Source organism: Lycium ferocissimum, chromosome 1, assembly GCF_029784015.1.
Source record: "Lycium ferocissimum isolate CSIRO_LF1 chromosome 1, AGI_CSIRO_Lferr_CH_V1, whole genome shotgun sequence".
In the NCBI taxonomy this organism is placed as follows: Eukaryota; Viridiplantae; Streptophyta; class Magnoliopsida; order Solanales; family Solanaceae; genus Lycium; species Lycium ferocissimum.
Window position 1 is genome coordinate 8,655,252 of NC_081342.1, and position 72,089 is coordinate 8,727,340.

A 72,089-nucleotide genomic window follows, 5' to 3' on the forward strand; every position below is an offset into this window, starting at 1 on the left:
GTAATCTTCTCTCCATTTCCCCTTCTCCTATCCTCCATGTAATAAAAAATAATTTTAAAAAAAAAAATCTCAGTGTCAGATCCACAGAAAAATCTTGAAAAGCGTTTCTCAATGAGCTTGAAAATCCCTTTTGGAGGACACGTGACATCAAGGGTATAGGTGGGTATGGCCTGCAGTACATGCTTGATAAGAGTAATTTTGCCCATGATTTAATAAGGTTGGGCTATTATTTTTGGATCCCATTTAAGAACGAAACCTTTTAGCACGGCCTAAGTAAGTCTGCCGACCTATGAGGCTTAATCGAGACTGGGCTTGTTGACTCGTGGGCCAAATAAAAAGGGAAAAATTAAGTTGGGTGTCCAATTGGGCATCTAGTTTGCCAAAATTAGCCCAAGTATCCACTTCTTACCCCAATTAACTATTCGGCAATCTAATTTACATAAAAGTCTCGCTCAATCCTTTCCCCAATCCCCACCACATCGGTTGGTGTTGGACTTTGTCGACGCCACTTGGGATTTCAACCAAAGGCTGGTAAAGACCAAATGGTTGGGCTAACAATAAATGATCAAATTGGTATTCTGCTGTTGCTCCCTCTGGTGGTTTGGTCTCAACACTTGCTTTTCATTCAAAGATGGAAAAAGCTCAAATATCGTTTTCTCAATAGGCTATCTTATTTACACTCGTTAATAGTTGAACTTTATTTATGTCATCGTAATACTAAAATTCGTCATCCACGCCATCACTTAGTTAACAACTCAAATGGATGGTTTTCAAAAAAACTTATTTAACACATGGCCTTCAATTAGAGGTTCACGTCGCCAAATTAAACCAGCCCAAATAAAATTTAAAATCCGTCCCAAAAAAATTGACCGACTGATGATCCCCATCCTTTTAGTATAATTAACTAGATTAGCAGCCCAAATAAGCCCAAAACTTAAAATAACCCTATTTTTTAAAAACTAACTCGCTTTAAACATTTAACACACGTACTTTACTAATTTTAGCCGTAAACCAAAATACACCATATTTGAGCCTGGAGAGCATATACATTCTTCTCTTTCCCTTAATTCTCTTATTCTCCTTATCCAAAATCAACGTGGTGTCAATTATTTTCCTCTCACTCTTCTTAGATTATTAGACCAGGTGTAGCGAAATCAAATTGATTGGTGTTGTCCTCACTGGTTTACTAGGTAGTTGCTTCGATTTAGTCGTTTCTTAGAAGTTTTAGTTGATTTTCTAGAAAATTCTTGCTTGATATTTCGGTGATTCTTCGTCTTACGGGCGGTGTCTATGGCAGTTCTTGAGATTTCCTCTATGCAGATTTTTTTCTGATTTTGAATAAAGCTGGGAACACTAATTTCAGATTGGTTTCATTGATTTGCTCAAAATCTATCATCTATTTCTTTTTGAAATTCTTTCCATTTAACGGTTAATTTAAATTGGTTCCAGGAGAAGTATATGGATGTGAGTATCGATTCTCATATATTGAAATGGAGAAAATTATGGTGATTCATTAAGGAAAAGGATGGTGGACGACGGTGACCACGGGGTTGGATGGTGTATTCTCAAAGTGTATAATGGATGTATAATTAACGTTTAATCGGTGCATAATCGGTGTATAATATTTATATACGAATTATACGTCGGATGGTGTATTCTCAAAGTGTATAATTGATGTATAATTGAATTATATTCGATATATAATATTATACATCCCTTATAGAAGAGTATACATTGAGTTGTACCTCTGGAAATTTAATGTATAATCAGTGTTATACACGAATAAACCTGAATAACACTGAATTCTTCATCTATTCGATTTTGTTTATTGCAACAATGACCCCACTTACACCTCAGGCCTTGGCAAAAGAATTTACCTGGTGCACTTTGCACTTTCGGCTCTATTTGATTGATAAAAAGTCATCTATCTAATTTTACTTTTGAAGTACGAATAATAATAGTATAATAAGAGTGTTGTAGGTACTACTATGGAATGTGTGAATTGGGGTGTATTGCTAGAATCGATGAAAAATGGGCACCACATGAAGCTTTAAAGATGATATCTTAAAAGTATGGTATCTTAGATGACGTGGAGTGATAATACTAACTAATCTTATTGGCATAAAATTTATGGCTATTTAGAGTTTAAAGTTAGATTGGCCGTCATTTGTAAATTTATGGCTATTTATAGTTTAAAGTTATATTGGGGGGTTATTTGTGTTTTTTTCCCATCCTTTTAATCTAAATCCCTATTCTTATTTCCCTCATCACATTATACGATCGAAACAGAAACTCATTAGTAAGAAATGCTTATCTTAGATTAAGAATTAGCTGCTGCTCTAAAAGGATATGAATACCATCCATTAGCTACTTGTCAGACCATCCATTAGCTAGAAAAACCTATACAATCTTGATACCATCCTTAGTAGTGTATATGAAATTAATTGTCAAACCATCCAATAGCTACTGCTCTAAAATGATTCATCTAGTATGTGAAGTTTATAATTCTCACTTTGTACAGGATCATGCTTCTTTACACTGTTAGGTTCAACCTAACATAGATAATGAGTTTTTGTTTTGATCGTATAATTTGATGAGGGAAATAAGAAGAGGGATTTGGGTTACAAGGGTTTTGGGTGGGTCGGGTTTCAATTTTATTTGGGACGGATTTTAATTTTATTTGGGCTAATTTAATTTGGCGACATGGACCTCTAATTGGAGGCCATGTGTCAAATCTGAATTTTGGAAAACCAGCCATTTGAGTTGTTAATTAAGAAGTGGCATGAATGAGCCATTTCGGTCACGGCGATGGCATAAATGAACCCAACTATTAACACGTGACATAAACGAACTCTTTCAAAAAGTTTGATGGCATATTTGCGCTTTTCCATATAAAGATTTATAAATAAGAGTTATGACGTATGACGCCTGGCCAAAGAAATTACATCAAGTATTTGCCGTCAAGTTCACTACTAGTACATTTCTTCTTGTTTTCGGGGGAGGGAAAATAGATAGGCGAATCTAGAAGTTTTAGTCATTGGTTTCGTGTGTTAATACATGATTATACAAAACATATATATTAGATATACGAACATATGTAATGTTTATATATAGCTATATAGAAAAGATACATTATCTATACATTGACGATATTCAGGTACAATTTGAGTTGGTTTCATGCGTCTATACATGATTATACAAAGCATATTCATTATATATATACAACGTATATGTAATGTTTATATATATTTATCACGTAAACAGTACACATTATTTATACACCGATGATCTGATGGGGGACCACTGAACTGAATTAGATGTGGAACGGAGTATATATGAGTTATTCCCCAATAAAAGAAGGAATAATTACGGCCCAATACCGATAAGTGATGTAATTTGCCAAAACTAGCTCAATTATCACCTTCTTACCAAATGTGCCCGTTCGGCACTTTACTTTGCCCAGAACATACCAACCATGCCTTTCTTCGCCCACTTTGACATTATAAGCCCAACAGACTAGTAGTCTTCCTTATTAACAAATTAATGCTCTGTTTCACCCACCTTCAAATTTCAAGCCTCTGACAAGGTTCCTATCCTACAAGGCTGATGTTTTCTTTTTCTTCTTAATTATCATTTCAGTAAATTTACAAAAACCGGGGACAAACAGTCATTATATGGAGTGAGTGAATTCTACCAGATTAAACTTATTTTAGAATATCTGGAATGTTGTTAAGCATCTCTTTTAGAAGATGATATGAACATGTGCTGCATTTGACATTTGAATAGATCATACTATCTTGTAAGATATACAATGAAGCTTCAGATTTTAGTCAAATTTTTATTCCCCAAGGAAATACTTTGTTTATACATAGTTATACAATGTTTATACATTGTTATACAAAGAATATACATTATATATAGTGCATAAGAATGTATATGTAATATATATGAAATGTATAATAGTGTATAAGGGTGTATATGTAAAGTTGCAAAAAAAAAGTTGATCAATTTATACATTACATATGCATTATTTATACAGTGACGATACAATGGCTACATGACTGCAAACTAGATATGTGGGTTGTATATATGGGTTAGTTCCCCATTAAAAAAAATCCTTAATTACAGAATATAAATACTAAAAAGAAATAGTAATTACAGTAGTAATTAATAAGTTACAGTTTTTGGTTAAAGACTTATTATTGAAAGTTTGAAACAAAGCATATTTTTTTTTTCCTTCAAGTAAAGTCGACTTGAGGCATGTATAAATAGGAAGAAACCCTGAACCCCAAGTATGGTACTGCGTTATCCGATGGGTAGCCGCTCTAAGATCCTCAATTTGCCTGACGATATTGTCAACTCCATCCTCTTAGAGCTACCAGTCAAATCTCTTTTACGGTTCAAAAGTAGTTGCAAATCATGGTATTGTTCCATTGATGACCCCGAGTTTATGAAGTCGCATCTACATAAATCATCTACCGATATTCATCGTCAAAAGTTTCTCCTTTTTAACGTTGTTGAAGGAAAAATACCCCATGATTATTCGATGAAAGTCCTATCAACGGAAGCATCAATTAGTGCTGATTCCAAAGTTGTAACGTTGGACCAGCCCAATATTCCAGGATTCAGTACTAGTCAATATTATTTTCTACAAGTGCATTCGTGTGATGGCTTGGTCTTTATTTACCATCCTGGCAATATGATGTTATGGAATCCTGCTATTCGGAAATACAAACTGATCCCCGTTCCTGCTACGTTGCAAAGGTTTTGGTGGAATATTGCCCGAATTGGTTTCGTCTATGATTTTGTGGCCGAGGATTATAAGGTATTATGTGTATACGAGGTGAGCTATACAGCACATCTGCGTCACGTTGTTGAAATATATTCTGTTAAAAATCAATCTTGGAGAACCATTAGCAATTTCCCCATTCCCCCTGATTTTGGCTTGATCTACCACTATCCAATTTCGTTAAATAGTGTTGTTCACACAATGGCCACTTCAGATGATGGAGGCACAATTTGGGAACGTGAACGCTTGGTTATATCTTTTTACCCGGCAAATGAAACATCTATTGTGACGCCAGTACCAAGTAACATTAGGAATATTTTGTCGAAATTTTGTGCTTTTGCTAATCGTGTCTGCATTTTTGGGATTGACCTTTGTCTAGAAATGTGGATGTGGTCACAGGAGAAAGATTGGAAAACAGGCTTGTTGACTTGGAACCACATCACGAATATTACTTTAGGCTCAGTGACTCCGTACTACTTTGGGTACGCAGGTCACCTCGTATGCGTTAAGGAGAACGGAAACATAGTATGGAGAAATGATGATGGTGCATTTATAGAGTACGATGTGCGGAAAAATAAATTCACTGAAGAATTTAAACCAAAAGAAATTCCACTATATATAGGGTCATCACATTTGTATGTGGAAAGTTTAGTTTCCATTAAGATCCTGTGGGATTAATAAGTACCTGTGATGAGCTTCTTCAACTTTAAAATGTAACAATTTCTGGTACTAAGTGAAGTATATTGCTTTTCATTTATAATACAGCTTTATGATAATGAAACTTTCCAGTTATATACGAAAAGAGAATAACTTGGCATATATGGAACAAGTAGAGATGTCTTTCTAAGTTCATGATATTTTATCTGTACGGCACAAACAGCCACTTCCAGAAAATCACTAATTTTCAATGGATCAGTTGAACTTGGTTCATCGTTCTGTCTGAAATCCCTTACCACGAATCAAATTGTTGGAATTAGCGATTTTCTGGTAGTGGATCAGTGTGTCTGGTTCTTGGTGAAGTTTTAAGTTTTAAATTATGTAAACCATCAGATTAACGATTCTAATGTATATTTCTTCTCAGGTCAACATAATCAAGAAGACTAGAAATAATGGATTTGGCACAAAGAAAAAGAAGTGGGTAAGTTTAGGAAAATATACAATTTTTACTTTTTCACTTCATTACACACTTTATAGTAACATTTTTGGTGTGGACTTTTTCTACACCGTGGCATTTCATATTTTGAAATAATTTAACTTACACTTCTTGGTTTAGATTAATGACAAGCGTTTATAATTGCACAAATGTTTAAAATCATAAGTTTCAAAAATCTTCATTTGTTTCTTAAAATCCGTTCTCGTTCAAACATATTGAAACTGAGAGAGTATTAATTCTGTAGGAAATTTGGTAGATAGACTAGTTTAAATGCAGGGTATTTTAATGTGATATTTTACGATACTAAAGTTCTATATTTAATCCAAATCTAAATTAAATATTGGTCTATAAGTAAATTGCGACATTTAAGTTGCATAATAGAACGATTATATAATGTCGTCGTATGTTGGTAAGTGATTCCATGTGCATAAGCATCACATAAAAGAAGGCAAGTAACACGATTAGAACTCAAACCAAAAAAGAAAAGAGAGTGAGAGAATAACAAAGTCATGAATTTGCACTATCCTAACATGTACGTGAGTAGAGGCGGGTCTAGCATGTAATATATGAGTTTATCTGAACCATTATCTTTTGCCCAAACTCTGCATGTCTATTACAACTTTACTAAATGTATCAATAAATATTTGATCATGAACTCAATTAATATTGTGATATCAACTTGTGAGGTCGTTGTAGAATTGACAAATCATATTGGACGAAACTCAACACCTTCGATTATGAGACCACACTTAGCATGAAAAGGCCTAGAATCCAACAATCTTGCTTCTACATCACCGTTATCATCTCTTAATTCAAAGTTTCCAATTCCTACTTCCAGCCATCCATCAGTTCTTTTTTCTGGTAACCTTCCTTTTAAATGCCTCGGCGCTCTTGCTGCTAGTATAACAGTAGTAGCTCGTTCTTCAGCCTGATCTTCACTCTCTTGATTAACAAATCTAACCATTGCGTTTGTTGATTCAAGGCCATGGTACCTCTCGGATATTTTGAACACTAAATAAGCTGCATAACTTGTTCTTGAGGATAATGCTCGAGTTCCAATCTTGCCTCGGATATCTAGTAAATCGACGCTATTGAGGAACGCCACCTCTGGGAATCTGTAGAAAAAGAAAATTTAACCCCAAAACTCTGGAGTTTTTGTATACTGCTCTCTTCATTTCAACCTATGTAGCTGTATTTGATAACATAAATGCGTAACCAATCCAACGTATGAGGGAAAGGAGTTAGGCTATGTGTCACTAGTCAATCCACCTTAATCCAACTCTTTTTGACCCAAGCAAATTTCAAACAGATTTGATCATAATTCATGTGTTGAATCAACTCATTTTGATCCACCCAAACTTGATATCCCGTCCGTTTGACACTTACATTAGCTACTTAGAAAAAAAAATGACATTTTTTATTACGGTTAAAAAACATTTCTTGTTACCTTCATCTGATAGAAAATTAGTCTAGCATCTACTAGAGTATCAATGCTAAATTTCACAGATGGTCACTTAACTATTACTTTTTTTCCACAAAAGTCATTTAACTATTCTGTTGTTTCTAACACAAAAGTGACTTAACTATGAGCATACTAACATAAAAGTCACTAAATCACTTTCCGGTAAATAACTCATCTTTTACTCTTTTTTTTTTTTTTTTTTAATATCTCAGAAATAAAAAATTAATTTAAAAGGTTCAACCGGACCCGACCCAAAATTAATTATTACTTCCTCTGTCCCACTTTATGTGACGCGGTTCAGATTTTGAGAGTCAAAACAATTTAATTTTGACCATGAATTTGGCCATGTAATCTTTAAGTTTTTTGAAATAAAATTTACATATTTAGAAACTACGTAAAACATACTATAAGTCACGATAATAGAAAATCCAAAATATTTAAAAGATATATGAAAAAATTACGGTCAAAGAAACAATTGTTTGAATCTCGAAATCTAAAAGGTGTCACATAAATTAAGACGGAGGCAGTATATTTTTTGAGTCGGTTGAACCCTTTTAATTAGTTGTTAGATTTTTTTTTTTTTTTAAAAAGAGTGAAAAATAAGTTATTCACCGTGAAGTAGTTTAGTGACACCGGAAATGGATTAGTGACTTTTGTGTTAGTATACTCAAAGTCAATTGACTTTTTAGTTAGAAACAATAGTTAAATGACTTTTATGAAAAAGTTGATAGTTAAGTGACCATCCGTGAAGCTTACCTAGAGTATCAATGAACATGTAAAGGTGTAATTATGTAGAACATGTTTGGAAGGGAAAAAAAACACATGCCGTAACCAATTTAATCTAAAAAAACAGAGTAAGTACCTTGAATCTGCATCAGATGTATGTTCCCAGAATAATTGGGTGTCTGAAAAAGAAATTGTCAATTGCCTTGCAGATAGTAGATAACATTTCTTCCCATTTGTTTTGTCAAGCCAAAAACTCTGCTAGAAACAGTAGAAGTTAAATGCGAATATGTTATCATCATTATATATCTAGTAAATTTTCACACGTTATACTCTAGTTGATTTAACAAACTGTTAGAATAAATAAAATATAACGTGACCCTTCTATTGACGATTGACTCGTAAATGTTTATATGAAACATTACCGAGTCATAAACTCATAAACATCCAAAATTACTAGCTCTAAATTATAAAATAGAAGAGAATAGAGTAGGCAACACAATGTATAAAATTTATATCAGGACTAATCTCAAAAGATTAAAGCAATATTATCAGTAAATGTGTTTGGTATGATGGAAAATACTTTTTGAAAATGTTTTCCGAAAAATAAGTATAAATTTTCTGGTCATTTAGTTATCAGTAAATATTTTACAGAAGTTTTTCTTTTTCTACTGTTTTGAATTGTTTTTTCTTGAGCCGAGGGTCTATCAGAAAAAACCGCTCTACCTTACAAGGTAGGGTAAGGTCTACATACACTGCACTCCTCAGATTTCACTTTGTAGGATTACGCTGGGTATGTTGTTGTTTTAAATAGTAGTTTACAGAAAAATCCACCAAGAAGAACGATTTTCTCAAGCCATTTTTTGCACAACTACCTCATCCTTGACTTCATATCATTGTTCCAACTTCCAACTTCCAACCAAAACTTGGCTAAATATTGTCATAAAAACTGGTAAGAAAATGAAATTTGAGTCTAATTATCAACAGCCAAATGTGGGAGACTCAACAGACCCGCATGCCCAGAGCATATCTAGTGCGTGGACAATATAAGATGGGGCCAACATTGGATGAAAAAAAAAAATATATTAGAATGGATCTGGGCACACACCATGATAAGAAAATAGACCTTAAGCCTAATTCAACTCCAAAAGTTAGCTCAAAGGTGAGAATTGTCCAAAATCATATAAAGAGACGATTAATCTCATCACTCACCGATGCGAGAGAACTAACATACAGTATTTGATTTGCTAACATTATTATCAATCTTCAATTAAAATAAAAAAGTTTCAAATATAATTCACTCTTCAGCTAAACATTGAAAAATATTTTCCAGATGAGTCATTTTCCTTCATACCACATGTTATAATGGATAACTAATTCAAATATAAAAATGAGAAAAAGAAAGACAAAGAAAGAAAATGCAACTAGAAGATTACCAGTCTGCCTTCATCAAGAAGGATAGGAGACTCAGAGAGTCTAAAGTAAAGGTCCTTTTTGCTGTCAAAAACAACCACAGAAACTGATCTTGAAACAATATCTTGATGATCAGATGGCAGAAATTTGTTCCATACAATATCAGACTCAGCTGCAGACTTGAATCCTCTTGAGATAACCGATGATCTAATGGCGTCTGCTGGCGTTGTTAACGATATGATCTCCGATATGCAGCCTTCTGGCAAGATTGTAAAAGGATTCATTCTCTAGTTTTTGAATTTTCTCTATATTGTGTTAAGGAAGAACAAGAAGAAGAATGTGAAACAGAGATGTAAATGACCAATAAGACTTGTCGAAAAGAAGAAAATTTGAGGCTGATAAGTGACGGATTCTGGTCAGGAAAAGTGAGCTGATAAGTCCCCACTATGCCAGTGGTCCACTTAGTCAACAACACTATTGAGATATTTTTTTGGTTTCTCACCCGATTTGTGGTCATTGTTTAAGTTATACTCAAGTTTATAAACTTTTTGCAAGTTTATTCACTTCCGAACAACTCCAGACATGATGAAGTTCAATCATTTTTATCGGTACTTCAGTCACACATAGCTAAAGTTTAGGTATTTACGTCTGAACTTTAGGTGAACAAATTTTTGCCCAGAAATAATAACTTATCATTCTAATTTCAATAATTTGAACACAGGATTCAACGCCAAAGCTACACTAAATGAGCTCAAATTTAAAGTATAAGTTCCAAATATCATAAAGAACAAACTTCAATCATCAATTGTCAAAATAACAGCAAATCTAACAAACTCCAAATTAAACCATTTTTGTTCAACTCAAGTAGGGGTAGCAAAATGGGTAAAAGACCGAAAAAATTATGCATGCCCCCTCAAACGAAAATAATTACCCGTTCATACCCCCATTACTTTCGTACCCCCAGAAAAAATCAAAAGTGTTTACACGAGATGCGGCATCTCAGGTAAATACTATTGATTTTTTCTGGGGGTACGAAAGAATCAGGCTGTGGGCAGAATTATTTTCGTTTGAAAGCATGCCCGATCTTTCCCTAAAATTTGTGATTATCCACCCGACCCAACCCATTTAAAATGGGTTGGATACTGAACCATAAAATGGGTCCAATTTGAGTCAAACTCATATTATCCACTTAAAATATGGGTTATCCACCATCTACACTCCCTCAAGCTAATTATATATTAGTAGTACTTAGGCCTCATTTGTTTTCATTAAAATTAAGACCTCTGAATCTGAATGCACATCTGAATGATTAAGATGTTGTCTCTCGGTCTGAACACTAAATGATTAAGACTGTTTGTTTTTCGATATATGAATGTGCATAATGTATTTATTTAAACATAATAAATATACAATTCAAATTAAAAAGTAACTAAATAGTAGAAAATAAATACAAATTTAATAAAATAAAATATTATTTGATTAAAAAAAATGAAACATTTATGTTCACTAGTAATGGTGGAGATGTTATGTAGTCGTGGTGGGCGGTAGGTGGGGGTGAAGGGGCGAACGGGTGGTGGGTGGTTGGGGTGAGGGGTGGGAGGTAGTGGGGATGGGGTTGGTGGTGGGGGTAGTGGGTGGTATGGGGTAGGGGTTGGTGGTGGGGAGTGGGGTGGGTGGTGTTGGGTTGGATTGGGGTTGGTAGTGGGGTAGGGGTGGTGGAGAGTGGGGTGTTGGAGTGGAAGGTGGGTGGGTGGTGGGGTGGTGTTGTGGTGGATGTGTGGGGTTGTGGTAGATGGGTGAGGTTGGAGTGGAGAGTGCGTGGGGGTGGGGTTGAGGTGGAGGGTTGGGATTGGAGCTGGTGATAAAAAAGTTCCATACAAAAATACTTCTTAAAGATATTAAGACTTGGTTCAGATCTTAATGATTAAGGCTGTCATTCAATAAGTGCTTAGATCTTAATGCAAACAAATCGTTTAATGGGCAAGGTACGAATCATTCAGATTCAGACCTCCAATAAGTGCAAACAAATGTGGCCTAAGTACACCATAGAAAGTTCTGGGAGTCTTTTTTTTGTTTAATTTTTAAATTTTTATTTTTAAAATATTTGAATTTTTATTTTTTTATATTTTGTCTCAGAATCTAAACTTATTTTGGTTTTTAGCTTATCTTCTTATCTAACTATTCTTGAAGTCATGGATAATATTGTTATCCATATTATCCGTGGGTTAACCCATTTTTTATCCGTGTAAGATATGGGTCGAATAATTGATCCATTTTGGTTTAATCCATTTTCAACCGACCCTTATCTGGCTCGACACGCCCATTTGCCACTCCTAAACTCAAGTAATAAAGCCCTTTCAAAATATAGTGTGAGGAGGCAGAGCTTCCATTTCCAGGTACATCACTCTGCTCAGGGAATATTTTTTAACTATATAGGTTGTGTTGTAAAGATATAATACCAAGTACAAATTTGTTTTTAGTACTTTAATAGAACTGATAAGTGATAACTACATGACAAAGAAAAACAAAGAAAAAACCACCCTAAAATTTAGATGTTTCTTTAAAGGCTAAGAATCTATGTAGTTCCAGAAGCAGCGTAAGATGCCTGTTTATTAGAAGTTTAATTTTTTTTTTTTTTTTTTTGAGCATTACTACATAAACTAATAGGCTAATCCAATCTATGTTGAAATACTATATCAGAAAATTTTGAGTCAATAAAAAAAGTTTACATAAAAGAAAACAAGTGCTCCCAACAATCACCCTTCTGTCAAATGATCAGACATGAACAATAATTTTAACAGACATAATGCAGGGGTAAAGGATGGTAATCAATTAGAGAATGAAGACAACCATTAAATAAAATTGTATATATATTCCATAAAAAATTATGAATAACAATTACTACACGTTATACAACAAAACTGGGAATGCAGAAAGATTAATAAGACAACATATTCAGCAAGCTAAAAGTTCATAAGCTTATTCAAGTAAAAACAACTGGAATACAAATAAACACTCTTTTTATCTTCTCTGGAAATTGAATGCCTTGATACCCAAAGCAAATGTGAAGGCGAAAACAACTGCAAACGCAACGATCACAGCTGCAACAACTCCGAGAAAATCATGCTTAAATCCATAGGTACTTCTCAAGTAGTCTTCCACAGTTTGATTATTAATTGTACTTTGGAGGTCTCCAAATTGAGATGCAACCAAACCATACAAGGTCCATGCAACAGGGCAAGCCCAGTAGTACCATTTCCACCATATCGGAATACGCTGTTTTTAGTCGAAAAGAAGAAGAAAATAAAAAATAAATATAAAAAAAAAGATCAATTTTTTCAATCTTTATAACTGTTGTGGGATTAATTTCACGGATGATCATTCAACTTTCAGTTTATTATAACCCAGAGTGACAAAACTACTTTTTGCAACAGAATACTAACTCAGTTATGCCTTTATTATATCATAGAAAATGCTAAATCCGGTTCAAGAATCACAAGTAGGCTGTCACTTTAGCAACTCGCCTAGCTTGCATAACATCTAAGTGACACCAATTTAAAAAAATCCATTTTCCGACTCACTTAAAAAGAATCCCATCATGTGCCACATGTTGAAAACATTTGGTATTAGGCTGGGTCTGAAAATGCGTGTGTGTGTGTGTCTTTTTAAGCGGTCTCGCATGGTTATTATGTAAGGTGGGCTGTAGATGTCTAGTATTTACATGAATATTTATACATGTGGCAGTCTACATGTGTTTTCTGGTATCATATTACACTTTTCGGCATTTCTTATTTTGTTGTTATATATAAAGATGGTTGAGTTATTTTATGCTACAAAAAATTAGTTTTAATGCAATAAACAGAAAGTTGGATGATCATCCGTGAAATTAGTCTCAGTGTGCGTTTATGTACTAGAAGAAAAGTGACAATAGATTTAAGAACTTACAGGTCGTGGAACGATGAATCCCGAGAAGAGATTCCATACTGTATAGAAGAATCCAGCAATAATTGAAGCAACATTTTGATTCGGGGTGACAGCCACGGTCATCATGCCAAAGAAGGTGAAGTAGAGGAAGGTGAAGAACATGAAGAAGAAGTACCAAAAGAATTTTGCAGCAGTCCATTCGAATCCAATCATAGAATAGACAATGAGACCATAGACAACAGCTTGTACAAATACATAAGGAATTTCAATGAAAACCTGCAAGGAAAAAATTAAGTGTTCATTATTTGAACTATTTTAACTTTAAGCTGAAAATTTATTAGTTTTTTAGGAAATTCAACTGTCTACCCACTTGTGCAAAGGCATACGGTATGGCAGAGTACATCCCGGCAGCTTTTTCTCTGTAAAATACAGTACGTTCAACGGATACGACGGGCTGAACTGATGATGAATTTTGGACACCAAGGAAGAGAACGGCAGCATACATAGATCCCATAGCATTAGTTAGATCTCGGGGCTTACTCCTGTAATTGAAACAAAAAAAAAAGATAGACATTTTAGCATTAAGAATTATAAGTTGCCAGTTTTTCTTCTTATTTCTATTTTTGTGTTATAGTACTTACACTTTGGTACCAAGATCCCAAAACATTGACCCGAATATGAGTGCTATGAAGGTTGTGAAGAGAAATCTGACTGCAGTGTAAGCCGGATTACGCCAATATGACCAGTGTTGCTTCCATAAACAAGCCATACATTGGACCCAGAATGGCTGTGAGAATTCAGTTTCAAAATGAAGGTCACTTGTACCAGCGCGTGGCACGCTTAGTTCTTCGATCAAGGCTTTGTTCCTCCTGCAGAGGTCTGAGTTCTTGTACAATTCGGTAAAATCAACCCCTAATGTCATTTCTTGAGAGGAAGATGTGACTTCTAACATCCAAGTTGCTGGATTGTAACCCTCCTCTATTTTGCTTACACCGGGTATTGACTGAATCCATGGTGAAAATAAGCTCAGTACTCAATTATACATACATAATAAAAGGGACTCACTTTTCCAAAGACAAACTTACCTCGAAGTATTTTATCAAATGACTTGACTCGCGACCTAATGGACCAACGTATATCTCTTGTCCTCCTCGTTTCATAAGAAATAACTGTAAACACGTGGTCATATTAGTATCCGATATCTAAAAGGCATAAGGGGAATTAGAAATAGATGCAAAATGTGTTCACTTTACCTCATCAAAAGCCTCAAAAATGTCAATGCTGGGCTGATGAATGGTACAAACAACGGTTCTTCCTGTATCAACAGTGTTCCTTACAGCTCTCATCACAATTGCAGCAGCTCTTGCATCCAACCCTGAAGTTGGTTCATCCATAAAAATGATAGAGGGGTTTGCTACTAGTTCAACTGCTATGGTCAACCTTTTACGTTGCTCAGTTGACAGACCGTTGACTCCTGGCAACCCGACTAAGGCTGATCTTAGTGGTGTAAGCTCCACAAGATCCATAACTTGCTCAACAAACATCTGAAATGAGATAATTTATTGAAAATTCTATTAACTGCCTCTTTATTTGGGTATAAGATGATCACTAGGACAAATTCTTATTATGGGAAGAAAGGGAATAATTTAAAGGACTTACCATTCTTTTTGGCTCATCGACATCTTGAGGTAAACGCAGCCAAGCCGAGTAAACCAGGGACTCATAAACTGTAACATAAGGTGAATGGATGTCATTTTGTTCACAGTATCCAGAAATACGTGCAAATGTTTCTTGTTTCTTGGGATATCCAGAAATTTTGATGCTCCCGTCAATGTAACCTCCGGTTTTCCTTCCGGCCAAGACATCCATCAATGTTGTTTTACCAGCCCCACTGACTCCCATCAAAGCGGTGAGAACACCTGGCCTGAAAGCTCCACTCACACTCTTCAAAAGTACCAATCTATTGTCACTGGTACCCTGCTCTCTCATTTCCTGCAAGTCGTCAAAATAATGAGTCACATTTTGATTTAAGGAAAGTTGAAGCACTGGTTCTTGATGACTAGCAATTTTTCGTTACTTACCGGAGGCATGTCAACAGAGTATACAACTTCATCAAAGGTGATGGAATGGGGTTCAAATGGAAGGACCATTCCCTTCTTCTTATTCTGATTCTCACCGACAGAATCTCCTTCCGCTGTGCTAGTCATCCGAGTTGATGATTCACTATTTTCATTGTTCTCGCTCTCTTCTGAAATCGTAGCTTGTGGCTTTCCAAATGCTGCAGATACTCACTCCATGTTAGTACGTGTCATCTTTTTATTTAGGGATATATCGATGAAGAAACTCAAGGATACTCACGGTCAAGATAAGCGAGAGCAAGACTGTAGGCGATGTTAAACAGAACTGTGAATCCAACAAGTGCCCCTACACCGAGCCAGTACCAATATGCATCGGGAAAGAAATCTTGAGATCTTATAACTGAAACTCCAAGTGGCTCGGTTCCATTTGGTGCAATCTGTTTAATGTGAGTTGATTTCAGCATTCATTGATGAAAAAAAAAAAAGTACACCATTGTAGGAGGAGTTATGCATACAAACTTACATGTTTCCACTTTTTCCCATCAAATTCATTCACAAGGATTGCATTCACTGAGTACATAAGTGGAGAGGTCCAGTAACCCCAAATCCACCAGTCCTTCACGTAAGCTACACCATTCAGAGAAAAGAGAAAGTAGGCATTAGTAGGATTGGACAAGACAAGAGCTATTGCAAACACCTAAATCACAAACTTACTTCGTGCGAGGATAAAACCGCCCAATGCAAATTGTAAAAGCAGAGCAAATGCTCCAAATGTGCTAGCAACTCCCATGGTCCTTCCAACTGCTGCAATAAATCTGAACAATCCTGATGCCATCTGGTTTACTACTAAGAGTAGCAAAAATTGTTTAAAAAATCTGCACAAACAATAGCAGATGAATAACCACAGGAGAAATAATATTTGTGACGATAAGCGAATGATTATACCATATAGTCTTTCTTCCCATACCTTCCAACATTAGGATCAAATCCGATAACATAATAGGTGAGGAACACCCACATCCCAACTTCAAGAAAGGTTATAGGGATTTTTAGGATCCATGAAGGAATTGCATAAGCCCATGAAGGATAGAAGAGAAAGTCCCTTTGCTTGTAGAAGACCGGAAGCTTGTAGAGTGTCAAAGGGAGCTCAGACAAACCATTAAACATAAGCATGACAACTGTAAAAAAGAGAGCACCAGAATATATTCCTCCATCTGTCTCATTATCCCGAGGCATCTTAGTTCGAAAAAATATGGTCATTGTCATAAGTGCAATGACCATGAGCTGGAAAAAACAAAGAGTGGATTAGTAACTTTCAAATGGATATGACAATACTACAGCATAAATCGATATACCAAATAGACCAAGTAGTTCACCTGAAAGAATTTGAAGATGAAAACAAATGAGTTTCTCTGCATTAGCAAGAACTCTCTTTCCATACAAACCTTCAAGAGCTGTCTCTTTCCAATACCGTACTTTTCAGTAGTCAAAGCAGCAGGGTGGCTTTTGCTCTTGTCAAATGCGGTTGTAAGCTCATCGCTTACTTTTCTTCCAACATGGAAAGATTGATAAGCCTCAGCAAATTCTTTTGATGTGATAAACCTGTAAGGCTCGTCCCTCCTTACCCAATATTGCTGCTGATCCTTCTTAGATGTCACCTGCAAGAAATTCCAAAAATTACACGTTAGAACCGGAACCGCATCAACGCTTCTAAAACTTTATCATCCTTGTTTCCTATAAAACATACTTCTTGCAAGAAATCGGCCACGCCTTTTCTGTCGGGGCATTTGAATCCCATGGATTCAAAGAAGTCCAGCACTTCCTCTCGTGGACCCTGATAAACAATGTAGCCATCTGATAGCAGAACGATATCATCAAACAAGTTGTAAGTCTCGGGGGCAGGCTGCAAGAGAGAAATCAGAGCTGTTCCTTTCAAGATTTTAACAGATTGCTTTAGGGAATTCACAATGGAGTAAGTTGTGGAACTGTCAAGTCCAGTTGAAATTTCATCCATGAAAAGGGCTTTAGACGGTCCGACAATCATTTCACCAGTAGTGACACGCTTCTTCTGTCCTCCGGAAATACCCCTTATCATTTGATCTCCCACCATAGTATCTGCGCAAATATCCAGTCCCAGAATCTGAAAAATAGAATTTACAAGCGAATGAACAACTGATTTATCAAACTTCTCTGACCTTTCAATAGCAAGAGCGTACGAAAAAATGATTGGAAAATAAAAATTACCTTAAGAACATAATCTGTAATCACTTTGGCTTCTTGTCCTTCTGTTGATGCAGCCTACATTTCCAGTCAATAATAGTAACATCAATTATTCACTATTTTTCTAAAGAAAATAAGAAAAATATGCTACCAGAAGTGGCTCAAACATATACACTCTACAAGTGAAGAGAAATTGTTTCCAGTCTTACCTTCATGAACATGTCAATATCAGCATCTGGTTTGATATTAGCAGCTTTCTCTCTTCTTGATAGTTCAGCCAACATTTCTTGAAAATAATTCAAGAACGGAAGTCAATAATTGATAAATCGTGATTCATTTGATTTTACTATAAATATCGAAAACCAAGTACTAAGAATTAGATAGAACTAAGAAAAATAATCTAACCATAACGAGAACCAACTCCTTGGCATCTTGCAGAGAACTCCAAAGTTTCTCTCACAGTCATTTCTCCAATATGCAAATCATGCTGGCTAATATAGGCAGCAGTTTTTTCTGGTACAAACTCATGTAGCTCATGTCCATTATATGTCACCTTTCCCGTAACCTGATTTTATTGTAACATGTTAGGTCTTAATTTCATATTTAAAAACACAATACTCTTTTTATAAGCAGTTTTATATATTTGACGAACTGGTAAAAACTTACCCTTAGGGCAGAGTCAAGTTTTCCAGCCAAAGCTAGTAACAAAGTTGTTTTCCCAGAACCTGGAGGTCCTAATAGCAGAGTCATTCGACAAGGCTTGACGATGCCACTAACATCCTTAAGAATTGTAACTGAACGTTTTTTCGATGGAAGGATGTGAAGTGAATCCAACAGGGACTGTAAAACCAACAAAAGAATAAGAAAAAAGTTAGTTTCAGAAACACCTTTAAAATCACACTGCAAAAGAAGAACTAAAAATTGTTAAGGGCGGGATAAGATGTTTGATTAGTAACTTAATATCTTCAAGCTTGGTCATTATCGTTGTTATCGTTATTGTTCTTGTTATTTACGTAATGATAAGGGTTCAAATTTACTCCTGCAGTATGCTGAAATTGTCTACTTTTTCCCTTCATTAATACTTGGGCCCAGAACTCCCCCGTCGTTACCAATCTGGCCTACATTTGCCATTTTCCACTGACAGAAATGATTAGCACCACAAATCGCCTGATTTTAATCGAAGAAGGATATAAATGACAACTTCACATTGTTCTGAGGTATATTTGAACTTTTTCCCAAGAAAAAAAAATACATTCATTTGGACCTATCTTTCTCCTTCATCAATAATTTTACCAGATTAAGAAATCACCGGGCAGAAGTAGTCAACTATTAAGGTTTTCATAATTATCATTAATTCAAGTCATACGGTTCTCGAGTCATAATTAATTTATCTTTTTTCATTTGAGGTAAACAATAAAACATCAGTACTTCTATAGGTGATAATAGTAGTAGTTGTACACATAACTTCTTCTTTTTTTCTTTTTTTTTTATGACAAGGAACTGCAGCCGCTACAACCCCGCTCCTGTGCAATAGCACGCTAACCACACAGGAGAGGTAACCCACACCAAGCTTGCTCGACCCAGAAGGCAAATCCCCTGCTGTCGTAGGCGGGGGATTTCGATCGAACCTAAGACCTCCATTATGAAAGCCCCATGCTCAACCAACTGAGCCACCCTTGCAGGTTGTACGCATACTTTTTTGTTCATACATACTCAATACAAATCATATGTTTTTTGGGCTTCTTACCTCAATGAAGTTAGTAATGAAGTTGATAAATGTAGGCAAAGCTCTGCTTCCGACATATGCATCTGCCTCAATATTCAGATGCTCAAATCTCACTTCTATTGATGGAAAATCAATCCCAACCCTGTTTTTTTCAGGAAAAGAAAAAAAAAAAAAAAGAATTAGTACCTAGCACCAAACTAGATAAGCAAGGAAACCCAACTCAATTATAGAACAATTTTTTTTTACTCAAAAGTATAAAGAACCTTTGCACTATTGGTATTATTTTAGAGTTTTATGTACCATACACAATCACTGTAAATTATTTTTCACAGTATCAAGTCATTTTCACCTGTTATAGTAGATAACAGAGCTTATTTTCAGAGTTTCAAATCTCACATTTTAAAATGGTTTACTTGTAGGTATCGTTTGAATGACCTCATAATGTTAAAAATATTTACGCAGACATGTACAAAACTTAAACTTCTTATTTAAATATATATTATAGTAGTAACTTGCCATGTTTTCAAGGTAACTAATACTCCCGCTGCTTCAACTTACGTCAACTTATTTGACTAGGCACGGAGTTTAAGAAAAAAATAAGACTTTTTAACTTATGGTCTCAAACATGCCACGTAACATTTGTGTAACAATTAAAACTTGTATGTATATTCTAGTCATAATATTTTTGTATAAAATGAGAAGTTTAAAATAAATCGTTTCCAAATATAGGATGGGGTTCATTCTTTTTATCACGGCGTAAAAAACAATAAGTTCACGTAAATTGAAATATATGACGAAGTACTACTACACCTATAGTTGTTTTTTTAGCTAATCTGTGTACAAAAATTCTTTTGTACTGTTAGTGTATAGAAGTAAAGTTCAAATTGAAAAAAAAAAAATAGAGGAATTATCACTTGCCTGTCAATTCTGTTCTTGAGTTTCAACAAGAACTTCTCATTATCTTCATCAGCAACTTTAACAAGCCTTTCAAGCAAACTCTGTCTTTGTTGAAAACCAAGATCATGTACATCAACTTCACCAGCTCCTTGTGATCCAAACAATATACCTTTCCTTAATCTATCATAAGTAGGTAATTTTTCAAGTGCAGCCCATTTTAATGCTTCTTCATCATCTTCATCTCTAGCTGATCTTGAAAATACTTCAACTCCATTATTTCTCCATATTGAATTACTATTTTCCCTTATACTTCCTCTCAAACTTCCCCTTATACTTCGACCTCGCAAATTACCTAAATCTGCTGGCTCCATCTTGGAACAAATTAAATTAAAATGCACCAATTGATATAGTTGTACTCTTATAACAACAGCTTCAAATTTGATAAAATGGATTTATTTATTTTTTTGATAAAAAAAAATAAGGAATTAGAAGGAAAAAAGAATAGAAGGCGAAGTAAGTTAAGAGTTTGATGTTAAATGCAAAGGGGTTATATAGAAGCAAGAAAATGAAGAGGCGGCTTATAACTTTGATTTTCTTTTGTTTTTTTGGTCGTGGACATGCATAGTACTTTGTTCTTTGGATTTATTGACCAAACATTTTGACGTGTACAGTACTTCTAGAGGAATTTTCAAGATTCACTGTTTATTTGCAGCCTTAGACACGTTCATAGATTTTTGGAGGAATTTTATTTTCTTGCTAGGCTATCGTACGTAACAAATGAGAAAAGATTAGCAGCAAAGCTTAACGTATAATTAACGTGGGAATAATACACATAGGAGCTTATAATTTGAATTTTGAGTCAAAGCAGCCAAAAAAGGCCGCCAGCGTCTAGAAGCACACGAGAGTCAACATTTATTTAATTTAAAACTATATAGAAGCATGGTTTGCACCCAGCTTGGTCGTCTGTTTTCCATGCAGGCCCCAACTAAACATCAACCAATATTTAAAAAAAAAAATGTGAGCCCCAACTAAACACCAATCAATATTAAAAAAAAAAAAAAAAAAAAAAAACCCACCATCTCCTAACTCACGAAAAAAATGAACCCAATATTAACAAAATCAAGCAATATAAAAAAAAAATCTCATATTAAAAAAACAAACAATATCAAAAAAAAAAGTGCATCTCATATTAAAAAATCAAATAATATTTATGTAATTTTCAAAGTATCTCATTAAATCAATAATGATGGATTCATTGCCACATGCGTATCAATCCATTAGTGAGAGCAAATGAAATTATTGTACAGCAACATACTTAAAATACGTATATATTAAAATAAGATAGAATTTAATTACTTTTTCATTTTTTTCTTATTCTAATAAATGTAAAAAGAGATTAATATCATAAAAGAAAAAATAATATTAAATGGAGATCAAATAATTAATGGGGTAAATTAGTGAAATTATAATTCTAATTGACGTTTCCTTAAAAAACTGTACAAAAGAAAACATGACAAGTAAAATGAGATTTACCAAAAATTAAAAATAGTAGTTCTTCATTTAAATAGAAAATCAAATTTCTACTTTGTTTCAAAATGAAAATTAACATAATAATTTGAATTAGAATTTATCCAAATCAAAATTTGATAAAAAATATTATTGTTTACCAAACAATTAAAAATTAATCGAATTAAAATTCATTTTTTAAATATTGCTATTTTTTATCTCAATAAAATAAGTCATTAATAAATTTTTGTCACTTTGTATTCGTAGCAAACACTAATATAATAAAGTTTTGGATAATTTCTACTAATGTTATATTAATTGTTTTGAATTATATATTAACTATATAGAAAAATAAACAAGATTTAATATTCCACTTTTTATTTAAGAAAAAAATTATTTTTATACTTTATATTACCAACCAAAAAGAGAGATAGAAATACTTTATTATATTTTTATAAAAAATAATAAGTATTTTACACCTTTAAATTAAACAATATTCATGTAATTAAAATTGAAATGGATTCATCGTATTAACCCACCGAAATTATGCTTAAATATTATTGTTTTTCTTCAAAAGGTTTAGTTTTATCTCAAAGAGATTACTAAAATAAATATGCTTTTAAACATTTTTATTCTTCTCTAATAAATGTGAAAAGTGATTAATATCAAATGGGATCAAATAATGAATAAGGTAAATTAGTCAAATTATAATAAACGTTTTTAAAAAACCATGCAAAAGACAACATGACAAGTAAAATGAACTAAAGCGAGAATATTTACCAAAAATTAAAAAATAGCATTTTTTCGTTTAAATAAAAAATCAATTTCTACTTTGTTTCGTTTTAAACATATATAATTAATTTAATAATTTGAATTAGAATTATCCAAATCAAAATTTGATAAAAAATAATAAGTATTTTACACCTTTAAATTAATCGAATTAAAATTGAAAGTATCAACGATGCTTAAATATTGCTATTGTTTTATCTCAAAGAGAGGAAAATAGTTTTCTTTTAAACAAGTCTTCTCTTTTAAAAAGTATTAATAAATTTTCGTAGCAAACACGAATATAATAAAGTTTTAGATACGGAGTACAAAACCCATGCTTTGTGTATATATAGATACACTATAATCTAAAGTGTTGGGCCCGTGCGCAGCACAGGCATAAGCCATCTAGTATATATAGAGTTCCTTCCTCAGCTTATCATGGATGGACACCTTCATAAAGTTACAGATACTCGTTAGGTTAAAAAACAAATTATATTGTTAGCGCAGGTTAATCTATTAGTTGCATATAAGTGATCATTTTGACTAGGTTAATAATCAATGTTTATTATAGAGATTTAATTACCGGTAATAATTAATAAAAAAAGTTATATATTTTTTCTTTACTAACAATTGTATTTGGGTCATCTCGATCGGGTGAATGAGACATACTTTTTTCTTGATCTATTTCGGAAAGAATGTCATCTTTATATATTTGCAAATTAATTAATATTAAATTCTCATTTTATTCTTAATGAGATGATTTATAGTTACACAAATGTCTAAAAATTATTCTAGACCACAAAATTTCAGAAATTTTATTTTCTTTTTTAAACTTCATACTCAGTCAAATAATGTCACGTAAATTGGGTTGTTAAGGGAGTACCTTTTATTACAATGTCACATAAATTGAGACGATAAGGAAGTACCTTTTACTAGCCGAATAAGTAGAAAGTCAAAAATAATAGCATTGCATAGTTCGATGTTACCTTCTTTTTTTTTATTAAGTAAAAATGATTATTAAGCAGAAGAAGTAATCTAACTTTTTAAAAATTCACCAGACTTTATTCTTTCATTATTAACACCGCTATCAAAAGGCTCCTTTCTACAAACAGCGAACATGGATTTTACGAAATTCAGTTCCACTTATCTGAACAATATTAGCCAGATTCAAAAAGTATATAAATTTAAAATATTTTATGTCATTCCAGTTACTTCGGAAAAAAGTTCACTATTGTTTTAAGAGGCCTTAAAACTTTTTTCTTATTTTGGTGAAATTCTTTCAGAACTAATTTTGTTTTCTTTAGGAAATTTTCATTCCTGGAGTTAATTAAATTAGGAAATTTTAACTTTTTCTCATTTTTTGTGTGTGTGTGTGTGTGTGTGTGAGTGTAATATAACCCACCAAACCTACGAGATCGACATCCTAATATTTGCTAGTAGCTGCATTAATATCGTACGCTAGCAAGTTTAAGGCTTTTTTTCTCACTATAAAATCTTTGTCAGGCTGTAATTGAAAGTGTACATGTAAAATATACTACGCATTAATTTCTTGAAGCCATATGGAGAACTATTTTACTTTATTTTTTGTGGCATGTGGAGACAGGAGAATGATGATGAAAATTGAAACTGTATATGTAGTATAATATCAATTTCTCTAGGCCATGTAGAGAATATTTTTCTGTTTTTTTATGGCATGTGATGAAAATTCAGAATTACCAAATGCATCTCTTGCTTGACTCTTCAAATATTTAGAAGTTCAGATTTTCCTTCTTGCTTAGAACTTGCCAAATATCAGTTGGTAACTCAATTTGCCAACCGATTTGATCAATTTACTAATGGAATTTTTTGTTAGTAATCGGGGTTTCTTTTGTAGTGATATACTAATCAAACTGCAATCACTTAGCTGTCTTAATTGGCATTATACCAATTCTACTGTGTAAGAATTGACAAACACCACAACTAGAGTAAATACATTAAACAACCCCGTAATTTGAATCAACATTATATACAAATCCTGTTTTGAAAATTAAACATTTACCTCCTCCTCCTCAAACCAACCCCACCCCCCACCCCCCACCCCTTCCATTCTAAGTAATACTACACAAATATAATGACCCAGTAACAAATACACAACATAAAATCTTAAAATCAAATACTTATCCCTCTACACTATATGGAAATCATAACCAAATATTAACTTGAATGATATTTTCATATTTACGTGGAATGAATGAGTTTTGAAAAACTTAGGGCATATTTGTAACTAAATCATATTACAAGGATATTTAATGTAATTTACCTTAATATAAACCTTTTCTGACGCAAAGTTCTGTTTATGACAATTAATATTCAACTTCTAATAACTTTCCTTTTTGACAAAACCTTCCGGTCTTTCCACGTAAATATGCAAAGAATTAAGGAATAAACAATTATGAAGAAAAGTAGTTGAAAGTAGAAACACAGAAAAAATGCAGCCTTGGAGGTAGATGTCGCTGTAGTTGTGGAATAAGTAGAGATTTTTTAATTTTCATTTACCACGCTATCTTATATCACAAACAAACAAAAAAATTAAAGGAAAATGGTTAATTTATTTCATACTATCTTAAATTGAATAATTCTGTTACTCCCATCATGCTTTAGGATAATCTTACTTTTTTGCCCTTGAACCTAATAAATAAATTTTGAAAAGTAGGTTTTTCATCGTGCTCCGTTTTTTAAGTTATAGGGCGGAAGGAGCTAGGAGGCAGCTGAAACATGTATAGTCGAGCTTACGCTTTCCCCTTCTTTTGATAATAAGTTTCTCATAGTCGTTCTTTTGATAATAAGTTTCTCATAGTCACATCGTAGTCGTTGCCGTATATATGAAAAATAATTTTAACCATATATAAACAATGTAATTTTCCTCCGAAAGGGGTTGAACCCCCTTAGCCGTATGTGGCTCCGCCTTGGCTGTACTCAAGTATCTAAGAACTCAAAAATTCACGGTTTCTCGGTCGAACCAGAGCAACGGAAGGTAAATTTTAAATATATATATATATATATTTAAAAAAAATTGAAAATTATTGTGAGAACTACAAAAGTCCCTGCGTTCGAAAAAAAAATTGACAAAAAACAAAAAAAAATTGACTTAAATAAATAAAATTAGGACATAAAAGTAATTAATTAAAAAGTTTTTAAAAAATTGGGAAATTATTGTGAGGACTACAAAAGTCCTCACATTTGCTCTTATATAATATAGTTATGTGAGGCCGTCTCTCGCCCAAACTCAAGATTAAAAGCGAGATATTTTAACTAAAGAAATATAATTTGTGTTAGTACATCAATAACAACAACAACAACCATATACCCATTGTATATATATATTTTCATTCCACTTTTTAATATTTTAAAAAAATATTTAATTCAAATCAAATTTGGAACCGATATATAAATCCTAATTTTACGTAATTATTTAGTTCTAAATAAATAATCTATACATAGTTAATGAACTTTTAAGACAAATACATAATTTAACCCCCTTGGAGCCGTTCTCTCTCTTAATTAGGGATTAGGGGTTCGAACATGGATATGGAAAAAAAATCTTTGGAGGAAGCGCTCCCCCTAGGCGCGATGCGGTAATTATCCTGTTAATTGGGCTCAAGGGGATATCTAAGAACTCAAAAATTCATAGCGGTTTCTTTAAAAACAAAAATAAAAAAAATTGACATAAATAAATAAGATTAAGACCTAAAAGTAATTAATTAAAAAGTTTTAAAAAAATTTGAAAATTAGTGTAAACAAAAGTTTTAAATATATATATATATATAGTAATTAATGAAAAAAAATTTTAAAAATTTGGGAAATTATTGTGACATTATATTTATATAATAGTAATATAGTAAAAAAAAAAAAGTAGTAACGTACATTATATTTTTTCTTTTGAAATAATTTGACACGTGGAGTTACCGATTTCACGTTGGACTTCCGTTAATGGCAATGATAAATACGAAAAAATTAACTAATGACAAGGAGTATGAACAATTTTGGATGGCGTACAGGTAAATTCAGACCTTTTTCGAAAAAGAAAATCATCAAAAGGTTTTCCATTTGATGCCAAAAAAGTCATTCACACATCGCGAAAAGCAAAAAAAGACTTTAATTGACAATTAAGAGACCTTCTCGAATGGCCTACAAATCGCAGAGCTAGTTGTCTATATTGGAATAGCTATTGCACAACAATTTTCCATTGGCTTAGAAAAGTTTGACTAACTTCTCTTAGGAAACAGCTGTCAAATCTTGAATTTCAGCAAATACAATTTGGGATATATCATAGCACAAAAATCAATCTTGTAACACTTAACTGCCCATGAGTTTAAGCCTATCAAGATTTTAAGTCGTTTCCTAAAAAGTTTAGCCATTAAAAAAAAATTGTTTAGCCATCTGAGTTGCATTTGTGCAATATACTTTGCAAATGAAAAAAAAAAAAAATCTAATCCGCATACAATATTACACGCATCAAATCAAACAATTTAATCATGGGAGCCACAAATTAAAGTTAGAATACAAATTCAATCATGGCTAATTCAATGATAAAAATATAAATCCAATATATGCATGTCTTGCATGAATTCATTTATTTGATGTAAACTCCTGATACAGATAGATATATTTTTCATCTACATGTTCAAATCGACTTAAGTTCTTAGTATTTTAATAGACATGATGTGAAAATGACTCTAAGTTGAGTTCTCAAACTATTGAACAACATTCATGCATGTGTCTACCCTTAAATGGATACAGATTTATTTTTGATATCCTACACATTTCTTTTCTAGATCTAGTAGTATGTTATATTTCATTTTCTTATCCAAATTTAATTTGGTCTTCTTTTCCATGCCCTTAACTAGTCTTACAAACTCTATTTGTCAAAAGGTTACAACTATAAGATATTACCATTTTTTCCATGTCTCGTTATATATTTCTCATTATGGAACAGAAGCTTCTCATCTTCCTAAAGCATCCACCACAAATTATATGTGGAGATTGATCAACTTATTTTTTCTCCTATTTTTTATGTATGTAATACGGATGTCAGTTTGATACATGACACTATGAAGATTTTTGAGGGCTTACAAAGCTGTGTCACAAAAGAAGCTTCACCAATTTCTATCAAAGAAGAAATTAAACCGCATAATCAAAGTGCAAAAGGTGAACATCTTCTTTACTATCTCAAAATTTCTATGCTTAGGTGAAGATATAATGTCGTTTAAGTTTTTAATAGCTGAGTGATGTTCAGATTTGAATTCAAAATTTTGAGTTATCTATCTATATCTATATCTATCTACAAATATTAAAAGCACGAACAATTTTAGCTAAATGTTGAATGACCAAAATATTCCTGTAATATTGATTGACTTTTATGTCGTTTGAAATCTAAACTATATCTTCAAAAGAAAAATTCCACATAGGATAAAATAGTAATCTTTTGTACTTTATCTAATCCTAATTAGGATTTCACATCAAAACTTAGAATTTTGGTCTAATTAGGTTTCCTCATCAACGAAAATTTTCTTATGCCGCAAACATACACAGTACAAGTTTGTAAAGGACTCTTAAGGTCCATGTCATACCACCCTACGTATCTATTGATTTCAAGAACCTTTTTGAAGTATTTAACATATTGTACATGTTCAGTTTTTCTATTATTTATTTTTGTTTGATAATTTTAAACTATATGCAACGATTTTTAATTTTGAATGATACAAATTATTGTGGCTATTCATTCTGATTCTTATCATGTAACAATGTTTTTTGGCGAATATGTATGATGTAGAGATGAAAAAATTGTTGTGTCAATAAGGCTATACAGTGATTTATTGGACACTATATGGAGCACAACACAAATCTCAACTACGTATTAACGTTTGAGTTCATAAGTCAACAAAAAATCAGATTCTCCTACCTAATTACAAAACTAAAACTTCGGGTAACTAAGATATACAGTTTTGATAATTAGTAGATGTATATATATTGTGGGGTTATTGCATGTTAAATTCCTCCTTTTGTCATGCTAACCTTTTATGTATACTTACAAAAGCCTCTTCATATGTTTTCTTTTTTAGGCATCTCCTTTAGGTATGGACACTATTATTGGGGCTTCCACTTTTGAGCTAATTATAATTAAGGTATTTGATAACAACATTGCAAAGGGTCGAACAAGTTTTGACTTTTGATCATTGGAGAAGCAGAATTAGTTCTTGAGGTCAGGTAAGTTTTGTTAGTTTGCTCATCTCAATTTCAATAATCTTTCAACTGTTTATATTTACAAATCAAGCCCTGATAGCATACAAAGAATAATCTTCAACTCTTACGTTGCAATCAGAGGCGGATCCACCTTGAAAAGTGGGGGGACACGTGCCCTGTAACTTCGGAAAAAATTCTATATACATATATTTATATACCTTAAAAAACTATCATATATTTTAAAAGGACCCCTCAAACATAATTGTTAAAGTAGTTCAATTGGTAGGAGTACTCTTGCGTTGATGCTCACTGGTCGTGACCTGAGTTCGAATCTTGGTTCCTACAATTATTTTATTTATTTAAATTTGTGCAGTAAATTGCTATACAAACCTGCATTTAATGCAGATTTTTTAGTTTTTTTTTAACGGAAAAGGGCCAAATATACCCCTCGTTATACTTTAAGTCCAAATATAACCTTATCGTTATACTTTGGGTTCAAATATACATCTGCCGTTATACTTTGGCACAAATATACCCCTCATTTTCAAATATACATCTGCCGTTATACTTTGGCACAAATATACCCCTCATTTTAATGGAGGACACATGTCATCATCCTATTGGCCTAGTTTAAACTAATCCCTAATTAATTAAAATTCAACTCCCCAATATCCAATTAAAAGACCCATATCCATATCCAAAAAATTCAAGACAAGCTTCAATGAGCTTCTTCAATGGCTGTTCTTCATGATGGTGATTATGCGTGCCCCAAATTTCCAATTCTTTATTCTTGATATTCCTAAACACGTTATAACACAAAATCCCACCTTCCTTGTCCTTCCCATTATCTGTATACCACAAATTCTCAAGCTAAGGACTAAATTTCTCATCAACAATTTCGAAGACTCTAAACTCCCTCCTCCATCTCAACGTTTTTCGCAACATCTTGAACGAATCGTACACGCCATAATTCTTGGCTTTCAAGAAATTCATCAAAACGATATCCCTGCTCGGACTCCCTTTAATTGGCAATAAAGGACACCCCATAAAGAAATGTTAATCAAATCCTCTGTAACACTCTTAACAGATAGCAACTTATTTTTATTTTTACCTAAACATATCCACTAAGAATTGCATCTTCCATAGAAATATTTCTTTGCTTCTTCTTCGATGAAAGAAGCAGCCATTGAAGAAGCTTATTGAAGCTTGTCTTGAATTTTTCGGATATGGGTATGGATCTTTTAATGAGTTGAATTTTAATTAATCAGGGATTAATTTAAAAATATGCCAATAGAATGATGACACGTGTCCTTCCGTTAAAATGAGGAGTATATGTGTGTCAAAGTATAATGGCAGGGTATATTTGAACCCAAAGTATAACAATAAGGGTATATCTTGACCTAAAGTATAACGAGAGATATAATTGGCTCTTTTCCTATAGTACAAGGGTATATTTGGCCCTTTTCCCTTTTTTTTTAATATTTTTATTATTAGTCCCCGAGTCATTTACTTTTTCATTAAATCCTCGCCCCCAAAAGCCCCAAATTTCAAAAGATTTTTTCCCACTTCCCACTTCTCACTGATCTATTCCCAACGTAATATAAGCAAACAGAAACTCCTTTGGCTCTCTCCATTCTCAAATCCTTCTTCCATTATCAAGTTTTGTCACAAATCACTAAGTCAGGAACGTCACCCATAGTCGAATATATTATCGATATTCATTAATTTCTCCGGCAATCAAATTCAAGCCAACGATCGGACTTCTCTTACGGTAAAGCTTTCCCTTCTTTTTTAGTAATTAATATAGATTACTTATTAAATAAGTATATAATAGTATTTAATTACTACGGATTGAGGAATACATAACTTTTTAGATTTAATTTAATTAAAAATTGTATTATCTTATACTAAGCCCTAAAATCTTATCATATTCTTAAATTTGGGATTTTGTACAATCAACTTAAGGTCTTGAAAAGTCATGTTTATTTTTACTTTTCAAATGAAAACGCGTCGAATTCAAGTATGAGTTGATGATGTACTTTTGTTATATTAGTACCAAATTAATTATATTTGATAATATTGAAGTTTGTACTTTGCTATTATAATCAATAAGTTTTTTAAGAATCGCACGCCTAACTTTATTGCTAGCAATTAACGTACTAAAGATAATGGTGCTCCTATTGCGCTCAAATCCTAGATCTGCCTCTGGTTGCAATATGACTCTGACCGAATATTTTGACCGTAAACTACATATGACATGCTAATTAACCTTTTTTTTTTTTTTTAAATCTTTAGATGCTATCTTGGTTCTAATTATTTTGACTTTTGAGGATACTTTTACGACGGATTAAACTAATTCAACTAATAGTCAATTTTGTTTCAAAGCTTATTTTAATTTGGCATATGTTTACTTATTATATTTTTCCATTTATCTATATCATATCAATACTATCAAAGAAACATAAATTCTAATACAAAAATGTTGATTGATTATGTCGATAAAATATTGTACTCTAGTTCCTGCGTATTTCTTTTTTATTTACGTCGAGAATTGTTAGAGATTCTTTTTTATTTTAGTTAGAAACTATCGAAAAGTTTACATTCTTATGTTCCTAATCATGTACTAATAAAAATCATATTTGAGTTTAAAAGGCATATCTTAAACGAATTTAAAGTTCGATGAAGAAGAAACGAGAATTGATCAAGAATAATTACAGGAGTTCTTATGTTAGAAATTAGTCTCCTATTCCTAATCATACAGTTCCTTATACACTTATTTGAGGCTGATCGAAAGGTATAAATATCCCTTAACCGTGGTTGTGAGGTTCTATGATGATCAAATGATGAATATAAGTGTTGATTTATCCTTCAAATATTGAACGATTTTTATAATTTAAAAACTTAATTATCACTTAAAATAAACAATATTATATCGGATAAAATCCTAGTTTCTATTTAATTGGAAGTCTAATTGTACTTAATCTCTGAGTTCCAAGAAACTTAGGATATTCCAGCCATGGGTTTTGCTTATGCGAAACAACCGTCCTCGAACGTTATATTTAGGAACACAAACAATTTGATTCGACCACCATATTTTTAAACGAGTTGGAGACTATCTAATAAATATATAATTATTAGTACTTTCTCCCCTTTCTCATATATTATAATTAAAAATATTCTGTTATAAGTGAAGACATTGTAGTCTTCTTTAGGTAGGCCTTGGGAACGATACAATGTATGTCGTGATTTATTTTAAAGTTGAGGGTACAATTGTCAGGGAACGATACAAAATGAGGGTAATAGCATGAGAATTTATATTTATGAGTTGTTTGGTAAAGTGGGATAGGAAAACTATGAGTTCCCACCTATGATGAGTGAAACATTTTGTCCCTATAATTCGCGTGATTTATTTATGGATGAACATGCCTACCGCGTATATTTTTTATACGAATATATTTGACTACTTCTTCGGCAAACAAATGATCATTATTCTTTTAATTTCGTGTAATAACAATTTTCAGTTTAATGAAAATAAATAGAATATACTCAATTCCTAATGTAGGGTTATTTTAGTCATTACATGTTTTTCCACATAGCTAAAAACATAGAGGATATATACCAAAAATAATACGATCAAACACTATTTGTACCTTATAAAATAAATACTGTAATATGTAAGTTCAAATAACAAATAACATCAGAGATTGATAAGAGATAACGTGGCGAGGAACGTTCATATAAACTAGTTATATTAAAAGCATGAATATAAATGTTGATTGATCAAAATATCCTTCAAATACTGAATGACTTTTGTACCCTTTATTATTTTAATTTGAATAGGAATATACAAGGAAAGGGCACAATTAGAATTGTGCATGTTAGGATATGCAATTGTAGTAGACTAGGAATGATACAATAACGGATACACGGAAATAATAAAATGGCAAGGAAAAGAAAAGATAGATAGATTGACACAAAAATAGGCACAATTAGGCAACCAATGTTTTTCAATAACCAAGACCTCCTAATTATACTCTAGATAGCACCAACCTCTTAGGATGACCTCAAGGGAATTGAATTCCCAAGCAACCAATCCTTTCACAAACAATAATCAACAAGAGCCTACTAAAGGCCTCTCACAAGTTTCTATCTCTACAGATAACCCTAAAACACTCAAAATATTTTTAAAAATTATCAAAAGCACTAAATGAAATGTTTGAGCTACTATTTATACTAAGCCAATAAAGAAGACAACTACATTATTACATAAATGCTCTTAATGAGACAAGGGCCTTGTTTGGCTAGCCCTGTGGAGATGAAAGTCTTGAATTTAGGAAGTGACCTCTTTTGCAATCATAACCTTCCTTTACTCATTTAGCCACTTTGATGTTCTTCCATCGCCAATCCGTCCTCCCATGCTATCATTCACACTTGGAATCCTTGGGACGGTTCTCTACATGTCCTTGAGGCAACTCGGCTTGCATCAAGGAAACTAATTACTCCTTTCTAGCAAGAGGGTATGCTAAATAGCTAAAAATCAACTCCTTTACTTAAGCAACCCGTTTTCTTAACATTGTTAGGACGGAGTTACATAATACAACTATTCAATTACCAAAACAGGTAGTGTATTAATCAATAATTAAACACAGTTTTGATACATACATTCATAAAGTCGCATAAATCTACTATGACTGTGCCGCTTTATATGACATATGAGTAGTTTGATTGGAAACATGGATTAAGAAATAAATTTAAATTGCATATGGTAATAGAAGAAAAATATTAAAATTGGACTTCACTGTTGAAAACTTTATTTAACGGGAAAGCATCCTTCATGGTAAGAACTCTGAATTACTTGAATGTAACTTTTATATAGTAATATTAATTATTTTAGAAATACATATAATTTTCTGAGACATTTTAAAATAAAATATGTCATATGGATTGAAATGAGGAGACTTTTATTTCTGGCTTGGTTACTTCAAAATAATTAGAAATGGAGAGGATGAAGGAAACAGGTTAAAAACGGATTAGTGGGTTTGGATTTAAAAGTGTGTGGCTTTAATTTTTAAATTAAATAATATATGTGGCCAATCATAATAAATTACGTGGCTTTTTTTAAATAGGAAAAAATTATCATGTTTAGGGTGTTAGTTTAAGGGGTATTCTTGAGCAAAAGAATAAATAGCTTAGGGGTATTTTTGGACCAATAGGTGGATGGAGGGTATTTGTGAGCCATTTTTCATACGTTATGGGTATTTTGTCCCTTTAATTAGTTATAAATATACTTTATAGATGGTGTAAGTGTAGGATTTCTATATTATATTGATATACATGTTTGATTTTAAAATACATGAGGTATATCTAAAATTAATTCATATCATAGGAATTTTTATTTTAGCTTGCGTATGCCTTCACCATGAAGCAATAACACGTCGCTTGGATTTTAATATCGCGTGTTTTTTCTTTCCAATTCCAGCTATAGTATATGCTTCAATCCTGGTTTATATATGATGAGATGGTTTGCATTCAGCTCTCTCTTCCTTACTGATGTGTTATATGGTTGTTCCCCCAATAATTCCTTTTCATCTCTTTATGGATATGGTCACTCTCTCAAATAAGTCTTTGTTGCCTTCATCTTGATACTCAATGTGTATACACTTGTTCTATCCAGCATATTGAGTCCTGTTATATCAATATTCTCAATTCGAATTTCCACATGTTGTTTCTCTCTGTGGTACTCAGTATCTTACTTTAACAAGGCCTGATATTGCATATGCATGCTATCAATATAGCTAGTATTCGTTGTGAATCCTCCAAAAATGCATTGCTATTGGAGGATCCGACACACAACCGGCAGTATTTTTGAAGACCCCGAGCAATATAGTTATTAACCTGACTTGATGCCTATCATTATATTGATTGATTGATGTATACCATTATCTTGTAGTAATTTGTATATATCTACATACTTACCTATCCCTTTCTATAGGGGGAAGATAATTACTACATAGAACAGAGGAGGAATGTCTCTACTTAACAAATATGTTCTGCTTTCTACCCTTTTTCCCTTTTTGGCTCTCACAGAATACATGGAGAACAAAACAAGGAGCGGAAAATTACAACCTTGTTACTCGTTGAAGGTACGTCCTATCTGTACTCATTCTTTAGTTTCTTGTATTATATCAAATCAACCATCTATACTAGTGTACTTAAAATTAAAATTAGTTGGGAGGGGATGCCAAAACTAAAATGAAACCAAACCTTGGAATAAAACTGTTGCTATATATTTTTATTGCACATCGACAAATAAACATGGGATTTCCAATGAATATTACAAGAACCTACACTTAGTAATCAAAAAGTTGAAAAGAACACACTTTCTCAAGTAGTAACCCCTACACTAATTTTGTAACCACTTTTTACTCGTCGTTCTTCAGTTGGTTAGATTTCACTTATCTTCTTTGGAAATTGAATGCCTTGATAGCAAAAGCAAATGTGAAGGCAAAAACAACTACGTATGCAACGAGCACACCTGCAACAACTCCAAGAAAATCATGCTTGAACCCAAAGTAACGTCTCAAGTATTGTTCCACGGTTTCATCACTGCCACTTAGTTTAGATTGGATGTCTCCAAATTGCGATGCAACCAAACCATACAAGGTCCAAGCAACAGGGCAAGCCCAGTAGTACCATCTCCACCATATAGGCATACGCTGTAGAAGACAACAATATATGTCATTTTCCGAGCTCTAGATCAATTTAAAATGTGTATTGGAACAAGAATATAAAAGTGATAAGATCTTACAGGTCGTGGAACGATGAATCCTGAGAAGAGATTCCAGATAGCATAGAAGAAGGCAGCAACGATGGAAGCGACGTTTTGATTTGGTGTCACAGCCACAGTCATCATACCATAGAATGTGAAGTACAAGAGGGTGGTATACATGATGAACATGTACCAAAAGAACTTGCCAGCATCCCATTCGAATCCAATCATAGCATAGACGATGATACCATAAAAGATAGCTTGTGCGAATACATAAGGGATTTCAATGAAAACCTGCAATATAGGAAAGTTTCCATAAATATGATGAACGTCTTTTCTCAACTCTGAACTTGATATAGTTACCAGAAATTGAACTTGTCTATTCACCTGTCCAAAGGCATAGGGTATGGCAGAGTACATTCCAGCAGCCCTTTCTCTGTAAAACACTGTACGCTCAACCGCTACAACTGGTTGTACTGATGATGCATTTTGTACACCAAGGAACAGAACAGCAGCATACATTGATCCCATAGCGTTTAAAAGATCTTGGCTCTTGCTCCTATAGAAAATAAAGCTCAAATTAGTACAAAGGATTTTAAGTAACACTCTACTTACTATACTTGTAAGTTTTCATGCTCCTGTAAATACTTACACTTTGGTACCGAGATCCCAGAACATTGTCCCGAAGACAAGTGCTATGAACGTTGTGAAGACAAATCTGACTGCAGTATAAGCAGGATTACGCCAGTACGACCAGTGTTGCTTCCACAGGCAAGCCATACACTGTGTCCAGAATGACTGAGAGTACTGAGTTTCGAAATGTAGGTCTTTTGAACCAGGGCGAGGGACGCCTAATTCACTAATCAAGGCTTTGTTCCTCCTGTAAAGGTCTGAATTCTTGTACAAGTCGGTGAAATCAACCCCTAACATCATTTCTTGAGCTGAGGATGTGACTTCCAACATCCAAGTAGCTGGATTGTAACCCTCCTTGATTTTAGCTACCCCATGAATTGACTGCATTCAAGGCAAAACCGGAGGTCAGTATTTGATCATATAATATTGAAAATAGAAAAGTCATTTTCTCTTTACCATAATATACCTCAAAGTATTTGATCAAATGACAAGAATGGCGACCCAATGGACCAACGTATATCTCTTGTCCTCCTCGTTTCATTAGAAATAGCTGCAAAGCCATTTTGATTTTAGTAAATTTTATAAAAAGATAAAATAAAGATTAGCTGGAGTTTGCTTAAAAGATAATAAATCTACCTCATCAAAGGCTTCAAAAATGTCAATGCTTGGCTGATGGATAGTACAAACAACAGTTCTTCCTGTATCAACAGTGTTCCGAACAGTTCTCATAACAATTGCAGCGGCTCTTGCATCCAGCCCAGAAGTTGGTTCATCCATGAAAATAATAGAGGGGTTTGCTACCAGTTCAACCGCTATGGTCAACCTCTTGCGCTGCTCAGTTGAGAGACCATTGACTCCTGGCAACCCGACTAAGGCTGATCTTAAGGGTCCAAGCTCAACAAGTTCCATAACTTCATCGACAAACATCTGTAAAAGAAATAAGCAATAGAAAATGTTATGAGGCTGCTACTTTCTCTAAAAGGTTTGTCTTTAATGGATGACAAAAATTCAGAGGAACAGACCTTTCTAGCTTTTTCGTCAACATCCTGGGACAAACGCAGCCATGCTGAGTATACGAGGGACTCATAAACTGTAACATAAGGTGAATGGATGTCATTCTGCTCACAGTATCCGGAAATACGAGCAAAGGTTTCTTGCTTCTTGGGATAGCCAGAAATCTTGATGTCGCCATCGATATATCCTCCAGTTTTTCTTCCAGCTAAAACATCCATTAATGTAGTTTTACCAGCACCACTAACACCCATCAAAGCTGTGAGAACACCTGGCCTGAAAGCTCCACTCACACTCTTTAGAAGTACCAATCTATCTTCACCAGCACCTTGCTCTTTCATTTCCTGCAAGTCATCAGAAATTAGTTGAGAGATAATTACAGTCCAATGCCTCTCGGTAATCTAATTTAAAAATAGCTAGTAAATGTATAGGTTTTGTCAATTAAGTACAAATATACATACAGTATACCTGTCATATACATAATCAGTGTATATGACAGCTCCAATATTTCATTTTACTAAAAACATTTGGCATGTTACCTGAGGCATGTCAACAGAGTATATAACATCATCGAAAGTGATAGAATGGGGTTCAAATGGAAGAACCATTCCCTTCTTCTTATTCTGACCCACACTGACAATATCTCCTCCCTCTGTGCTAGTTATTTGGGATGCAGCTCGACCATTTTCAGCATCCTCACTGTCTTCTGATATCACTGCTTGTGACTTATCAAATGCTGCAGACAATTATGCTATGTTAGTAATTTACTTTTTGTTTCTCCTGGTGAAACATAAAATGGAAATAATTCAGGGAAACTCACGGCTGAGATAAGCCAGTGCAAGACTGTAGCAGAAGTTAAAGACAATTGTAAATCCAAGAAGTGCCCCGACACCAATCCAGTACCAGGATGCATCTGGGAAGTACCCTCGAGATCTCACCACTGCAGCTCCAAGGGACTCGGTTCCATTTGGTGCAATCTGTTTTAGTGAGAGTTGATTTCAGCATTCATAGATTAAAAAAGTAAACAATGCAGGCAGCTTTATATATACAAACTTACATGTTTCCATTTTTTCCCGTCAAATTCATTCACAAGGATTGAGTTCACACCATACATCATAGGTGAGGTCCAGTAACCCCAAATCCACCAGCTCTTCACATCATCTACAGCATTAGGCGAAATTAAAAAATATTAGTATGTTTGAACAAGAAAGAGTTTCTGCAAACATCTAAATAACAAAACACCTAAATCACAAAACATACTCCGTGAAAGGACAAAACCACCCAATGCAAACTGTAAAAGAAGAGCAAATGCTCCAAATGTGTTTGCAATTCCCATGGTCCTTCCTAATGCGCCGGTCAATCTAAACAATCCGGATGCCATCTGGTTTACTAATACGAGCAGCAAGAATTGCTTCAGAAATCTGCAAAACACTAGTGATTAACAATCATGGAAGAAAAATAATAACTTGATAAGATAGCTTCATCTGTAGCCTATTCTTTCCATACCTTGTAATATTAGGATCAAATCCAATGACGTAGTATGTAAGTATCACCCAAATACCGACTTCAACAAATGTTACAGGGATTTTGAGGATCCATGACGGAATTGCATAAGTCCATGAAGGGAAAAAGAGAAGGTCTCTTTGCTTGTAGAAGACCGGTAGCTTGAAAATTGTCATGGCCATCTCAGACATCCCGTTGAACATAATCATAACCACCACGAAAAAGAGAGCACCAGCGTATATTCCTCCATCATCTATTGTATCTCGTGGCATCTTAGTTCGGAAAAAGAGGGTCATTGTCATAAGAGCCATTATCGTAAGCTGAGAAAACAAATGAAAACAAGGCAAGCATTAGAACGTGCACACGGATATGACAAGATCAAGACGTAAATCAACATTTCTAAAAGATCGAGTAAGTCACCTGAAAGAGCTTGAAGATGTAAACAAATGAGTTCCTCTTCATTAGCAGAAGTTCTCTTTCAGTGCAAACCTTCAAGAGCTCTCTCTTTCCTATGCCATACTGTTCATTAGTCAAAGCAGCAGGATGACATTTGGTCTTGTCAAATGGGATTGCGAGATCGTCCCCTACTTTCCTTCCAACATGGAAAGACTGATATGCCTCGGCAAATTCTTTCGATGTGATAAACCTATAAGGCTCATTCCTCCTTGACCAATATTGTTGTTGATCCTTCTTTGACGTCACCTGCAAATATTTCACATTAGAACCAAAATTGCATCAACACTTTAAGCACCCTTCTTGTTTCTTATAAATTGAAACATACTTCTTGCAAGAAATCGGCCACGCCTTTCCTCTCCGGGCATTTGAAACCCATAGATTCAAAGAACTCGAGCACGTCATCACGGGGGCCTTGATAGACAATGTACCCGTCCGATATCAGAATAATATCATCGAACAAGTTGTAGGTCTCAGGGGCAGGCTGCAAAAGAGAAATGACAGCAGTTCCCTTCAAGATTTGAACGGATTGCCTTAGGGAATTCACAATGGAATATGTTGTGGAACTGTCCAATCCAGTTGATATTTCATCCATGAAAAGTGCTTTTGATGGTCCAACAAGCATCTCACCAGTCGTCACACGCTTTTTTTGTCCACCTGAAATACCCCTTATCATATCATCTCCCACCATAGTATCTGCACAAATGTCCAGTCCCAAAACCTGCAATAGCATATTCAGTATTAGAATTCAATTTCATAAACCCCTTTTTCTCATAATTCAAATATAAGACTGATTGGATATTGTAAATGTTACCTTAAGAACATAATCTGTAACGACATTGGCTTCTTGTCCTTCTGTTGCTGAAGCCTAAATTCCACAAAAAGTAAAAGGCATGATTACTTTCCATAAATGAACAATTTATTTTCTTTTACTTTGCTCAATTATCCCTGGAAATGGATTGACAAACATGTACCTTTTTCAGCTTTCTATTACCAAAGGTTATTGATTATATTATAAAAAACCAGAAGCCTATTTCTGGCCTGGTGCCAAACTTCAACTAGAATGTATCTTAAAATAAAAACATCAAACTATAAATTGTTTGAACAATACCAAAGGATTTAAGCTATATGCAGAGTGTAAATTTTTTTATAAACTGTCAGTGTAGTTTAACCTCTTATAGTATGTTAGTTACCATTTTTATCAAATATTTACCTGCAATTCCCTTTTTTAGTGGGTAAAATATTTTATAGTGAGTAGAAATTATACTCAATGTCAAAACACTTTCTATCAGCGTGAATTCAAATTAATTGGATATCGAACATCAGGTGGAAATTAAAAAACTATTGTTTCAAAATCAGCTGCGGAAGTAATATAAAGTTAATGTTGCATATATTTTATATATATAAAAGCAATTAAAAAAGAGAGAATATATAAAAGCAATTAAAAAAGAGTCAACTATAAGCGTCAAGTTCGAATTTTCTAATGGTTGTTGCTTCAGCTTTGCGTCACTTTTCAATATCTTTTTGTTTTTGCTAGATTTCTTTGTTCCTAGCTAGGGTCAAAAATATCAGTCTTTATTTATTAGCCACTTTTTTGGACCCAAGGAATACTTTTAAATATCTTTGCTAAACATCTGTCCAATAATTTCTAATAAAAAACTCATACTACTTTTCTGTGGGATTCTGTTAATAGATTATACTCCCTCCTTTCTAATTTGAGTGAACATATTTGATTGGTACGAAATTTGAGAAAAAAGAAAAGACTTTTAGATTTGTGGTGTAAAATAAGGCACATATATTTTGTGTAGTTATAAATCATTGCATATAGGTAAATTATTTTCAAATATGGAAAGGGATCATTATTTTTGCCACAGTAATATTCTTCAACGTTTTTTTTTTTTTTTTTTGGTTTGGAAGATATTTCAAATATAATATTTTCACACATGTAAACATGGTATAGCTCCAGTGTTACCTTCATGTAAATGTCAATATCAGGATCTGGTTTTATATTAGCTGCTTTCTCTCTTCTTGACAGTTCAGCTAACATCTCTGCATAAAATTCCAAGAAAAAAAAGAATATATCAGAATTTATCTAACTTCACCACATAATTAATTTAAATCAAGAAAAAAAAATTGATACTAACCATAACGAGAGCCAACTCCTTGGCATCTTGCAGAGAACTCTAAAGTTTCTCTTACAGTCATTTCTCCAATATGCAAATCATGTTGGCTAATATAAGCTGCTGTTCTTTGTGGCACAAATTCATGTAATTCATGTCCATTATATGTCACCTTTCCAGTTACCTGATTTTACAAGAAAAGGAAACATATTAATTTTTCTTTTAACTTTTTTTAGGATATTGGTGTTATTACTCCGTCAAATATCGACAAATAGTACAACAATTTTGATCCTTGTGATTTCTGGTTAAAGCACATATAACCTTTAATTATTTGATATGTGCACTTTTGATCCCTCAAATTGTGGGTCTTCATAAATTTAACAATTTTTTTGAGTGGTAAACCATTGAATTATTGGGGTATTATGTTCAACATGTACTGTTACCCCATATTTGAGGGTGATAGATTTCTAAAAATACTCTATATATCACATGTTTCGTACTATAAGTAGACCAAAAACACATATTTAGTTAATTGAAAGTTAAATATGCTTAGTCAAAAATTACAAAGAACAAAATTAGAATTTATCAATAACTGAGGGAACCAAAAATGCAATGATCACTTTTTCTTAAAAAAGAAAACACTTTTTTGTATTAGATATCTTTATGTTTGGCAGGGACCGATCAACTTTTAGTCGCCTTAAAAATCGTGAATTCAAATTAGTCGAGACAATAAATTTAGAATATCGGACGAAAAAATATTACCTTTAGTTCAGGATCAAGCTTTCCAGCCAAAGCTAACAACAATGTTGTTTTTCCAGAACCAGGAGGTCCCAAAAGCAGAGTCAATCTGCAAGGCTTAATGATACCACTAATATCCTTAAGAATAGTGATTTGCCTCTTTCTGCTTGGGAGGATATGCAGAGTGTTCAATAACGTCTTTGAACCAAAACCAAAAACAAAAAAATTGTTAGGTTCAACAACCCTTTTAGTCAAAACAGTAATATAATAATAAAAATATTATTTTTTTATACCTCAAGAAAATTAGTCATGAAGTTCATAAATGTGGGCAATCCTCTGCTTCCCACATATGCTTCTGCCTCAATATTCAAATGTTCATATCTCACTTCTATTGTTGGCAATTCAATCCCAACTCTGCAAATTTCCCATTTTCCAACAAAACAAGAATCAATAATCATTTGTAACCACTTAAATTGACAAATAAAGAAACCCCATTTCACCACACAGGATTTTTAGTTTTTAGGTTCTAAATCACAAGACTAGATTCTGAATAGATTATTTGTACATATTAAATAAATTTTTAACATAATAAAGTGTTTCAGCCAAAAATACTGGTACTGCCGAACCAGTAGCCTGCACTGTAGCTCTAGCCTGCCATTAACTAGAGGTTTCGTGTTCGAGTTCTGACACTACTAGAAAAAGAAATTTTTTCTACCGACATTCAGTGAAAAATTTATGCTATAAAATATGATTTTCCCACCTCATTTCCACAGAACAATCTCGCTGAAAAAATGTACCGTGAGAAATAGGTTCTCATTGAAATAGTGAGAAACTTCATAATTTTTTCATGTAAAAATTCTACTATATTTTTCAGTGAGAAAATAGTAATTTTTTTAATAGTATTTGTATGCAAAAAATCTCGATAGAGTGTTTTTTACACGACGTGAATCCGGATAAGTCGAGCTCAAATACCGAATATTGGGTGGAACCATAAAAAAGAACTCATCTCATATATTCAAAAAATGAACATACCTGTCAATTCTGTTCCTGAGTTTCAACAAGAACTTCTCATTATCTTCATCAGCAACTTTAACAAGTCTCTCAAGCAAATTCTTTCTTTCTTGAAAACCAAGATCATCTATATCAACTTCAGCAGCAGCACCTTGTGATCCAAATAATAAACCTTTTCTTAATCTATCAAAAGTTGGTAATTTTTCAAGTGCAGCCCATTTAAGTGCCTCTTCATCATCTTCATCTCTACCTGATCTTGAAAATACTTCAACTCCATTATTTCTCCATATTGAATTACTATTTGCCCTTAAACTTGAGCCTCTCATACTTCTACTTATACTTGCTCTTAAACTACTCCCTCTCAAATTACCTAAATTTGCTGGCTCCATATTGAACAAAACACTAATCAAGATTCTTTTATTTTCACAAACTTAGGTTGAAAAACTTGAACTCATCACAAAATAGAAAATGGGGTTTCAAGAAACTTTAGTTTCTCTTTGCTCTCTTTTCTCTCTCTATATTTTTTGAGTTTGGAGAGATTTTTTTTTTTTTTTTTGTTTCAAAATGGTCAAATATGAACAGAAGAATGGAGGTGAGGAGATGAAAATTGTTGCTGCTATAAGTCTTAAGACGAGGGATATATATAGTTAGCTATTTCAAAAAAGGCGTCTGTAGAAATTCATGTAGTGTACAAAAGACCAACAAATAAAAAAGGAGGAAATTTGTGCTTTTAGTCCCTTAATATTGACGAATTCCAATTTTGATCCTTGTAGTTTTTTGTTAAGCACATTTAACTTTTAACTAATTCATACTTGCAATTTGATATCCCTCGGACTGGAATCTTCATAAATTTCAACGAATTATTAAGTGTTAAATTATTGAAGTATCGATGTGTAGTGTTAAATTGTATTGTTTACTTCATATTTGATGTGTAATTCATTTCTAGAAACAATTTAATTATCAAATATTTATTATATAAAATAATAGAAAGGAACCAAAAGTTCACATTTTAGGTTAATTCAAAACAAAATGTACTCAGCTAAATATTACGAGGATTAACATCAGAATTGATTTATAATTAATGGACCAAAAGTGCAATTATCCTAAATAATTGTGTGTATATATATTCAATATTCATTGGAAAAGGTACTTGTAGTTAAAATAGTCATTTCTATAGGCATGAGGAGAATACTGACATAATTTCAGAAAAACCCAAATGCCACTTTCTTTGAATCCTCAAAAAAGGTATTCCATTTACTACTTGCTTAGAAATTGCCTAAAAATAAAGAGGAATAATGAGGCTAATAAGTGGGTGGTAGAAATGGAAATGGAAATGAATATTTGGTATGGGGCACATGGGGTCACCGCTGACCTCATGGACGGTCACAACTTCTAACTAGAGTATAATAGTATCAACTTAATTTTGTCTTTACATTTATCAAACTTTCCTGGGAAAAAACTCTACTTTGCCTTTTCTTGATTGCATTTGCCTATCATTCTCGAATCTTGCTCGACTTATTTCCATATTCATATGAATGTATTAAAGCTTTGCTAAAAGAAATATTACAGACTCTATCTCATATAACCTTCACACTTCAAACTTTCTTTTTATGTTTCCTTAACCTGTTTGCTTTAACGTCACGTTTATTCTACCTCCCGTCTTAAGTGTTTGTCGTTTTGCAAACTCATTTTTTCTAGAATAGTAATACTTGACGTTTAAAAACAAAAGAAGTCGTTAATTACTTTTTCTTGAATCTACCTTTTCTATTTTCGTGACATGAGTATTAATCAAGATAATTAAGGAGAGATAATGGGTAATTTAAATAAATGTTTCTGTAATTAAGTCTATTAATTAAATATCTTTTTTACGGGTGTGAAAAAATCAGGAAACATAATATCGACCAGCCGTAGTATTTAAAGTGTAACAATATAAGGAACATTCTGCTATTTATAGTAGTAGGTCGCTGGGGAGCATAGTTCTAGTTTAGAGCACATTTTTTTCATTTTTATAATTATTGTAGCATTATCTTACTTTTCAACTGTATTACTATGTTGTTTCTTTTTATTTTCGTTGTCAATAGTTTTCCTTTCAATATTTTTGAAACAATCAATTTCAGAAATCCCCCTGCCGAAAAAATAAATACATTATCCTTGTGCTTAATCCACGTGCGGCTGCGGCTCTTCTAATTTTTTGTACAAGACTCTACAAGATAACCATATTATATCCAATAGTTTATTTTTCGACATATTGTATACAATGGCTTACTAAGAAACAAATGGTCCCCAAGTTTAAATACATGCCACACAATTAATATATTAGTAGCATAATAAGGATTATAAGATTCAGTCAGTAATTCCAACTAAAGTACTAGGCAAAAACGTAATACTACTATTTTAATTATCTCATCTTATTTGAACTAATTATTTCTCCTAGTTTAAAATTCAAGCACATTAGAATTCCTATCCCCCTTCGTCTTAAAGAAAAATAAAGAAGAAAAACGGAAAGTATTTTATATAAACGTAATTTATTTCAATTATATTATATATTCTAATCCATTGTCTAAATGATTAAAAGAAGAAGAAGAATTAGTGCTAGTAGATGCAGTTTTGTAATTTTCAATAGATCACGTTTTACTGGTGGATATATATATTTTCTGGTCGACTATGACTTATTGAATTTTCTGTTTTCACGTGCAATTTTATTTGAATTTCTTGTTTTAAAGGGCGAGATATGACAGCATGAAGTATTCATGTGTCAAAGCTGAATAAACTAAAGTTACTTATTTTAATACGATTTTTTTTTTCCAGAAGCAGTGGTGTACGCAGAATTTTTCATAAGCAGTGTCACCATGTAAAAGAGTGAACAACTGGACTTAAGGATCAAATATTTATTTAGAGAAATATAGAATGATAGAATTAACTTCTTTTTGGTTATAACTTATAAGACATAAAAGGTTTGTAAGTATTTTTTCCTTTGACAATCTGGATTTTTTCTCATTTTTAATTCTAAAACTCAACAGAATATACGTACTATACATAAATAGGATACAAATTTTGATTAATTCAGTAACTAAAATATATAATCGCATTAAATATTGTGTTATGGATGCCTTCAGAAAATAAAATCAAATTCTGTTCTCAAATTAAAATCTAATCGTCTCGATATTAGCCAGACGTAAAATAAAAAATCCTTGTCTGTAGCTCTTACGAGAAATAAAAATCGTAAAGAAACAATAAAACATAGGTAAATTTAAATGTCTATCTGATGAACCCTAAATAATTTCGTTGTAGAAAGTACAAAGAAATAAAATTATTTTCATGAACAAATTGCAAGCACTTAATAAAATATTATAGTGAACTAACCTGACGCGGCACTCAGGATAAGGAACGAGAAGAACTTATATTCTAATTTGAAAAGTAGGCAGCCAACAATTATATTCTAATTAATAAAAGAACTTTTAAGGCTATGACTTATGAGTTCTTTTAGTGTTTTAACTTTTAAGGCCAAAAGCTTTCTACTAAATTATGCTCACTAGTCATTGTCGTTTATATAAGTTGTTATGGGTGCAGTTGTGTTTTGCCGTTAATTTAAGTTGTTATGGGTGCAGTTGTGTTTTGCCATTTATTTAAGTTATGCGTGCAGTTGTGTTTTACTGGTTAATTTAGGATTTAAATTAAAGTTTGCTTTTAGGATTTAATTAAAGTGTAAGAAAACAATCGATGAAGCAGTGTCACATGACACCCTTCGGGCCAACATAAATCCGCTCCTGTTCAGAGGGGCAATTTGCAGGAATCCCTTCGCTAGGGGTGGTCTTTAATGTTTGCCCCTCAAATTGGAGGTCTTTAACTTTTACCCTTCGCTTAATACCCCGAGGTCCTGCGTCCGAACTCAGGCTTAGTTAAAAAAAAAAAAATATATCGCAAGCCATAACTTGAACCCCAACTTATGCCTTAAGGCAGAGGTTTATTTTAAGGCAAACTTTTACCCAAAATTAGGCCTTAAGGCAAATCACGTGCTTCAAAGTTAGGCGTTTTTAGGCGAGGCTTCTGCAAAATTCCACAGATTAATTTTTTTTTTTTTTTTAAGGCGAGTTTGAAACCCAAATTATGCCTTGCGATTTTTTTTTAAATCTTTTGGAAATGGCACGGTGAACCCAAAACTAAGAAGGTTTTAGCAAAAGACAAAAATTAAAGATCGGTCCTTTTAAAGGGATTTCGCGCAAAAAAAAAAAAAAAAAAAAAAGTGTTCAGAGGTGCCGCTCAACAATAGAAACTTTATTTTATAATTGTTTGACCAAAAATAAGAAACGAAACTAAAGTAAGGCACCAAAATTTAGCTGTATAAAAAACCACACTTGTAATGGTTTCAAAATTTGATATAATTATATATGTGCTTAAAAAAAATGAGTATCCTCACAATTGGACCAAAATGTTTCTTATATTATTATCGCATATAATTAAAGCATATTTTATAATTTTCTACCGTATTAGCATGAGGAGATTTAAACAAGATGGAATACTACTGTTAAACTGACCAATAATGAGGAGAAGACTCAAATCATCTTCTTCGAATTTTACAATCCTTTTCATTTTCAACATCAATTGACATTTACTTTTTTGGGGGTCTTTTTCTCTTCCATGCGCATCTATTTCACTTCACTTTACTACTTCATATACAACTACAGGAGGGAGTATATAAAAAGGTCCATAGTGTTGAAAAAGGTCCATAGTGTTGAACTTCCCTAGGCATATTCGGAAACTAGTCAATTTGACCGCGCTTCGCTCAGTGGTAAAAGTATTAGTAAATATAGAAATAAATTTGTTGTGAATATAATCAGAGACAAAGAGTAAGTGAAAAAAATACGCCTATACATATAAATATTAACAGCTAACTATATATATTGATGAAATCGTAAAAATATGTACAATTTTTCGAAATATAGAATTAGAACTTAGATGATTGTATTTTCAAATTTATATTTTAAATACTAAGGGGGAAAAAATAAGGAAATTTCACTTTGAAATTTATGTATGTTGTTAATACATGATTCTCTCAGCCTAATATACATTAGATGTTTGTTTCTAAGATTAGATGGTAAAATTTTGATTTTTCTAAATTTTCTTTCCTAATTAAATGATTAGGTCCTACTTAGAAATTAAAAGTCACTACTTCCCTCGATTCTCCATTATTTCTTCTACTTTCTTTTTTCGCCCTTTTTTGGGTTTTTGATTTCCGACCTGTTGTTCCATAGTCGTTCGAATTTGCATGGAGAAAGCTAAGTACTCCTCATCACCAAAGGGGACTTCATTTTTAATGCTCAAACTTGAGACCTTTTAATTAAGGAGAAGGAATACTTACCAGTCTACCACAACCTTTGATGATCCTTTTTCCCCTGATTTTCTTGCTAGTCGAAGAAATCTAAAACTCAGCTCCGATCCCCTTTTCATACCTACAAGCCTCAAGTTTTTCTCCTAATTATCTTTAAAATTAGAAAAAGAAAAATTGTTTCTTTCTACCTCAATATTACCAACTTACCATCACTGATCTTACAAATTGAGAAAAGTTACGAAAGAAAAGGAAAAGAGATCCAAATAGAAAGCCTAAAAAGAAAAGAGTCTTAAAAAAAAAAAAAACATAAATAGAGAAGGTTTCTTTTTGTTCTTTTTCTTTGAGCAAAAATTTACATGATAATATATCCGCGCTTTGTGCAATCGTGTAGAACGTCATTAACTTTACAAGCTAATTTTTTCCTAATATTTGAATATCATTAAATTTCTAACCATACAAAAATTTATATGTACTACTATAAAATGAAAATAAGAGAGTGTGCGACTAAATTATTGTCTTATTCATAAAAGAAATAATGAAACATTAGTAAAAAATGAGGCTACAACATTCAAAGGCAGAGTGTATAAAATGTATCTAACTCTAAATACTTCTGATTTGTTCTTTGTTTTTTCATACTTAATGTGGAGTAAATTATGTTTAACCAAAAACTTCAAACTTATGATGTTATAATTCAATTAAATTGTAAGTGGGGACAACTTCAATTTACTTACATTTGTTTGCTCAGTTATAGAGAACAATATTTAAGTGACAGTAATAAAATAAGAGAAAACTTATGAGACAAGTTCACCATATATATTTCTTTTATGTTATTATTATAGTACCGAAAAATTCTAGGCAATAAATTTTGTTCTTTAGCATGGAGAAATTTTGAAAAGTTCTCTCTTATCGAAACCATATCGTGTACTTTGTTTGATAGCACCTAGCATTGATAAGTAGTGGATTTTAGGCTTTGTACATCCCCTACTTACGTCTTTTTGAGAGTCTTTACAAGTATTTTTTTGTATTTTTACTAGATTGTCGTGTGTTTTCAGGATTTCTGAGTCCAGGACACAAAAAGGACAAAATGTCGTAAAAAGAAGGAAAAGAGCTGAAGATGCATTCAGTATGCGGCACCGCAAACTCTGGTATGCGGTTACATACTTAGCCTCAGAATGACCAGTAAGTGGAGCTAAATGCACAAGGATGTGAAGACTCTGCGGCTCCGAAAACCCGTTTTGCGGTCACATATCGACTGTCAAGAAGATTGGAGAATGTTTCACGTTTTCACTTTTTGTCTTCCTTCTATAAATACTAGTCCTTGGTTTTTGTGAAACATTATTGAATATTCCTTATACAGCACTTTATTGTGTCTTTTAGCAGATAGAGAGCATTGAATATTGGTTGTTAGAGCCTTTAAGAAGATTCTCTTCCTTTTGTCATCTTCTTCCATTTAATCATTGTAAGCTTTATGGATATTCATTTTTCTCTTGCTTTGCTTTTAATGAAGATGAGTAGCTAAATCATTTAGCTAAGGTTGTGGGACCAAATGTGTTAGTTATGTGATTGAGTTTCATATTCATACTTTACTTTATATGTCAAGGATGTTTTCTATTAACTCTTCAAGCTTTAATGTCTTTTAATGGTTGCAAACATTATTTGTGCCTATTCACCTACATTTTGCTTGGAAAAGAAAGTGTAAGTTAGGAAAAGCGTTAATAGCAATAATTTGAGGTTTACACCCATCTAATAGCTTGAGGTAGGAATAGGAAAGCTATTTGAGACTGAATGGGTGTTCTCATGTGCAACATTCTAAGGCTTGGAAAAGCTGATGAAATTTGTTAATTTGGTTGGAAGACTTTTAGCAAGACTTAGTGACCCATGGTCTATTACATCTACACACATAAATAAGTTGAATTGATACTCAATCGCATTACTTTCCATTGGAACCACAACCTTAGTCCTTTTACCAATAGTTTACATTTAATTTTATAACAACAACTCTTATACATTAATGATCCAACTTCAAACCAAACATTATTCTATTCCCCTCTCCCTCGAAATATAGACTAATAGTCGAGCGTTACACTTAGTAAGTATATTTCTTCATTGTATTCTCTGTGGGATTCGACCCCAACCTTGTTGGGTTCTACATTTGACAACGACCGCTTACTCCTAATATTAAAGGTGTAATTTGGGCGTATCAAAATTTACGCATCAAAATATCTCCAATCTTCGTGCGTAGTGAAGAAATTTCTTGATTCTTGTAAACTAATTATTCATGTGATAAGATGACTCAAAAGAGAAACTACTCTAATGTTTTCATTAGTTCTTCATTTACAACGGCAACACATCTGGAAAACAGAAGAAGGGATCGCATATATTTTTACTATTACGACATTGCTGTGAAAAAAGGTTATAACTGTGAAGGACATAATAACAGACACAGACGATTAAGCACTATATTTACAAATGAAACAAAAGCAAGGATTTGGAAAAGAAAAGAAGAACAGAACTGAGGAGGGATAATAAAATAAAATAAAATAAAAGTTTAAAGAGGAAAAGGAAAAAGAGGAACATACATGTACTGTTCATGGACGTTGAGGTTGAGAGAGAGCATATATTGATGCCAGAACATACGTTACCCCAAGAGACACAAATGAGAAGTCACGACTCTTAATGTGGGAAGAAGAGGAACAGATGAGGCATAATTAAGAGGTGAGATTAAGAGGATTAATAATGAAATGATATTTGGGATTTTTAATAAAACACAAGTGACGAAAAATTAAGAAAAATGTCAAAAATTTGAGAAAAAAGATAAATGTCATTCTTGGCTTTAGAGGCATGCCACATCACCTCTCCTAAGCCTAGCTTTATTATATAGTTAGATTAATCTTTGTTGTCTTGAGGGATGTTATACATGATTTATACTATGTAAATCTAAATTAATTGGATGATAAGTGAATTCTAATTCGTAAACTCTTATGTGGAGCCGAACTAAAACTTTGTTTCGTTGTTCTCATTGAAATATGAGGATATACCTGTTATTTTGCATTAGCTCTTTTCTTTCTCTCATGTCAATGCAATAGACTTAATGTAAGAATAACCCTTTCTTTTGTTCTCTCTCAAATTTTAGCCATCTGACTCCTGGTTACTTCTAATTGGTGACACCCATTTTGCTTATTCGTGGAAAAATTCAATCGTCACGTAAAGCAAAAATAAAACAATGAACTCCTTATTATAGTTTGTTCAAGTTACATAGGTGTCACTTGAATGAACGTCAAGAAATTAATAGGATCAGACTTGAGCAATAAGACTTTGAAAGTTCGACCACTTCACAAGTGTACCATCTAATGGTAATGATAACGTGTCACGTTATGGTTAACAGTTATCAGTTGCTTCCAATATTGATTGCTATGTTTCACCAACAAGCGCTAATTCGTTTATTAATTAGTATGAACTCTGAAAAAAAAAAAAGGTAGGAATTAATAATGGATACTTTCTATTGCTAAACAGTAAAAAAAAAAAAAAAACGTTAATTTTTTTTAACATTGAATTATCAATAAATTATCAGAAAATTAGATTACTTACGAGTTATTTAGCGATAAATGAACGATGAATTTCATAACTCATTTCTATTTATTATTTCTTGTAGTGAATTACTGTTTGCTCTAGGATCCTTTTCGCCTCCAATTAGAAACAATCATTTCTTTTGGTTATATGATACTAGTGAATTTGACCGCGCTTCATGCGGCAATAGAAAACCGAAATAATTATGTATTAATATTCAAATATTAAAAAGAAATAATCTTCAAATACAAATATATAATAATAATTTTTAGGTTCTAATCGGTTTATTATTAACATATCATTTTATATTTCGCTCTTCTTTTTATATTTCATGATTTTGTTTGCTTTTTAGTGATGCTCTACCCATTTTGCAGTGAAAGTACATGCCTTTTCCTGTTGTGCTTCCTATTTTAATTTTTTCTTTCTTTCTTACATGCCTACCTATTCTTTATGTTCCAAAATGTGAAATCTCCCTTTTGTTTCTTACTACATTCTCTGACTTCCAGATAATTTAAGTAGGTAACTAAAGAAATTCAAAGGCATAGTCAAGATAGGTAAGAAAAAAGATTTAGACATGGTATTGAATTTTTTTTTTTCCTTTAATGAATCAGTTATGAATGATAGGCATTAAAAATATACCGGAGAAGTCTTTGATAGCTCCCAAAATCAACAACTACACACATATATAACAATCAGCTTTATCTTTTTGTTTTGGATTAATAATTCTGAAGTGTTAGAAAGGCACCCACCTTATTTGAATAGTACTCTAACCAATTGTCCAAAAAATCCTTATTGACTCATTATTGAAGCAAAACTCTTAGAATTGCAAGTTACTTTCTTCTCGTCGTGGTTCATACTATAAGCAATAAGCAAAAAGCATAAAAGCTGAAAGGAAAACTAAAAGAACATTTATTGGCTGATCAAGATTCGTTTGCTTCACAAGCATTTAAAACTCAAAAATTAAATTCAAATATAATTCTCACAAATTAATCCAAAAAAAGTTGCTGACGCTGTCGAATACTAATGCTTAATTTCACAGGAAAACATGAAAAATTCTTATTTTTTTTAATTTACCTGACATATATAAATGTATATCACTTAGATACTACTTTTTGTGTGAACATATAATACTTCCTCCGTTTCATAAAAAGCGGTGTTTTTAGCTTATGCTACCTTTTAAGAAATTGCTCACTCCTAGAAAATTATAAGTGTTTTTACTAACTTACCCCTCAAATTTTACCTCTTTCCTAGAAACTACCAAATGATTCTTGATTATGTAAATAACGGTAATTTTGGAAGGACAAGATCAATTCTTCTTGAAATCCGAAAACACCACTTATTTTAAATCAAAATGAAAAGCCTAAAACACTATTTATTTAGAAATGGAGGAAATATATAATATTAAACTGTAAAAGGATACAAAACTAAAGAAGATTAATAATTATTTAAACCACATGATAGCCAAAAAGTTAAAGATTCAAATGAAACATATACTTACACAACTGAAAAGCCAAAAGAAATGGGGATATGAAAGGCATTTGCAAGCCAAAAAACTGCATTGGGCCTGAAATATAAAGAAGAAAAAAAAATTAAAACAAAGAGCACGAAATGAGCAACAAAGTTGCGAGCAATTTTTAATTAGATAATAGAAACAATTTTTAGTCTCTTCAAATTCCACCGGTTTTATTATCCTAAAAGATTTTTGGTTTTAAATGCTTTTGCCTTTTAATTGAGTAATGAATGTGGACAATTATAGAGTTATTAATAGAGTGATATTAATTTTCAGCAAATATTTTGAGAAAAATATAAAATAAATGTCAAAATTTTGAGAAAAAAGATAAATACCAATGTAGGCCATAGAGAGGTGTCACATCACCTTATATATGCCTAGCTTTATATTCATGAACTTAGTAAATTTAAGTTGAACAAATAGGAGTTAAAAAGAGTTTTTGAATTTAGAGAGTGAATATAATTACCCTAGAAGAAATACATCTAATGTTGAGGTAGATATCACAGAGTGTAACATATTGCTCGAGAAAATAGCATAGCATGAATTACCAAAATTTAATAAATACTGGGTAAGAGACAATCATAAGACTCGAGAGTGTAATGTTTTCATTGAAAAATTGTTGGCCTCGATAAAGAAATGGATCCCTGACAACATGCATGAGATTTAGGTTTTTGCCCTTTTATCTCCTCCCTTTGAGACATTAATTACACATTAATAAAATTTAATTACTCTCCCACGTTGCTGCAATAAAAGACTATGTTTACTCTCCCATCTTTACTGATACAAAAATAATTCTGTTTGGAGTATTTAATAAAGATTATTAGGCTTTTTAATAAACTAAACTAATAGAATGAAGGAGGAAAAAAAAATTCAAAAAAAGGAGAAAAAAGATAAATAGGAATGGAGGCAATAGAGAGGTGCCATATCACATTGTTTATATGCCTAGCTTTATATTATGTATAGATTTTTCACCAAAAATAATAATATACTCCCTCCGTCTCAAATTAAGTGTCTTACTTTTTTTTTGATCTGTCTTAAAAAGAATGTCTCTTTCTATATTTAGTAAGTTGACAATTTTAACATCCTACCCCCTATGTTCACTTTTACTTGTCCAGTATTCTAAAAATATATTTTCACTTTTACTTGTCACTTTTAGCATATCAAGAGAAGACAATTTTTTTTTTCTTGTTTTACCCATAATATTAATTACTCACTTTAAATCATTTTTCAAATCCAATAAAAATATGCATCAATTAATATGAATACATTGGAAAATTATGTACTCCATTTATTATTTCTTAAACAACGTGAAAAATCAAAAGTGAACAAGTAAAAGTGAACGGAGGGAGTACGTGACAAGTTTATAACTACAAGATTCAAGTAACTTTTTGCTACTTTACACATCTTTAATTTAAGGCCATAAGATTTAAAAGTCTATCTTTATTTTTTAAATTTTATGTCAAATCAAATTAAGACACTTAAATTGAAACGGAAAAAGTATTACTAAAGATTCATAAATAAAACATACATATTTTTTAATCATTTGCTTTTATTGGAATTGTAATCGATCACAGGAGATAGGACGTTCACAACGCAGTTGACTACTCTTTCATTGCCTTCTGAAGACTTTAGACTTTTTATTCCAACATTACTATTTGGAATCTAGTTATAGCCTTTAATTTAATTTTTTTTTTTTTTTACTGATCTCTTTGGATATATATAGAAGCTTCTACTAATCAATTTGACTGACATAACCTGGCAAAAGTCGTGCTCAGAATTTGTGAGAACGTAACATTTTTCCAGTCCGAAAGAATAGGCAAAGTTTGACAAAAGGTGGTTGTCTTTTTCCCAATAACCAAGACAATGTTCGGCCATGGATTATCAAATTAAAGAACTTGATTCGGGTGAAGATCTTCAAAGTTTGAAAATGTACTTGATGATAGCTTTCACATCATATTTCACTTTTTATTTGAAAAACATGAAATATGATTTATACCCGTAAGTCTTAAAAATTATCAGGAATACTTAATCATATCAAACAAACAAGCTTTTCAATCTCAAATTATGTAGAATCCTCATATATTGATGACGTTCATTATCATTATCATAAACCATAATCTAATATACATATAAGTTTGGCACAAAATTAATTTTCTTACAATGAACTAGATAATACATTATCCTAAAATCATAAAACGATATTTTAATAACAACTCTTAATAACACAATTACTAGCTACTACAATTCGTCAAATTATAATTATTTACGAAGACCCGTCCGTCAAGAAAAAAACACCGGTAGTAACTAGATGAGAGACCTTTTTTTTTTTTTAATTATAAAATACATTAGTTTAGGGTAAGTTTTAAAGTATTGCAAAAGGTCAAAGATTATATCTTGAGCCAAAAATAGGTTTGAAGCAGATTTTAGAATTTGAAGATTTAGTTTTCAAAATCTTCTAAAATTCTATAGCCAAACAAATATTTAAAAACATATTTTGGAAAACTGCTTTCAAATTAAATTTATGGCCAAACGGAAGCTTAATTACCTGGCTTGAAAAGTTAAGCCTTGTGAATTGTATTCCACTCTTGGGTGGATTACTTTTGACTCCGTTATGAACCAAACAATATTAAATATGCTAAAAGATTCCCAGGTCGAGAAACCAATAAATGGTTAGTAAAGCTATAAAAGAAAATGTCAGACAATGACCTAACTTAATTATACAATGAAGGGTGTGGCACTCATTCAGAGTGATAGGTGGCTATGGAGAATTTTGATTAAAAAATATTTTTCCAAAGTACTTACGGATATCTACGTTTGTTTTATGGTTAATTAATGGTTTCAATGTTCCAGCTGATTTGAGTTCTTTATTTTATCTTTAGTGTGCTTTATTTTATGGATTATATGATTCACTAAGGTCTCTTAGTCTACAACAAAACCATTCTTAATACAAGCCTTGCAATTGAGAGACCAAATTTAATCAAAGATGGAGTATTTTTCGTTAAGCAGTAGATGTGAAAGATGGTTGCTTCTTAATTTTCATTTATGAAAAGGCTGTGATATATAAGCATTAATTACTAGTAATTATTGTTGTAAACTCAAGACATTGTATCTTTAATTTCTTTTGGGTCTTAACCATCTTGCACTTTAAAATGTATAAGAAAATGTTGAAAGGGAGAATTAACCAACTTATCTCCAAAATTGAAAAACAACTACTTTATTTAGCTAATCAATACTTTTTTTATAAGGCTTATCAATATTTTATAAGGCTAATCAGTATCTTTATGTAAGGCTAATCAATACTTTTTTTTAAGGGTAATCAATATTGTCGGTAAAGTTTTATAATTACATCAATCGAAATTCGTAATTTGAGGAATTCTTTGCGATATTTAACTTTCGTCTTGCGGATTACGTAAGAACGTTATCGTTATACTTGTAACTAAGATCAATCAATGTCGATTTTGTATTCTTTAGAGTCTACATGAACGTATTAATCATAAAACGTTACTCACATTACCCTTTAAAACCGTTAACTTGTTTTTTGCATTTTTAGAATAAAATAATGTAATACGTTATTGTAAATACGTTTATTCTAAAATTTTTTAAAAAATATATTATTTTGATGAATTGGGTTTGTAATAACTTATTTTGGTCAAAGAGTCTTCATTCAGAGTGATAGGTGGCTATGGAGAATTTTGATTAAAAAATATTTTTCCAAAGTACTTACGGGTATCTACGTTTGTTGTCTTCATTAAAGGGCCCCATGAAGAGTTTTCAAGCTTAGTGTGCTGTTATTTTTTCTTCAAAATAATGCGCACGGGCATAAGCAAGAAGACTATTCTCAAGTCTCAACAGAGAAGATTTTGGACATGAAAGGGACGTACTTGTGAGGTGTGACTCAACTATCCCAATTGTAAATAAACTAAGCTACCACATGAAATTACCATCCTTTAGTAATTAGTTACACTAAATTAATAATCATATATTACATACTTTAAGTCTAAAAAAGGACTACCTAATCGCGTGACACATTATTCTACTTGTTCATAATTACTACTCCCTCCATCGTCTCAAATCATTTTTCAACACATTTCTATATTTAGAAACAATTTAACTTTATGAGATAATTTATAGCCACACAAATATCTAAGGCTTGTTTTGAACCACACCTTTCCAAAGTCTTCCTTTATTTCTTTAACTTTGTATCAAGTCAAACTAAGACAATCTTTTTGGGACGGAGGGAGTACAAATTACTCCCTCCGTTCACTTTTACTTATCCATTATTCCAAAAATAAATTTTCATTTTTACTTGCCACTTGTAGCATATCAAGAAAAGACAATTTATTTTTTCCTGTTTTACCCATAATATTAATTACTCGCTTCAAATCATTTTTCAAATCGAATAAAAATACGCACCAATTAATATGGGTACATTGGTAAATTCTGCACTTCATTTATTATTTCTTAAACAACGTGAAAAGTCTAAAGCGGACAAGTAAAAGTGAACGGGGGGAGTATTTAAAACTTGGGAGGGAAAAAAGATGATTCATTAACCTTGTCAATTACTGCATGAGGGGAAATCTTAGCAGGTCAATTGATTGGTTACTTAAATATTTATCTGGTCGATGAAAGTTTGTTTTTCCACCCTCTAATCGTCTTTCCGTTTTCCCTTAAAAGAAATTACTGCATGAGTAGTACTCCCTCTAGTTGTCATGGTTAAAATAATTAATCCAAAATACTTGTCATTTTAAAAAATCAAGAATTAATTACTTATTCATCTCTGCCTTTACTCTTACAAAAATATATAGAGAGATTAATGTGGTAAAAGAAAGGGTAATATTAAATTGAAATCAAATAATAAATAAGAATAATTTAATCAAATTACTTTTAAAATTAATAACATTATAATCGGTGTGTAACAGACAAATATGACAACTAAAATGAACAGGGGAGAGTGAATATATCTTATAAGTCGCTAAGGAATATTTGCCTTATATACCCAATATAATTTGTCGATAAAGGTATAGACAACCCGATCACTCAGTAGATTTGTCTTTGTTACTGTCTAGTAGTTTGGAGGAGCGTGCGTGTCTAGAATGAGATGGATCAATTCTATAATAGTATCAAATAAAATAACATAGGCTAGATCACACTTTTCCCCTCTCTATAATTAGCTATGATTTTTAAGTGAGTGGATACGGACTAGTACTGTATATACCTAGTAGCTAATATATAGTAGGATTAATTTTGGATGCTTGAAGGATAATTAATTAGATAAAATTTTAGCGGATTCATCTTATCACGATTGATAAGAATAATTTAATTAGAATAATTTATGGTTGGCTTGATTGATTGACTCTCATAATAATAACATATGATGAGATTTTCCATCACTTTGATCGAAATTCCAAAAAACAAAATGAATTTCAATTTTTGGAATATTACAACAATAACATATTCAGTGAAATCTTCATAATGGGGTATGGGGAAGGTGGAGTAGTAGTCCTTAGCTTTAGATTTAATTCTTCTCGTCTCACACGTTTGAGCTTCATGATATTTTTTTTTACATTCAACTTTAATTTTGTTCAATAATAATAATAAAAGATAACTAACAAATTATACATAAATCCAACACAATTATGGAAAGGAAGAACATCATTTTTTCAAAATAAAAAAAATTATGGAAGAAAATTTGGGAAAAGGTCTTGTCTTTCAACTTTCACAAATAGGAACTCATTATGCTACTTTTACAAAACTATTCTCTTGTCGTAAAGCAAGTAAAGCAAAAAATCAACTTTTAGTCGCTAAAGAATCGACGTTCATCTTTTCAACAGCCCTCAAAAAAGTGACATCCTCTTTTTCGTCTTTTCTCTTTTGTTAAATGAATGATTAAAAAGCCTTATAGTTATGTCAAAAGGTGCATAAAATGGAGATTTATCAAATATGGTGTGCTCCAATTTTATGATCCATATGCAATATTAGAATTTGTCGTTTCCCTGTGTGTGATATTTTTCACAAAACGTCCCTGTCAAAACTTTAGAGTTTAGAGTGTGTAGCATTCATGTAACTAAGGTGACTCAAATTTGAGGATAACCGGTAAAATTTTTACATAAACTGCGCGAAAAGGTTCAAATTTATTATTCGGAATTAAAGTCCTCCACATATAAGGCACATTTTCTCAAATGAAGAGCAAATTTGCACTTTTCACTTTTAGTTTAGGAGCAGATTTAACCGTTCACTCTTATTACTTTTTTATTTCTTTTTTCTCCTCCCTTTCTTCCGCATCCTCCTCCGCCAAATTAAATTTGTTTTCAAATATGAAGTTTCAGAAAAGTAAAAAGTTATTGTTTTTGTTATATCTCACTTAATGTTCTAAGTAGTGGTGTTAATTAAGTGAGACGTTTAAGGAAAAATATGTAATAATTTTGATAAATACTCTTATGATTAATGGACTATTAAGTACGGGGTATCTTTTTCAAGACAAATTAATAGGGAATGGAGAAAGTATTTAATTAGTACTAGCAATTAATTAATTAAATTGTGTTCGTGTACTTGACCAATTTCAAGCAAAGTGAATCAACTTACACTCCTGACCACACAACCATACATATGCATTACTTTCCAGCTCTAAATGTCTTAAGTTGTTATGTGATACATTTTAATTAGCTTGCTGTTATTTCAACGAATTTAAATGACAATAGAATACAACATGTATTAAAGAAGATCCCAAAGGAAAGGGTTGAGTTACGCAGATGTTCCTTGGCTTATCACTTAAATTTTGCTCTTATGTAAAGAGTTATTAGTTATTCTAAAATTAAACTTTAGGATATGTTAGATTTGGGTTTTATGATCGCTCAATATCTTGTAAAATAGACATTGGTCTAACATTTTTTCATAAGTTTTTTAGTTTGCTCATGTAAATTGAAGTCCGAAAAATTCATAAGTTATAAGAGAAATAAAAAGAAGATCATTTACTAAAAACTAGTGAATTTGCTCGCGTTTCGCGCGATCTAAAAATAATAATTGTGATCGAATAATTATATTATAATAAAATTCAATGGTTATTCTTCAGTCGATTTTATCTTTTTCTATATCGTCCAATCATAACACTAATAATATTTTCTTGGTATAACTGAATTCTCAATATTAATTGTTTTCTTTTAAATTAATAAAGCTTCGCTTTTTATATGTTTTAAATAGGGAGGCATAGACCTTCAACTTCACAACATACATTATATTCCTTTCAAGAATTTTAATGTAGAAGTTCGGATCACAGTGCAAATTCTTCTCGATCTATGGAAATAAATTTAGATAATTAATTAATTAATTGGAAAATACATTTCAATGAACAATAAAATATTATCCATTGATATTGTACCTTGTTATGCCATTTACGATAATTGGATGATATCTTGTAGCATATGAATTTTGCTAAAAAACAAAATGGTATTAAGATTCTAAAAAAAATTACAAGTACATCAAGATAAATAAAAATATATTCCTATGTAACCAAATTACCTGTACATTCTCCATTAAAATTCCTTTGTGAGTATACTTTATGAGAAAAAGCGAGATAATTAATATAATAGATACCTGCAATTTTAGACCTTTGTGGGTCTTGCACTCTCTCCCCTTCTCCATAAACATAATTTGCTCAAAATTAATCCTGCAGTATCATCTTCAGACCAAACATACAAATAAACTTAAACATCTCTCACAGAAAGAAGAAATCAATTTCGACTTTGGTACGAAAAGTTACTATTAATATTTCATTTTAAAAATAAATAAGACACCACCATTTTCACATTATATCGTCCAACTATGCACTCAAAATTGTTAGGTGTTCCGGGTGAAATAGAAATAAACATTAGAAAATCAACCCCAACCTAATTTAAGTATGCAAGGAAAATATAAGCAGCAAAAACACTCTATTTTGATGAATTCATTCTGCAGCCTCAAATTTAAAGAATAAATACAGCCAAAAATCATTTGATTTGCTTGTTTTTGAAAATATTTTATGGTCTAGACGTTGTAGAGAATTGAGAATTCGATTTTTTTTAATTCTTTGAATTGAAATGGCGTCGATAGAAATTCAGTATTTTGCAACAAAATCAATGTAAAAAACTAGAGTCAATTTTTGGATGAAAGGAAACCTCTTTATAAAGAGAAAAATGAATTAATTAAATTTAAGTTCTTTCTTTGCCCTAATTATCAATTAGAAGATTTAGCTTGTATGAATCGTTATTGGTTTGATACTAATAATGGTAGCCGTTGAGATAGATAGTCTTTTTTGTGCTATTCTAAATGTGAAGTAAGTCTACATATTTTATTGGTGAAATTGAATACTTGAGATTCAACAGATCCTCCATTTTCTTTTCTTTTTTCTTTATATTTTTTTTAAAATTATTACATAGGGGATAAGGGAAGGGGAAATGGGGGTATGTGACGAACGCGGATTCGAACCTCACCAACAAGCAAAGTTCGGTGTACTCAAATCAACCGAGTTACTAGATCCCTACCCCTTTTCTTCTCGAAAAATAACTGAAATGATAGAATTTTTTACCATAAAAGAATTTCCCCTTTCTTTGTTTTACAGATATGGATTTTATCGTAACGTCAACAAAAGAATCACATGTCTTCCACATTTACAAACTACATAATTATCACAACCTATATTTCAATTATTTGTTTAATACATAAGAGTAGGACAATAAAAAGAACAAATAATCTCAACGTCAATTGTCAAATCACCTTCCTCATTCCAAATTCTAAATGTTCATCTTTACAATATCTTAAGTTCAAAAATGAAATAATTTTGATCCAACAACACACACCTACCAACCTGTAAAACACAACAAACCTAAAGTCAATAAAATTGAAAATATAACAAAAAAAGAGGGAAAAAGAAAACACCAAACCTAACACTCTAAGTAGATTTATTATTCCATTTCAGTAATTCAATTAGAAAAGCCTCAAACAATGATCAACAGCACAACATTTTCAACTAAAATTAATAAAAATAGGAACATACATAAAAAAATTATTAACGATATTCAAATTGTAAGTAGTTCTAAATGAAAAAGTCTCAAATACATACCTGAAACTAAAGATCTATCTAAAAAGAAGAAAGAGGAAAAGAAAGAAAAGAAGACCAAAACTAAAAAGGTTGGGGCTCTAAAAGAAAACGGAAGAAATAGGAGAAAGGGATTTGAAGAAAAGAATTAAGTTCTTTCGTTGAAAGATGAACTCATCACATACACTTTATTACTATTATCATTTACTACATTTCTTTATTGTCTTCAAGGCTCTCCATTTCGTTGTAACGTTCATGCTACTGCTCTTTATTATTTAATAGTTAATACAATTGTTATTGCCTTCACTTAAGCTTTTAAATATATATAGACAATGAGAAGAATGATGAAAAAAATGTCAAAAAAAGGAGATAAAAGATACATAGAAATGGTGGTCCACATCACCTCTGTTTATTCCCATTTTTATTACATTTATCGATATATATCTAAAATTGTAAAGTTGAGGGATATTTACCTTTTTTACTATTATATGTATAGATTATCAAAAAAAAAAAAAAAAAAACGGACGAGAATTTCTCGAAGGAAGGTGCCCACCTGTCTCCCATTGTTAGAAGCTGGGACGTGGAAGCTTAATTCTATGGACAACTATTGCATTTAATGTTGTCGTATAGAAGCTTCTATTGCATTAATTACTATGACTATATGGACATTATTCACACATAAATATTTTTCACATAATAAATATACCCACTTTGTTCACTCTTGTCGTCAATAATGCAACATTAAGAATTATACTTACTCAGCATTTCTTATTTGTACATAATCTATGCATGACATGTGTTGTTATATACATTTAATTTTATTAATTAACTGCCATTAGTTAACCATGAATCTTTCCTATCCCTTTTTTCCTTGCACTTGCCCCCTATAGCAAAAATTAAAGAAAATAAAATAGTAACCTATATATAAATTTTATTTATTATATTTAATAAACCTAGTATTTAGAACTTTGAAAATGACTAAATTGCATTAATGATGAATTTATAAAAGGAATATGATTTTTATAGAGTACCAGAACCTGAATGACTATAATTTTCGTAAAGTCTACGATGGAACATAGTATTAATTATAGTGTCCCAATGTGGCCATCCTTACGTATTAATTAGGATTTGAAATGTGAGAAAACTAATAATTCCATATCGATTTTGATTTGATTGTTGAGTTAATGTTTGTGGTTTCATTACAACTCTAGTAAGCTCATAGTTTGGCAGTCTTAATTAGAGCTAATTATTTTCTCAAGTATCACCAAATAAATATAGTTAAATTTCGATAAGCTCTTATTTCATTTCAAAGAGCATGTCAAGATTCAAGGCTATTTTAAATTACATGAAGATTCGAAGGCTAACTACTACTCTTTTCTTTTATTTGAGATATCATTTATATAACTAGAAATTACGTTGTATTCTATAAAATCACAATTATTATAATTAAAATATTTTAAATATTACTAAAATGCCGCATTCAATAAAATTGTTACATTTTCCAAATAACAATAGTGTAGTGTAAAACAAGGAATACAAAATATGTATCCTCTCATACGTTTTCACTGTAAAATCAGTTGAAGACTTCAAAATTAATAATTGTGTTTTTTCTTTCTTTACATTTTATTTTTATTTTTCGCTTCGATAAAAACTCAACTATTTTGTTGGCAGATTTCCTTCGTTTTGTTCTCAAAATCTACTTAAAACTATTTGGGCCCTGATTTCACATGTTTTCCATTCGTCACTTTGCCGCGTAAGTCACTGATAAATTTCACGCTCTTCATATTTTTGACTGGTTTTCATAGAGGGGTTTAATAGGTACATTTTGAACATATTTTAAGTGTTTATAGCAAAATATGCTTTGTTAAAATGTCAAATGAAAATTCGTGACAACTTTCAAGAACAGCATGTTTGAAGTTCAAATAGATTCTAGATTTGAGGACATGTAGGAAGAAATAAGCTAGGAAGTCCTGGTATATTTTGAGTTCTAATGGGCCTACTCTTGAATTGTTGTATGATGAGTCTTATGGGCTATGCTAGGTGAAGAGTTTTATACCCAATTAAATCCACATTGTTCTGCCAAATTTCAGCAATTATTTCTTTTTGGATAAATTGTTTAGTAAAATAACATTTTGTTTTTTATTTTCTTGCCACTTATTAATTTTTTAGACCACAAGCTAAAAAAATTATTTTGAGCAAACTGAAATTTCTTATAAGAAAATGTTAGACGATGGTCTAAAATTTTGTAATTTATTGCTAAGCATTAGATGAAAGTCTAATATTTCGCCTGTAAGTAATAACGTCCAAATCCACTCCTCAAAGAGAAAGCATACACGGTCGTCGCAATATAATTTACCCCACTATGAGTCGGGGTCAAATTCACAGGGAACAATATAAAGGCGATTTAAACAAGTAAGGAATTATCATCAACTAAGCTAAGCCAAACACTTTTTCAATATTTGAATTTTTGATTTAAAATCTAACAAAGACAAAACTAACCTAGAAAGCAAGTAAAATGATCAATGGCCTCACAAGCAAAGGAAAACAGGAGAAATTACTCTCAAGTAATGATCCAATGTATTTTACAATTTTACAACTATGAGAGGGTTTATGTTAATAGATAATGATTTCTAAAATCTCATTGAAAGTCTCTCAACCAAATCAATGAATTTCACTTTAAGCTTTCTCAAGCATTAGAGTGTGATGTTAAACACAATCAATTCAACCTCAAGTTAACTATCCTATCTCTAACTCAAGTTATTAGATGGATTTAATGACCTAAATCCTTGCTTTCTAACTCTTTTCCTAACTTTCACTTTTTTTCTCAAGCAAAGTAAAAGTACTTAGGCACAAATAATGTTTGCAACCATTAAGAGACATTAAAACATGAAGAGTTGATAGAAAAACATTAACCCACTTCATTAGAAATAAAATAAGATGCAAGTGAGAGAATGGATATTCTCATAAACAAGATGCAAGTGAGAGAATAAAATACAACACACTTAAATATTCAATACATAACAAGGAATTGAAGAAAGAGTTAAGAGTTTGCTCATTAAAGTGCTCCAATCTTCTCTTCCAAAGTGTTGGTTGAAGAATCCTAGCTTCCAAAAGTCTTGTGAAAATGGCCGAAGATGAAAATGTTTCCCCCAAGTCTTCCTTTTATATTTGGGAAAAGGACATAAAGGGCCATCCGGCCCAAACTATTCCCACCGGATGGCCCATGTTTCTCCAAACCCAAAGTGTAGCCAACGCGACGTTTTGTGGCGACTAAGGTCGCCATCGCCACTAAAAGTCTGCTGCAAAAAAAAAAAAAAATAAAAAAAAAAATAGGACTATTTGAAAAGATCATTTTTTTTTCACGTAAATGCCACTAAAGATCAACTATGTATAGAAAATGTATCATACGTATAAAAAAGTATCATTGTTGTATAGAATATGTATCCCTACCGTATATCTATAGAAAATGTATCATTGTTGTGTAATTTGTGTATAATAAATGTATCATCAACGTATACTCACTAATCATACATATATTATACATTAGTTATACATTGATTATACATTAATGATATACATATTCCATACATAAGTATAGAAAATGTATCATTATTGTATAATTTATGTATAAACTGTATCATTCTTGTATAGAAAGTGTATCATACGTCTAGATAATGTATCATACATATACAATAAATAAACTGTATTATTCTTGTATATAAAGTGTAGATAAACTGTATCATTCTTATATAGAAAGTGCATATATAATTCCAGCATATGTATATAAACTATATCATTCTTGTATAAAAAGGTATATAAACTCCATCATTCTTGTATAGAAAGTGTATATATAATTACAGTATATGTATATAAATTGTATCATTCTTGTATAGAAAGTGTATATAAACTGTATCATTCTTGTATAGAAAGTGTATCATACGTATAAAAAATATATCATACATATGCGTATAGAAACCGTATCTTTATTGTATAGAATATGTATCACTAATGTATATGTATAGAAAATGTATCATACGTATAGAAACTGTATCCTTATTGTATAATATGTGTATAATAAATGTATAATTAACGTATAATAAATGTATAATTAACGTAGAATTTATGTTTAATAAATGTATACTTACTAATTTTATTAGTTTGTAGTTGATATATTTTAGTTTGTTAAGTTTTCGATGTGGTTATTTTAGTATATAAAATGTATCATAAGTATTATTATACATGTTTTGAGATATTTCTTGAAGGCTCAATCAACGTATAAATATACACATATTATACATGTTTTGGAATTTTTTTGAAAGTTTAATCACTGTATAAGTATATACATATTATACATGTTTTGAAATATTTGTTGAAGGCTCAATAAGAATTTTAACCTTTAGTGGAAACTTTTTTAATTGCCACTAAAAAAAAAAAAAAAAAAAGAAGTTGATCTTTAGTGGTGACTAAAGTCGCCATAGAAAGTCTGTTTTTTTTTTCTTTTTAAAGGCGTTTGAAGTGTCAAGCCACCCGTAGCTTAGGTTAGTTGGAAGCGTACCAACTCACGGTATTAGGCCCAAATGTGGGATTACTTTGGCCTGTTGGCCATTGTATGTCTTTTTCTTTTTCCCTTTATATTTCCCCCTTCTCAAATCAAAAAATGACCAATACAACCCATAATTTTCAGCATTTTGCAAAACTGTCCCCTTTTTGCAAAACTGTCCAGTGACGTTTTTTGCAAAACTGTCCAGTTTTTGCTTCTTTTTGACTTTATTTTCACTTGTTTTCTTCCGATCACTTCTAAATCACATAAAACCTGTAAAATGGATGTAAACGATATTAAATGCACTATTTCTCAATCAAACATAGCAAAAATATAAGATTAAAAAAGAGATAAGTTGGTAAAGAAGAGATAAGTTGGTAAAATACCAACTTATTGGTAAAATACCAACTTATCAGTAAGATTGAGAAATATACGAACAAACGCTTTACATTGAGAAATATACGAACAAACGCTTCACCTGAGTATACCGCTGTTTGGAAGGATAATTTCTTAAGGATTATATTTGGACAAATTTTAAAAATAGAGATAAAATCTAAATGATGGCTTACAAAGTTTTACTTTATCAATTAATATAACTTATTATAACAAGTCAGTTAGTATTACTACTATTTATATCGAGTTACTAATTTATTATTGAGATTTACCTATGTTGCGTTATAAGAATATGAGTGATGTCATCATGTAATGTAGAGTTCTGACCCAAAATGGGACTAAATTACATAAATGGACTTAACTTGCTATTTTTCACAAAAATGGACAGTTAGGACCCGTTTGGCCAAGAAATTTTCACTTTTTTCCGGAAAACTTTTTTACTTTATTTGAAAATCAATGTTTAATCATGAAAATTCAAAATATAACTTGAAGTTGTATTTAGAATTGGCTGAAGTGATTAAAACGCTCCTGAACTTGGCACGTTTTGTAATTTCAGTCCCCAAATTATTGATGGACTTCAAGACACCCCTAAACTCGGCTAAATGGATTTTATTACACCCCCGTGTTAGGACAACTCAGCAACGTGAATCCACGCGCTGTCCACTTGGCATTTTCTTGTTGTGCCATGTGGCAACACGGGGTGAATTTAAATTCAGTTGGCTAGGTTTAGGGGTGTCTTGAAGTCCATCAATAGTTTGGGGACTGAAGTTGCAAAACGTGCCAAGTTCAGGGGTGTTTTAACCACTTCAGCCTTTAGAATTTGAAAAACACCTCAAAACATGTTTTCACTTTCATTAAATTCAAACAACCAAATAATCTTTGCAAAAACTATAACCAAACACAATTTCATCTTTGACTCCAACATTAAAATTCCAAATAAAGTGAAAAATATTTTGTTTTTTTTTGCCAAACGCCTACTTAATATCTGAAATTCTCTTAAGACTGCCTGTGAGAACCTGGCTGAAGATGAGATATGTTTCTAAATCTTGGCTTTCTCTAATCTCTTGTCCCCAATTTGTCAGAACCCATCTAAAAACTTTCAGTCAATAATCAAGAATTTACTTACCAAAAGCTTCTTTTTAGAAACTTCGAATATGAGAATAATAGCTTGACTTTTTACACTTACTCTCTTTACCCAACTATTGATGGAAATCAGGCATACGCAGCGAAAGCAAATAGCCAGGATCGAACTTGCATGTAATATAGACAACACATAATCAAAGATATTGATCAAACATAAAATTGATACTTATCTCTTGAAGCGTGAATGCAACCTCGAATCTAGCCTTCAAGCACGAGCAAAAACCATCCACGCGTTCATCCTCCAGTTCCACGGTCTTCTACTGTGTATCCTGAAGTTCTATGAACGTAATACTTGAGTGGCAAGTATTCGGCTAAAGAACAATGATCACTTAGGGTTCAATGGCTTTCTTTATATACACACGTTTTTAGGGTAAACCCTAGCAAAAACGTGTAGCCCTTTCCTAACCCACCAAGGATATCATATTTCCTTTTATTTTCCTTGTTCTAGAATATTCAAGCATATATATATATATTGTGTGTGTGTGTGTGTGTGTGTGTATTTAATAATATATAGACTTCCTATTGTGGTATTAATTCGGAATATGAATGAATTAATCCTACCACAATAAATTACAATTTATTCCACTAGAAAACCGTAATTGCACTCCTCCTGTTTAATTTCGAAATCCTTCATTAAAAACTTATTTAACTCCCCATGTTAAGATTACGGACACCAATCAAATAAATTAAATTACTGACAATTTAATTCATCGACTAATTTAATCCTTTATATTTCTGCTTAACTTACATCATGTGACGGATACAAAATCCACCTGCAGGGTTTTCACATGAGACTTATAAGCATCCATAAAGGGGTATCATCAATCTCAAAGTCGAGACACAAATTCTATCAACTAATTATTATTTCACAAATGTAATTTGCCATTATCCAATTTACCAGGAATACATAGACCCACAATTGAGTCGTACCTTTTAATAAATCAAAATAATGAACAAATCACATTGATCATAATAATTATATCAAGATTAAGAGTATAAGTACATTTAATGAACTAGAGAATTTGTTTTATATATTCAATACAAAAACACTTATCTCTACTTGGTCCGTTCAATACATACAAAATGTACTAGCACAAGAAGACGGAACTACACCGTTCCCATAATGAAGATACATTATATTAATCTTGTGCTACAATCATACCAATGGCTTTGTCCAATTTCCATCTTCGATTGTGAACATAAATTTTATACTTATAAGAACCGATGATTTAATCTTCCGTGTATAAGCTAAACTCTATACACTAAATCATCTACTATATAAGTAAAGGACACACATACTAGTACATGATCTATTTAATTCTTTATTAAACAATGAATAAATAATTGTTCTATAATAAATACTATATCCAAACACATGGTTAATTGTATATATATCCCAACAATCTCCCACTTAGACTTTTAACCATGCATTTACAACTTTCACATGTATTCCTTTTGCACAACTACCAAAAGTCTTAGAGACTAAGTTCTTTGCAAAAATTAACTTACCAAGTTGTTTTTTAATGCAACTTCGTCTAGTAGTGCTTCGTCGTAACTGACCGCTCCCACTTAGACTTTTAACCATGACAATTGTTGAAATACCATGTCTAAACGCATGGTTAATGGTATATACCCCAACAATCTCCCACTTAGACTTTTAACCATGCATTTACAACTTTCACATGTATTCCTTTTGCACAACTACCAAAAGTCTTAGAGACTAAGTTCTTTGCAAAAATTAACTTACCAAGTTGTTTTCTAATGCAACTTCGTCTAGTAGTGCTTCGTTGTAACTGACCGGTTCTGTACTACGATCTTCAGGGATCCTATCATGAAACTCTCCAAAAAAATGTATTTCTTTTCAGGAATCCTATCATGCAATTCTCCCAAGAGTATACACCGAACCGATCTTGGTTATTATTCTCCCACTACGACTAAGTACTACTACTATTATAGTCATACTAACATATTCTTGAGTCTTAATATTATCTTCATTGCCTTTCGGTATTGAAATATTAATGACTTCATATAGTGTTATCTGCTCAACATTACTCCCACTACTTACAGGTAGTGAATTTCCTTACGCCTATTAACGTTACTCCCACTACTTAAATGCAATGGAACGTCAAACCTGACATGTCGGTTAGATGTTCTTGAACTTTTGAATATGATGACTCATTTGCTATTTCTTTGCTCAGTTCCTATAAAACTAGTTTACTTCTAGGAACTTGGTTTATAAAAAGTCTTTTTCTAAAAATCTAGCATTTGTATTAACAATTACCTTATTTTCTTTTATGACAATAAATAAACCTCCTTTCGTTCCCTTTGGATATCTAATAAACATGCATACATCCGTTCTTGATTTCCACTTATCTGTTTTCCCTTTGAACACATGTGCTAGACAACCTCATATCCGAACATGTTTGCGGTTTGGCTTACATCCATTCCACTGTTCTATGGGTATCAAAGGTACTAACTTAGAGGGAATTAAATTAAGAATGTAACTAGCAGTTTCTAAGACATATCCCAAAACGAAAAAGAAAATATAAACAAGTCAATCATTAATCTTATATTTCTTTTCTCTTCCACACCAATCTATTGTAAAATACTTGATGTAGACAATTGAAAATTCAATCCCTTTATCTAATAAGTAACTAATGAACTCTACAAAGAGGTACTCGCCGGACGATCAAATCGCAGAGACTTAATATATTTTCTCTGACGCTTTTCATTTTCGCCTTAAATACCTTAAAATTTTCAAAGCATTCGGACCTATAGAGCATCAAATAGATATATTCATATCATGAGTAATCTTCTTTGAATGTCACGAGAATACTCAAAATCACCTCTTGCCTTGAAGTTCATTATACCACACAAATCGTAATGGATTGGCTTAACTTATCATTAACTTTATTTCCTTTTAAGAGAAAAGGTCTCTTAGTCATTTTTCCTTCTAAATAGGACTCACAAGTTGGTAGTGCCTCTACTTTCAATAAACATCAAAAGTTCATCATTTGACCAACTTCGAAATTCTATTCAGATTAAATGACCTAGACACAAGCGTCACAGATAAGTTCATTCAATTAAAAAAAAAAATTATTCTCTGAGGAGACAGATTAACATTATTCAGTTCAGAAGAGTTATTAATTTAAAGGGTCAAGCATCAATGTACCACACGAGATAAAATGTTTATCAAACTCAATAACACAAGAGTTACAAGAAAAATAAACTAACTATCCATCTCTTGTTTGGTTAGAAATCGAAAATAAATTCTTTAGAAACTGAAAATAAATTCTTTCTAACAGAAGTTACATATAATGCATCCTTTAAATTAATGTCTTATTTCTATCAAAAGAAATTCCTGACTAGTAGTAAGTGGGCTAGATAAAATCTATTGAGAATTTGAGATATAATCATT

At 32.0% G+C, this 72,089-nt stretch overlaps 4 protein-coding genes across 4 annotated transcripts; 1 reads left to right on the forward strand and 3 right to left on the reverse strand.

Moving 5' to 3' along the window:
• Nucleotides 1-4,312: 4,312 nt before the first annotated feature.
• Nucleotides 4,313-5,467, forward strand: LOC132061798 (putative F-box protein At5g15660). The gene has a single exon (XM_059454439.1). The coding sequence runs from the start codon at nt 4,313-4,315 to the stop codon at nt 5,465-5,467; it is 1,155 nt and encodes a 384-aa protein (XP_059310422.1).
• Nucleotides 5,468-6,502: 1,035 nt separating this feature from the next.
• Nucleotides 6,503-9,913, reverse strand: LOC132046493 (F-box protein PP2-B10-like). Its single transcript, XM_059437139.1, has 3 exons — nt 9,564-9,913; nt 8,267-8,385; nt 6,503-7,057 (listed from the first exon to the last, which is right to left on the reverse strand). The coding sequence occupies exons 1-3, from the start codon at nt 9,822-9,824 to the stop codon at nt 6,649-6,651; spliced, it is 789 nt and encodes a 262-aa protein (XP_059293122.1). The 5' UTR covers nt 9,825-9,913; the 3' UTR covers nt 6,503-6,648.
• A 2,479-nt stretch (nt 9,914-12,392) lies between these two features.
• Nucleotides 12,393-20,919, reverse strand: LOC132046504 (pleiotropic drug resistance protein 1). The gene is made up of 20 exons (XM_059437149.1): nt 20,407-20,919; nt 19,510-19,630; nt 18,429-18,602; nt 18,168-18,327; nt 17,972-18,048; nt 17,787-17,840; nt 17,290-17,682; nt 16,919-17,200; nt 16,510-16,826; nt 16,257-16,417; nt 16,066-16,169; nt 15,823-15,979; nt 15,546-15,742; nt 15,124-15,456; nt 14,718-15,008; nt 14,550-14,633; nt 14,106-14,467; nt 13,835-14,006; nt 13,486-13,740; nt 12,393-12,816 (listed from the first exon to the last, which is right to left on the reverse strand). The coding sequence occupies exons 1-20, from the start codon at nt 20,754-20,756 to the stop codon at nt 12,562-12,564; spliced, it is 4,299 nt and encodes a 1,432-aa protein (XP_059293132.1). The 5' UTR covers nt 20,757-20,919; the 3' UTR covers nt 12,393-12,561.
• A 14,227-nt stretch (nt 20,920-35,146) lies between these two features.
• On the reverse strand, nt 35,147-43,723 carry LOC132046512 (pleiotropic drug resistance protein 1). The gene is made up of 20 exons (XM_059437161.1): nt 43,141-43,723; nt 42,402-42,522; nt 42,133-42,306; nt 41,395-41,554; nt 41,223-41,299; nt 40,065-40,118; nt 39,579-39,971; nt 39,218-39,499; nt 38,801-39,117; nt 38,555-38,715; nt 38,352-38,455; nt 38,115-38,271; nt 37,834-38,030; nt 37,306-37,638; nt 36,920-37,210; nt 36,750-36,833; nt 36,303-36,664; nt 36,038-36,209; nt 35,690-35,944; nt 35,147-35,597 (listed from the first exon to the last, which is right to left on the reverse strand). Exons 1-20 carry the CDS (start codon nt 43,506-43,508, stop codon nt 35,337-35,339), a joined length of 4,323 nt encoding a protein of 1,440 aa, XP_059293144.1. The 5' UTR covers nt 43,509-43,723; the 3' UTR covers nt 35,147-35,336.
• Nucleotides 43,724-72,089: the final 28,366 nt, after the last annotated feature.

Coding starts and splice junctions, on each gene's coding strand:
- LOC132061798 (XM_059454439.1), top strand. CDS start 4,313: ATGGGTAGCCGCTCTAAGATCCTCAATTTGCCTGACGATATTGTCAAC.
- LOC132046493 (XM_059437139.1), bottom strand. CDS start 9,824: ATGAATCCTTTTACAATCTTGCCAGAAGGCTGCATATCGGAGATCATA. Junction 8,386..9,563: donor TTCTTGATGAAGGCAGACTG/GTAATCTTCTAG, acceptor TGTTTCTAGCAG/AGTTTTTGGCTTGACAAAAC. Junction 7,058..8,266: donor ACATCTGATGCAGATTCAAG/GTACTTACTCTG, acceptor CTTTTTCTACAG/ATTCCCAGAGGTGGCGTTCC.
- LOC132046504 (XM_059437149.1), bottom strand. CDS start 20,756: ATGGAGCCAGCAGATTTAGGTAATTTGCGAGGTCGAAGTATAAGGGGA. Junction 17,841..17,971: donor ATATTGACATGTTCATGAAG/GTAAGACTGGAA, acceptor CTGGAAATGTAG/GCTGCATCAACAGAAGGACA. Junction 16,827..16,918: donor TCATCTTCAAATTCTTTCAG/GTGAACTACTTG, acceptor TGTTTTTTCCAG/CTCATGGTCATTGCACTTAT.
- LOC132046512 (XM_059437161.1), bottom strand. CDS start 43,508: ATGGAGCCAGCAAATTTAGGTAATTTGAGAGGGAGTAGTTTAAGAGCA. Junction 41,300..41,394: donor AGGAGTTGGCTCTCGTTATG/GTTAGTATCAAT, acceptor AATTTTATGCAG/AGATGTTAGCTGAACTGTCA. Junction 36,665..36,749: donor ATTTGATCAAATACTTTGAG/GTATATTATGGT, acceptor CCTTGAATGCAG/TCAATTCATGGGGTAGCTAA.